At 45.3% G+C, this 70,240-nt stretch overlaps 3 protein-coding genes, 2 long non-coding RNA genes and 3 other non-coding genes across 16 annotated transcripts in view; 4 read left to right on the plus strand and 4 right to left on the minus strand.

The window, feature by feature from the left end:
• Positions 1-14,123: 14,123 nt before the first annotated feature.
• LOC132240286 (lipopolysaccharide-binding protein-like) lies at positions 14,124-23,014 on the plus strand. Its single transcript, XM_059707581.1, has 6 exons — positions 14,124-14,345; positions 14,987-15,101; positions 17,710-17,838; positions 18,713-18,868; positions 21,421-21,484; positions 22,942-23,014. Exons 1-6 carry the CDS (start codon positions 14,222-14,224, stop codon positions 23,008-23,010), a joined length of 657 nt encoding a protein of 218 aa, XP_059563564.1. The 5' UTR covers positions 14,124-14,221; the 3' UTR covers positions 23,011-23,014.
• A 1,031-nt stretch (positions 23,015-24,045) lies between these two features.
• Positions 24,046-28,766, plus strand: LOC132240192 (lipopolysaccharide-binding protein-like). The gene is made up of 5 exons (XM_059707512.1): positions 24,046-24,129; positions 26,102-26,278; positions 27,783-27,980; positions 28,518-28,688; positions 28,755-28,766. Exons 1-5 carry the CDS (start codon positions 24,046-24,048, stop codon positions 28,764-28,766), a joined length of 642 nt encoding a protein of 213 aa, XP_059563495.1.
• Positions 28,767-32,132: 3,366 nt separating this feature from the next.
• LOC132239619 (uncharacterized) lies at positions 32,133-35,153 on the plus strand. The gene is made up of 3 exons (XR_009454095.1): positions 32,133-32,201; positions 34,206-34,251; positions 35,101-35,153. It is a non-coding gene; the product is annotated as an uncharacterized LOC132239619 (long non-coding RNA).
• A 2,581-nt stretch (positions 35,154-37,734) lies between these two features.
• LOC132239618 (uncharacterized) lies at positions 37,735-45,037 on the minus strand. 8 transcript variants are annotated; one of them, XR_009454093.1, is made up of 7 exons: positions 44,863-45,030; positions 43,036-43,105; positions 41,683-41,815; positions 41,479-41,571; positions 39,949-40,045; positions 38,724-38,824; positions 37,735-38,618 (listed from the first exon to the last, which is right to left on the minus strand). It is a non-coding gene; the product is annotated as an uncharacterized LOC132239618 (long non-coding RNA). The 8 variants fall into 8 exon arrangements; XR_009454089.1 differs by having other exon boundaries at positions 38,724-38,946; positions 41,479-41,815; positions 44,863-45,037; XR_009454091.1 differs by having other exon boundaries at positions 41,479-41,815; positions 43,036-43,190; positions 44,863-45,034.
• Positions 40,755-40,886, minus strand: LOC132240348 (small nucleolar RNA SNORA71). Its single transcript, XR_009454271.1, has one exon. It is a non-coding gene; the product is annotated as a small nucleolar RNA SNORA71 (small nucleolar RNA).
• On the minus strand, positions 42,355-42,486 carry LOC132240345 (small nucleolar RNA SNORA71). Its single transcript, XR_009454268.1, has one exon. It is a non-coding gene; the product is annotated as a small nucleolar RNA SNORA71 (small nucleolar RNA).
• LOC132240347 (small nucleolar RNA SNORA71) lies at positions 43,586-43,717 on the minus strand. Its single transcript, XR_009454270.1, has one exon. It is a non-coding gene; the product is annotated as a small nucleolar RNA SNORA71 (small nucleolar RNA).
• A 20,062-nt stretch (positions 45,038-65,099) lies between the features above and the next one.
• LOC132239620 (uncharacterized) overlaps positions 65,100-70,240 on the plus strand; it is a 13,031-nt gene continuing 7,890 nt past the window's right edge. Inside the window, exons 1-3 of one of the 2 annotated variants that reach the window (XM_059706130.1) lie at positions 65,100-65,305; positions 66,604-66,816; positions 67,468-67,674. In XM_059706130.1, coding sequence (XP_059562113.1) covers positions 65,222-65,305; positions 66,604-66,816; positions 67,468-67,674 — 504 coding nt within the window. In that variant the 5' untranslated portion in view covers positions 65,100-65,221. Of the gene's footprint in view, positions 65,306-65,907; positions 66,035-66,603; positions 66,817-67,467; positions 67,675-70,240 lie in introns of those variants that run through there. The other variant, XM_059706131.1, reaches the window with a different exon arrangement.

Raw genomic sequence — 70,240 nt, forward strand, 5'->3', positions numbered from 1 at the left:
GAGACACATCAATTGGTTGCTACCCGCACACGTTCCAACTGGGTTGAGGATCCAGCCTGACACCGAGGTATGTGCCCTTGACTGGAATTGAACCTGAGACCCTTCAGTCCACAGGCCAGCCCTCTAACCACTGAACAAAACCAGCTAGGCTACTATTTTCACAGTTCCTGGCTAGCTCTTCAGAAAGAGGGTTCTCTCAAGGAGTGGCTCATCTCTGGTTTAGGAACCTCCAAGTGTGTTCTGACTACTTTAGGATCCTGGGGCATCCGAAGAAGTCACTCTGAAGGGGCAGCGGGGAGAGCAGAAGGCAGGCAGCTTAAGCAGCCAAGCTCTTTTGGTAGATGTTAGCTTCAACTCAAAGAAAGCATCACAGTGAGATGGTCCAGAAACTCCGAAGCTGCATTCAAAGTGCAGGCTACAGCGCCATCTACTGGCCATGTGTTGGAATGTTATGGCTGGAAAGAATGAGACAACTGGTCACCCAGAAAGCAAGTTTACCGTGCAGACTCCTCTCCACACTCTTCGTGGGTACAGAGGTGTCTGCATGTGTAGTCCCTCAGAGAATTTTCGTGAAGGTGGTTCAGTGCTCCCCACCTCTTCCCATAGGGCACCCTATTTTAAGGTTGTGAACTAAAAGGTTCACAATGATGTGATGCACTGAGATGTACTCCTGCCCCAAACACCCAACCTGAATCTAATGCTGAGGAAACAACAGATAAACCTAAATAAAGTGACTGGCTGTACTCTTCAAAAATGTCAAGGTTATGGAAGACACCGAAGGCTAGGGACCTGTTACCAACTCAAGGAATCTAAGGAGACAGGACAACTAAATGCAATATATGATCCAAGATTTTCTTGCCTATATAGGACATTACGGGACAATTGACAAAATCTGAATATGGTCTGCTGAGAATGGTATTGTATCAATGCCAAATGTCAATTTCATGATTTTGATCATTGTACTGTGACTACGTAAGTGAATATCTTTGTTTTTAAGGAAAACAAACTGAAGTACTTAGGCGTAAAGGGCCGTCAGGTCTGTATCTAACTTGCAAACAGTTCAGGAAGACAATATATATATATAACATATATATGTAATCTTAGCGAAGATTACATAGTGTTCAGGAATTCTTTGTACTGTCTTTCACAACTTTTCTAACAGTCTGAAATTATACTAAAAGAAGAAGTTAAAAGATGGTTCACATCCCTCCTGAGAAAATAGAGTGACATATGCTAACATAATTCAGTTACACATTAAAACAGTAACTTCTCACCTTTTTATGGAGCCCTTAGTAGGTGCCAGGCATGTGCTAATTCCTTTTCGTGGTTTATCTCATTTAATCCTCACAGCAATCCTAACACAGAGTTGCTATGATAAACCTCCAATTTTCAGATTTGGAAACCTACATTTCAGAGAGGTGAAGTGACTTGCCCAAGGCCCACAGCTTGCAACTGATGCGACTGGGATGGGTTCTCTGAATCCAGAGCTGTACATATTCAACTAGCAGCACAGAGGGTCCACAGCAGTAAATGACAGGGTTCTTATTAGTGAAGGGACTGGGACCACCTCCTACGGCAGCCAAATTGAACTCTACAATGTCCTCCAAACATACTTGGGCATTGACCCTGCCTCTGGCCATGCTGTTGCCCCTGGCTGTCCTTCCCACTGTCTAATGTTCCTCTCCTCCCTCTTCCGCCCTCCCCCATCCATAGTTCCTTCCCAAGCCCTCTTCCTGGGAAGGCCCTCTTCCTCCTTTGCAGTCCCATCTCCTGCTATAATTCCTTTTGCAGAGGCAGAAGAGCGTAGCTATCGCTAGCTCCAGCTCTGGATTCAGTCAGGCCTGGATTTAAAACCTGGCGCTGCCATTCACGGGCTGTGTGGCTTTGGGCAAGTCACTTCACCTCTCTGATCATCTTATAAATAAAACGGAGCTATTATAACCCAACCTATTATAAAGAGAAAGTAAATTGAGCTATACAAAATTTTTCCTATCACATCTGGCAAGCAGCAAGTGCTTACATGTTAGCTACTATTATTATGTCCTATCTCCATAATGTCTCTTTTAAATTTTTTAAGATAAAATTAGTTAGAAGCATGTGTCAAAGTTTTATTTCAATCTTGCCACAAAGCCAAGTCTTTTTTTGTTAAGGACATTTCACAGGAAAAGAAAATGGTTGGGTAATCATTGAAATGGATACAAGACAAAGAATGTCTGATAATAGGCCGAGTGTTGGGTAGCTGATTTCCCCAAAGAGGTTTTAATCTTGTTAAAGTTTATCAGAAAATTGCTTAAGCATTTATCAGGAATGCTAATTTTCTCTCAGAAGAAATTGCATCAAGCCAGAGAGTTCTATACCAGACTGTGAATGGGACACGTTTCTTCATCACATCCACCATAATCGAGGCTGACATTTCTTGATTTCTCACTCTGTGTCCAGCCTCAAGCTGCATCCCTAGCTTAGCCTTGAAGCAGATCCTAGATCAGCCATGGGCAAACTACGGCCCGCGGGCCAGATCTGGCCCGTTTGAAATGAATAAAACTATTGGAAAAAAAAGACCGTACCCTTTTATATAATGATGTTTACTTTGAATTTATATTAGTTCACACAAACACTCCATCCATGCTTTTGTTCCGGCCCTCCCGTCCAGCTTAAGAACCCATTGTGGCCCTCGAGTCAAAAAGTTTGCCCACCCCTGTCCTAGATACATGTCAATATTGCATCTCTGACCCTTCTTGCTCCCACCTAACCTATTCCCATCTAGTTCAGGGTCAGACTAGACAGGTGACTACTGAATCCTGATGGAATGGATGAATGGGTGTAGGAACAGTCCCATCCCAGGCCTTTGCACAGAGTGGGACACATACCCTTTCCTGTTCTCCACACCAGCAAGATGGAAATAAGCAGGGTTCAGAGAGTAGAAATCCAATTTAGTGGGTGTAAGCAGGTGCTATTCAGAAGAATGTGACTTGGTTTCCTGGTCCAATACCATCAAGTAAGGCCTCTACCAGTTAGATGACAAGATGTTTTATTCTGGCCATAGAGCCCAGTGGAGCCACCAAAGGCTCATTATCAAGCATGGATGCCTTTCCTCTGACAGACAATAACGAGTTGGATCCAAGTTACTTGTTAGCTTCTGTAGGGATTTGTAGGATATCTGGCTACTGCATGAACAAACAGATGGACTTGACTGTTGGCTGCAGGGATATTTTGGAAGAAGAGCTGCCTACCCATTGTGAAAAAGCAAAACACTGTATCCGAAGGGGGTGCACTGTGTCCAAGCTGGTTTTAGATGAGGTCAGTTGTCCTCAAAGTGGTGCCGGGAGCCGGTCCATCCTTGCTGTTTCAAGGGACCTGGCATATATGGCATACGGTTCTTAATATGTTTGCTCACCTTCTTGGCACTGTGTTTTAACCAAGGTCACCTCTCCAAGAAAGGTTGAATCCCCAGGTAGGGATTTTCCCCCTGAAGTTAGGGAGGGAATAAAACCCCTCAACTAAGTGCCAGGCGGGTAATTAATCACTTTAACTATGAACAACCATGCTTAAGCTACATAATCTTTACTCCCTGGAATGGAGATAAGAAACGCCCTAACCTTTGTAATAGAGATTGATAGGATTGAATCAACTGGTATAAATACAGATGTAACCAGACAGAGAGACAGAACTCAGAACTCAGAACTCAGGAGACAGAATTCAGAAGACAGAACCTACACGGAGCCTAGAGACAGAAGAACTTCGCTGGCGAGAGCATGCCAGAGGATCCTGGACCGGGACTGGCCTCGGAGCCTAGAGACAGAGCCTAGCGGGAGAACATGGCAAGGGATCCTGGACTGAACTTGACTACAGAGATTGGCAGGAGAACCTGACTGGAACCTGGACACTGAACCTGACTGGAGAGCCTGGACAGAACCTGGCTGGAGAACCTAGCAAGGGAACATGGCTACAGAACCTCGCTGGAGATCCGAAGCAGAACCTCTCTGGAGATCCGGGCTGGAGATCCTGGCTAGGCTGCTGATCAACTGAACACTATCTCCGTGTCATTCCTTCTTCGCCGACTCCGTCCACGCCTTTGGGGACCCCTGGACCTGCTGGGGTTGGACCCCGGCATATGGCGCCCGAACAGGGACCCCTAGGTAAGCGCCCTGCACTCGGGACGGATCGGACTCCACCATAGGAAGAGGGTGGATAGTCTTCGCCGACTCCGTCCACACCTTTGGGAACCCCTGGAACAGGATTCCCTTAGGTAAGCCCCCCCATTGAGAACCCCACACTCGGGACGGATAGGACTCCACCGTAGGAAGAGGGTGGATAGTCTTCACCGACTCCGTCCACACCTTTGGGAACCCCTGGAACAGGATTCCCTTAGGTAAGCCCCCTCCCCATTGAGAACCCCCACACTCGGGACGGATAGGACTCCACCAGGGTGCTACAGACCCCCCCTATAGAGGATAAGTAGGGTAAGAAGGTGGATAGTACAGAACTTAGATTGAGAAGATGTGCCATACTGAGTCCAAAGAAAGAAGACTCTGTATTGATCCTTAGATTGAGAAGATGTGCCATACTGAGTCCAAAGAAAGAAGACTCTGTATTGATCTTTAGATTGAGAAGATGTGCCATACTGAGTCTAAAGAAAAAAGACTCTGTATTGATCTTTTAACATATGTGCTTACTAGCAGAGGAATTAAGATTACTCCCAGTCAGACAGAACGTTTTATACAAGAAGTATGTCCATGCTTTTCTGAGGAAGGAAAGGTAAATGTAATGGCATGGGAGAAGGTAGGCCCAAGGAGCCTTATCCTTAACCCCACTGCAGCCTTTCTACCCTGGGAAAGTGCAGGATTGGCAAGCTCTCCCTGGGATGATAGATCAGGACTCAGGTAATAGCGGAAAGCGCCAATCCTACTCTTAAAATGGATATAAGAGAGCATTTCAGGTTTTTCTTTTTAATGCCTGCCTTTAAAAAATAAAAAAGGGGGAATTTGCCGGGAGCCGGTCCATCCTTGCTGTTTCAAGGGACCTGGCATATATGGCATACGGTTCTTAATATGTTTGCTCACCTTCTTGGCACTGTGTTTTAACCAAGGTCACCTCTCCAAGAAAGGTTGAATCCCCAGGTAGGGATTTTCCCCCTGAAGTTAGGGAGGGAATAAAACCCCTCAACTAAGTGCCAGGCGGGTAATTAATCACTTTAACTATGAACAACCATGCTTAAGCTACATAATCTTTACTCCCTGGAATGGAGATAAGAAACGCCCTAACCTTTGTAATAGAGATTGATAGGATTGAATCAACTGGTATAAATACAGATGTAACCAGACAGAGAGACAGAACTCAGAACTCAGAACTCAGGAGACAGAATTCAGAAGACAGAACCTACACGGAGCCTAGAGACAGAAGAACTTCGCTGGCGAGAGCATGCCAGAGGATCCTGGACCGGGACTGGCCTCGGAGCCTAGAGACAGAGCCTAGCGGGAGAACATGGCAAGGGATCCTGGACTGAACTTGACTACAGAGATTGGCAGGAGAACCTGACTGGAACCTGGACACTGAACCTGACTGGAGAGCCTGGACAGAACCTGGCTGGAGAACCTAGCAAGGGAACATGGCTACAGAACCTCGCTGGAGATCCGAAGCAGAACCTCTCTGGAGATCCGGGCTGGAGATCCTGGCTAGGCTGCTGATCAACTGAACACTATCTCCGTGTCATTCCTTCTTCGCCGACTCCGTCCACGCCTTTGGGGACCCCTGGACCTGCTGGGGTTGGACCCCGGCAAAGTGGTCCCCAACAAGCAGCATTAGCATCACCTGGGAACTTACTAGAAATGAGAAGTCTTGGTCCCCACCCCAAACCTGCTCAATCACAGACTGTAGTATGAAGCTCAGAAACATGAAGACTTCTAGGTGGGTTGGATGCAAATTGAATTTTAAGTTGGGTTAAGTTGTGATAACTTTCCGTCTTCTCTCACTTCCTATCACCTTCTCTTCCTCTGTATTGTCTCCCATCCTTAGATTCAATCTACATACCCAGGTGGGTTGTGAGACCCCCTTGGTGGATCACCAAGGAAGATGAAAGATGGAAGATGATTAAGCGCCAGGATTTGTCACATTCTCCAGGTGAATGTTTGAGAGCAGGCCTGCCTGGATGAGCTAGAACATCTTGATGGCATCTGAGGCCATGGCTCCGCATGCTTCTGGGGCAGATACAAGATCAGGTCCAAGTTTGGAATCTGTGCTGATTATAAGGATGTTTGAAGCAACACGGTTTAGGAAAAGAATAGCAACTGGAAGAAGAGGTAACGAAGTGGTGGAAGGTACCACAAGAGACACAATGGAGCCGTTCAGAGAAGAAACTACAACAGCTGTGGGATGGATCTATTGAAACACGTGAGCAGGCTCTTGTACGGATTTCTTGCAGATCTGGGGGCTGATGACATTCAGTGAATGTTCAAGGACAGAGTGACTCCTGAAGGCTGGAGAACTTGGGACACTCATACAACACTCACAGAAAAGAGGACTCAACCCAACTGATTCTTTTAATAATCATTTGCAATTCACCATGGTGCATGCTGGATGTGAAGCAGAGAGCAGATATGGTGCCTCGCTCTGGTATTATGGTCCCTTCTAGCCAGCTCCACAGCCATGTCTGGGTCTGCTTAGGCCACTCAGGATTCTCAGGCAGCTCAGGGAAACTAAATTTCAAGGCCTCCTGCTATGGACTTTGTCACATTTATAGCGCCAAAATTCATATGCCTAACTCCAATGTGACTGTACTGGAGTGAGGAGATAATTAAGGTTAAATTAGCATAGGTTGAAGCTCTAATCCAGTAAGATTATTGTCCTTGTAGGAAGAGATACCAGGCCATGGAGGCAGGAAGGTGTTTCTCTCTCTCTCTCTCTCTCTCTCTCTCTCTCTCTCTCTCTCTCTCTCTCCCCCCCCCCCCCCATATGAGAATGTGAGAACACAGTGAGAAGGCAGACATCAGCCAGCCAGGAAGAGAGCCTTCACCAGAAATCAAATTGCCTGGCAACCTTGATCTTGCACTTCCTAGCCTCTGGAACTGTGAGAAAATAAATTCTATTGTGTAAGCCATCCAGTCTATAATATTTTGTTATGATAACCTGAGCTAACTAACACACCTCTCTCTGCCTGACCCCCACTCTAAGTTGTCCAGTTGTCCTATAGGCTAGGGCAGGGACAGTCTAAGAGGCGGCTTCTTTCAGAGTGTTATATGGGAAGCAGAGCCAACAATTCTCTCCTATCCTCAGTGTTTCCTCAAATGCACTTTCTCCTTTTCCCCTGCAAGCCAGTTCACAGAGGGGAAAATGAAAATAAGAAGTAAGAAAGTTCACAGAAGGGAAATAATACACCCATCTTATCTTTTCCCCCACCTACTTCTCTGTTCTCCTTCTTTTTCCTCAACCCCCCAAGGTCGAAATGCAGCAGGCTTCTCTCGTGTGGCTCTGAAATATATGTTGATTCTTCCTGACTCCAGCTAAGCCTTAATGGTGGACAGAAGTAGCGAGTCCACATTCCTGAAAAATTCTATGAGAATGTGTTCTTCAAGTTTGTTTTTTGGTATGAGAGAGAGAAAGGAATTGGGGGAACTCTTTCTTGCAAGGCTATTGACCTGTTGCACAGTCATATTTTTGAATGGCAAAAGATGACATCGATTTTCCTTGGCAAATTTTAATTTCTTTCTTTATGAATAGTCCCAAACCCTGAAATGGAAAAGGTCTGAACTTGTTTAAAAGGCTCAGAATTGTTTTAGGTTATGCACAGTTACGGTTATTTCTCTTGGAGGTGATGAAAATGTTCTGGAATTAGATAATGGTGATGCTTGTATAACTCTGTAAATTTCCCCCCAGCTAAAATAAAGAAACTCTAAATAGGTTTACAGATTTAATTTACAAAATTTATAAAAACGTAAATACTTACATTTAACAATAAACACTATTGAAATACTCACACAAAATACCATGAAAAATAACTACTTTATTCATGTGATAAATACAAAATCTGTTTTTTAAAAAATTAATTCATAGCACACCAGATGCACTGTTGGCCCAGTAAAGAGACACAAATTTTGGGGTTATGGAATACTGTGTTAAGTGTTATAAAAATAGACAATAGGGAGGCAAGCATCCCAAAGGACTAAATTTTATTAAAAATTATTTTTTAAAATCTAAGTTTTCTCATTGGAAGAATATGTGAGGACTCTTGCAACCCCTCCTTAGAGCAATGCCAATTTTCTCAATCCAACATGTCTACAGGTCTCTTTCCCATAAGCTTCAACATTTCTTTACATATAAAATGCAAGGAATAAGAAAATTGGGGCACCTCTCAGCCAATGGAGATGTTGGGTAGAAATTTGGTGCTATGAGTCTGGAGCCCAGGAGAGAGGTGGGAGCTGGAAATATAACGTGGGGTGTTTTACATGTAGAGCAGCGGTTCTCAACCTGTGGGTCGCAACCCCTTTGGGGGTCGAAGGACCCTTTCACAGGGGTCGCCTAAGACCATCGGAAAACACATATATAACTACATATTGTTTTTGTGATTAATCACTATGCTTTACTTATGTTCAATTTGTAACAATGAAAATACATCCTGCATATCAGATGTTTACATTACGATTCATAACAGTAGCAAAATTACAGTTATGAAGCAGCAACGAAAATAATGTTATGGTTGGGGGTCACCACAACATGAGGAACTGTATTAAAGGGTCGCGGCATTAGGAAGGTTGAGAACCACTGATATAGAGGATATTTAAAGCCAAGAGACTTGATGAGGTCACCTAGGAAGTGAGAGAAGAGAGGAAGGCCAAGGCGGAGCTCAGGATTCTTCAACGTTTAAAAGTTGGGAAAAGGAGCAAATGTGAGCAAAGGACCCTGAGAAGAAATGGTAAATGAGGAGGAGGGAATCCAGGAGAAGGTATTGTCCCAAGGAGGAAGGAATCAACTATGTCAAATGCTACTGAGATATTGCCTGTGAAGAGATTGGCCCAAATGAGGAATAAGAACTGACTATCGCATTTGGGGTGATGGAGTTTGTAGGTAACCTCAATGAGAACAACTTTGGTGAAATGGTAGGGATGAAACCTGATTGCCGTGAGTTTAGAAAAGACCAAGAAAGAGAGAGTAGTGAGCCATTACTTTTCCATTTGCTCTTCCAATAGTAAGGCAACAAAGACACCAACTGAACACCAACGGGGTTCCTTACCCTCTGGTTTCAAAACGGGTCTGACAAGAGATGGGAGAGAGGAAGATGAATGGGCGTATCCTCTACAGGAGGCCTCTATAAAACTCTTCTTCCAGTCCAGTAACTGCTTCCTCCCTTCTCCCTTTGTGCCTGGGCATATACCGGTTCAGCTGTCACTAACTTCATGTTCCTGCGCTTTTCCTTGTGGTTCCTCTATGACTATCCCATGCCTTTGAAAACAGACCCTTTGTAAATAAACCCTCCTTTAATTGTCCTAACTTAAATGTGTCTTTCATTTCCTGTTGAGACACTGATTATACAAGCTATTAGCCAAAAAGTGAGCAGCTGGAAACCTTTAAGAAAAATTTTTTTATAATAAAATTTTTCAAAAAATATTAGAGAGCCTTTTATGATAAACTCCCATGGACAGATTACTTAACTTCAGCAACTAACTATGGCCACTCTCATTTCATCGAACCCCCGCCCACTCCCCACCCCTCCACTGGATAATTTTAAAGAAGATCCTGGACATTTATTCATAAGTAATTCAGTATAGATATCTAAAAAGTAAGAATTGTTTATACAATATCATTATCACAGCTGAAAATTTAATATGAATTCATAAATATCATCAGAATATCCAATCAGTGTTTGCATTTCCCTGATTGTCTCATAAATGTTTTCTCCTACTTAGTTGGTTTGCATAGGGACCCAGACAAGCTCTCTTAAGTCTCTTAAGTTTCTAAATGTCCCTCATATCTACTCTTTTTTCTTTATCAGGAAGCCATCTCCAAGTTTTAATGTTAAGAGCAGAAAGCAAGTGTAAGGACCTGTTTCCTGGTGTGCTCCTATGGCCACCAGGTGCTTCTGGAAGCATGAGGAGGACACAGCCTCTGGGGAAGGAGCTGGAGGACTGGAGACGGGGTGGAAGGAGGAGTTCTTTTCACCTTTGTGTCATTTGTACCATTTTTATCATGAACAGTTATTGCCTGTGAAGGTATTTTTTCATCAGGTGAGCTCGAGGATCAGCCCAGTCCTAGAAGAAGCAGATAAATGGAATTGAGCTTGGGTAAAGGACCAGTGACAGCCGCAGGTTAAAATCTGTACTGACCTAAGAGAGAAGTCAATTGGTCCCAAGTAGGAAGAGAAAAAAAATGCCAAGGCTAGGCCACCCATGGGTGTTCACAGATTGGAGTGAGTTCCCTGTCTGTGTGAGAAGAGGAACTTGGGTGGAGGGCAGGGGGACTATCATTCTCAGGGAACATTAAATCAGACATGTTCAAGATGCCTGGAGGGCCCATTGTGCTGTAAAAATAGCTTGAAGACACATTTTTCAGCCCAGAGCTCCTGAATTCAGAAGCATGAGCTTACAATTTCCTCAAAAAAACTGACCTCAAGTTTTGGCCAAAGAAGAAGTGAAAGTTGCAGTTAGGTTTCTCTACTACTGGTTTCACTTTTCTACTAAGATCTGAAGTTTCTGGTAAGATTCAGTAAGATATTTCAGAAAGCCAGCTCAGGGGACAGTCCCAATGTGAATTGCCTCACTGCCCAAGCTCAGCACTCAAAGCCTTTCCAAATATTATCTTATTTAATCCTGCAAAGTTGATAGTATTATGCCTATTTGGGGGATGAGATCCAAGCTCACGAAGAAACAATCATGACTCAGATTTAGCATCTTCATTACTGCTATCCTCATGCCTAACAGAATGTGACCTTATTTGGAAATAGGGTCATTGCAGATGTAAGTAGTTAAGATGGGGCAATATGACTGGTGTTCTTATTAAAAGGGGAATGTTGGAGACAGACACACAGGGAGAACAACATGTGAAGATGAAGGCAGCATTCAGGTGATGCATTTATAAGCAAAGGAATACCAGAGATTACCAGCAAACCACCAGAAGCAGGGAAGAGGACATTAACAGATTTTCCCTCACAGCCGTGAGAAGGAGCCAGTGCCTTCAATACCTCAACCTCAGATGTCTACCCTCCAAGAAGTGTGAGAAAATAAGTCTTTTGTTAAAGCCACCCTGTTATGGCAGCCCTAGCACATGAATATAGGCAGTATGTTTTGTTCTCTAAATCATTATTTTTTTTAAAAAGTAATATATATTTTACAAATTTATTTCAGAGAGGAGGGCAGAAGGAGAGAGATAGAAACATCAATGATGAGAATCACCTATCAGTTGCCTCTTGCACGGCCCCCACTGGGGATCAAGCCAGCCACCTGAGCATGTGTCCTGACCTGGAATCAAATCATGACCTCCTGGTTCATAGGTCAACCACTGAGCCATGTCGGCCGGGCTCTAAATCATTCTTGTGTCCAACCCTGTGAGCCTCCTTAATGTAGATCTGCTCCCTCCTGCAACTGCTGCTGTTCTCCTGACCACTCTCCTGATAAATTATTTCCTAGAAATTGTAAAGAAAGGCCTCAGCTATCCCTTCCACATACCATCCTACAGCAAAGCATTCTCTACTGGTTGGTTCCCCTAAATAAAGCCAAGGCAGAAGGGCCCCCAAGAGAACAGCTCCAAGAAATATAGGGGCTCTGCACCAAGCAGGCTGACCTCTCATTTCCTAATTGGTCATCAGCTATTTCTGGGCTTGCTGAGTGGCCCTAGTGACCCCGAGCAGGGAAAAGAGCATCGGTGAGGAATGACAGGATGTTATGGGCGGATGAACAAGAGGCAAGGACCACCTCCCTGAGGTGCTGTTCTGGCCACCGGCCTAGGGTTGAGGTCATGAAATTGGGAATTGCAGGTAGAAGATGATTCTCCCAAGGATTGACCTTTGCCTAGAGTTGCTTGGAATGGAGGAGGCTCTGTTTACACACCCTGAGCTGATAGACATCAAGCTTGGTAATGACTCTCAGCAAGGGTCACCTCACCAGCACTAAGAAAAACAAAGAGAACACCAAACTCCCCCAGGGAGCACAGTAACAGAGCAGGGAAGAGAGAAGGGTAGGTGAAAGAGAAGACCATCCCTACACTGCACACACACATGCACACACACACATGCAAGCACGTGCACGAACACACATGCTTGCTCACTCCAAGCTATGAACAATGGAAGCCTGCATGGCGGTAGTGGGAAAACATGAAGAATATGAGACTGAGATCTGATATGGACAGGACCAAATCTTAAGTTGAACCAAACACAGCTGGAAAGTCATGGAATCAGGACTGAGATGTCATGAAGGGAGCCCCCTATTCAGAAAAAAGGAGAATTTAAGACAGCATCAGGAGTGTCAATTCCTGGAAACTGAAAATGACTCCATGTTTATGCTTCAAGGACTGAACAACAAGGCCTTTTAAAAGGAATCCCTTCCCGTGTTTGTGCCTCCTCTTCTTCCACCACCTCTCCTTCGTTCGCACCCCTCACCCTTGACTCTCCCACAAGTCTTTGTACCTTCTGGAATGTGCAGTGCTCCCTCGGGTTTCCATGACTTGGCTCATGCTATTCTCTCTGCCTAGGATAACTTCTCTCTCTCAGTTGCTAAACTCCTACGTGTGCTTCAAAACCAAGCTCGAGCACCTCTACCATCTTAATTGCTCCCTCTCTGTGTTCCCATAAGCCCTGGAATATAAACTCTCAAAGCACCTTCTATGTCTCCTAGCACTTATCACAGTGGAATTGTATGTTGATTTGATAAAGAGGAGATAGGAACTGGGAAGATGAAAAGAGGGATGAACATGAGATTTTTCACATCTTATTATGACCGATAGATTTTTGAACCATGAATGCATTTCCTCTTTGAAGAAAATTAAAAATGTAATGCAATGAAAGAATTGTTCTCACTACTGGGCAGAGTACTACCCACAATAAAAGGTAATGAATTGTTGATACACAGAACAAATGGATTAGTCTCAAAACCTAATGCTGCATAAAAGAAGCCAGTCAGAAGGGCAGATGTTCTGGATGGTTCCATTTGTATGAAGTTCTGGAATGGGCAATATAAATGGTAACAGAAATGTATCAGCGGTTTTCCAGAATAGGAGGTGGGAAAGGAGATTGGGAAGAGGCGTGAGAGAACTTCTTAGGATATCAGAAATGTTTTTTACCTTGATTATAATGTGGTTACATGGGTGTAGACATGTGTCAAGACTCATTGAACTGTACACTTAAAATGTGTGCATTTTATTGAATGCAACTTATCCTATATAATAAAAGCCTAATATGCAAATCGACCAAATGGCAGAATGACCGGTGGAATGACTGGTCGCTACGACGTGCACTGACCACCAGGGGGCAGATGCTCAACGCAGGAGCTGCCCCCAGCCCGCAGGCCCCAGGTCAGCCAAGGCAGGTGCCAGTGGGGGCCTCCCAATTACCCCACCAATTGCCCCACAGATTGGCCCTGATCGCCGGCCAGCCCTAGGGACCCTACCCGTGCACAAAGTTCATGCACTGGGCCTCTAGTACCTTAATAAGTTGACTGAAAAACAATGTAGGCAAGAGAACATCAAAAGTTTCTGGAGCCTAGAGTTGCAGAATCCATTTGTTGTATTTGCAGACTGAATTGAGATGGCCTTCCTTGATATAAGCAGAGAAAAGTGGATTCCAGCAAAGCCAGGGTGAAGGCTCAGCAGGCTGGGCAGTGGGAGTTCCGGTTGGAGAGGTACATCGCAGCCAAGTTGTGGTGGCCTTCACTGTGAGGCTGGGTGTTTAGGTTTCAGTCTGTAGATAATGAGGAATGAATGGAGGGTGTCAGCTAGAGCCAGGTGTGGTGGGGAGGCCCTTTGGCTCTCAGCAGTACTTGGAAGAGGAAGAAGCTGGAAAGTAGAGCAGCATTTTTGCTACTCTCAGGCCAAAAATAAACCACAACCTCTCCTCATCTCAAGTTGCTGAAACTTGGGCTGCCCCAAAGCCTTGACTCCTCCCTGCTCTCATTCCCAGCTGGCTCAGTTCCCCATCTGGCCCCTGGGTTTATAAGCACCTCAGTCTCTGCTGTCACCTTCAGTAAGGGAGGCTCCTACAAAGAGACTCTGACCAATCTCTACCCAGGAAGAAGCTGAGGACAGGATGATGGCCAGACCATGCTGTGTGGTAGTGACCCTACTGCTGCTAGCAGAGGTCTCCAGGCTTGGAGAAGGAGCTTCTAATCCTGGGTTTGTGGTCAGGATCACCAGAAAAGGCCTCGAATATGGTAAGTGGGTTTGGTCATTCCTCTGGTGCCCATTGTTGCCCATCAAAGTGGTGTAACCAGGATTTTTTAAATCTCAGGTGTGCCCTGCCTGGCTTAGAAACTTTGGCTATGTCACCCTCTGGACTTCAGTTTCCTCATCTTGAATTATCAAAGGTTAAGGGTAGGACTAGACCAGCATTTTTTCCTGGGTGGTCTGTGGAGCCCCCACATTAGAATTGGTGAGGCACAATTCTGGAGATTTACCCAAGATTGACTGATGTTGGGCCTAAGAATCTGCATTGTTGACATGTGGTCCAAGCAATGGTGAAAACCCTAAGGTTTGACCACACTATGGGGAATGATTCCTCAAAAGTCCCATTGTATTCCATCATTGCTTCCATGATCTGGTTGAATGAATAAGTAACAATGATTGCCACTTACCAGACACTTTGAGTTCATGATCTAATTTAATTCTCAGGCTCAGGTTGGTATTATTATTATTATTATCATTTACATGTGGAGAAACTGAGGTTTATGGAATTTAAGGGACTTTCTTGAAATTATATCAACAGTAAGTGGCAAATCTTGCATTAACCTGGCCACTCAACCGTTATGCCTGGTACCTCCCACTGAAAGAGCTAACCCCCTCTATGTGCCCCCAGCCCGCCAATATGGAATAGCCACCCTGAAGAAGGAACTGTCCACCATCAACGTGCCTGATTTATCAGGAAGCTTTGAAGTCGGTTGGATGGGAAGTGTGAGTTATGAGGTTAAGAGGTGAGGTCTCCATTCTTTACCACAGGGGCAATGGAGGAGGGAAAATGGGGGCCTAAGGTCAAGGGCAAGGGAGATAAACATGGAATCATCACTTGGACTAGAGGCAAAAGGACTATAGACAGCTCTTATGGGGCCTCTGGAAAATGCTATGTGTTTCCTGAATCATCAGGCTGGGAGGGAAACCCTTTGAAATCTTTCACTAGCCCTTAGGTCAGCCCTGGATTTTCCCTCTACCAGGAATCCCTGGCACTCTCCTGATTGCCCAGATTAGGAAACTACTTGAGACAAACCATCCATCCCTCCAGAGCCTGGTGGGGGTCTGCAAGCAAGGACTTAGAGTCTTTCTGGAACCTATTCACATTTTATTTGCATGCCATCTCTTGAGGACAGCATCCACACATATCCCCAGTGAGGAATAAAGCAGGGGGCCGCCTGGTTCCTGGTGAACAAGTTCTGATTCCTCATCTCTCTCCCCCAAAGACTTAACTGACCTTATTCTCCCTCCAACTTTCACATATTCAGTATTAGAGTCCTCACTCTTCTCTCTCTCTCTTTCCCTCAATATGTTTTTATTGATCTCAGAGAGGAAGGGAGAGGAAAAGAGAGATAGAAACATCAAAGAAACATCAATGAGAGAGAATCATTGATTGGCTGCCTCCTGCATGAGATGGGGGGTGGGGTGGGCAAAGGGCGGAATGGGGACCAAGCCTGAAACCCGGGCATGTGCCCTGATGGGGAATCGAACCGTGACCTCCTTGTTCATAGGTTGACGCTCAACCACTGAGCCATGCTGTCTGGGCTCCTTTCTCTTTTTCCATCCACTCTTTAGTTGCTTGGATTTTTCTTCCCCAGCCTCCTCAGTGTCCAGAGTCAGCCCTTGGGGATACTGATAGAAAAGGCTCCTCTTGGAATCCTTCCTGGAGACAATTTCCTGAATACAGTGGGCAAAGAAGAGCTATTTTAAATTTGCACGCGCGCGCGCGCGCACACACACACACACACACACACACACACACACACACTGTCCAGGCCATGCCATTTAGAGGTCAATGCCCCTTCCCGTATCCCTAAACCACCTCTTACATCTGGTTTCCACAGTAGGTTACTATGGTCTGTTAACACATCCAGACCTGCCACCAGCTATGAGCTTTTCGAGGGCAGGGACTGAGTTTTGAATCTCTGTGGCCTCTGTGCCTACAGCCGGGTCAGACAGAGCAGGATCTCAATGAATGTTCAATGAGGGAACTCCTAAGTATCGATCTGGCAACAGTCATAAACTCCAGTGGCCACAGGGGAGTGGGTAATGTAGATGAGTATTCCAGGCAGAGTGACTATATGCAGTGTGTGGGGATCAGTGGGAAAGAGGGAACTTCAATGGAGGGAATGTAATAGAAGAGCTGGAAAGCCAAATAGGGAATGATGAAGCAACCCAGAAATTAGCAACCACAAAAAGTTATTAACAGACCCAGAGCAGGCAAGACAAAGAGAGGGAAGGTATCAACAGAGCACAGCAGCTAGGGCTTCAAAGTAGGAGTTAAGAGCATGTCCAGCAGGAGCCAGTCCTAACTAGAAGTCAGTTGCAAAAGATCCTGGGAAATGTAGTCTTCAGAGGCCAGTCACATCCACTGTAGGTCAGAGCAAGAGCAAGAGAATGAACCTGAGAGCAAATAGGCAAATTATAAGTATGATGTTTGTCTGGAGGGCATCTGCCCCATTTAAAGGGGGCAGCTGCTATGCACTGTAGTTGATTGATGCTGTAAGGAAATAAGAACATTCCCTTTTAACTTTTTCTTTTCTTTTCTTTAATTGATTTGAGAGAGAGGGAAGGTAAGGAAGAGAGAGGGAGGGGGAGAGAGAGAGAAAGACAGAAACAGCAATGTGAGAGAGAAGCATCTATTGCCTCCCACAGGCACCTCAACCAGGGATTGAATACACAACCCGGGTATGTGCCCTGACCAGGAATTGAAACCACAACCCCTCAGTGCACAGAACAATGCTCCAATCAACTGAGCCACACTGGCCAGGGCTTTTGACTTTTTCAAGAGAAACCAGAATTTTAATTTAGTTTTGTTTTTCCTCATGTTTACAAGGAAATGTCCTCATTTTAAAGTGTTGGCAACTGATTCAAATTGTTAAGAACGTTATGGAAAACGTTCAATGCAGCATATTGATCATATGTTTGGCCCACAGATCACCAGGGCGTGATCTCAGACCTAAATTGTGAGCCCTATTTGTATTTGAAGTGTGGGGAGCAGAGAGAGGAAGCTGCCTCCTGGAGACAGGGCACATAATGCGAAGCCAGCTCACAGGGTCCTTGCAGTGGTGAGGGTCAAGCGAGCACGACAGAAGTTAATGGGGAGGAGCAGCTAGTGGCGGTAGGTGTCACAGACAAGAGGAAGGTCTTGGGTCTCGAGGGAAATCTTCCTGGAGGAGGGAAAGCCCAAGCAGGCCTCGTAGGATGTGGGTGCAATGGTTTGGTTGTCCTTTGTGGTTTAAGTCAATAAATCAGAAAGAGAGGGTGAGAGGCTGGAGAGGATTCTGGGATTCATTCAGAGGACTGATGTGGCCCTAGCTTTTCTGGATTTAATAGTCTTCCTTCCTTCCCTAGCCTGAGAATCCATAGCTTCCAAATCGGAAACTCCGATCTGAGCCTACTTCCAGGGAGGGGTGTCAGAGCCTCCCTGTCCAATAACTACGTGCCTATCAGCGGGAACTGGAAGGTGCAAAAGGCTTTCATGTAAGTAGTACTTGGGTTAGGATGTCTCTCAGCTCTGGGCAAGGGCATGTCCTTCTACTCTGGACTTCCATTTCTGGATTCTTAAATGTCCAATCTATAAAGGGCCCAGATCTGATTATTTCTAAGCTTCAGTTTCATTGTCTGTAAAATAGGGTTAATTATAACCCAACCCAGATGCATTTGTGGATTAAATAAAATAGCAGATGTAAGGTATTTGCAGTGTGCCTGGCGCATGGCAAATACTCAGTAAACACTGGCTGTCTTAGTCAGTGGTAAGAAGAGGCTGTCAAAATAATATAAATGGAGCCACTTGAAAATAGAGCCGGAGCTGCCATGCCAGAGGAACTGCCTTGCATGTCTTATGTCTCAAACCTTTGGAATGTTAAAACCGGGCGAAATAACCTTTGCACTGAGCCTAAAACAATCCTGTGCCCCAAAGAACTGTTTGCAAAGATAACAAGAGAGTAGATACATGACTACTGGACTGATGACTCCTGGAGTTAAAATTAAAAACAGCATTTAGAATGAACATCACGACGTTACATCTTCATTAATAGAAATGCCTTCCTTCTATTGACATAGTTGTTCCCCTTCCCTTTCTCACAAATACCCATTGCCTTTGTCTCCTGATTGAAACATTACTTGGGCTTCCGCCTTATCAATGCTTCCTGAGTAGCTATGGTTATTGATCTCAAAGAAATGTTTGTTGCCTCTCACCTTGAAAGGCCTTTCGATTTTTAGGTCACCAGGGCTCAGGTAGGATGCACAGCTGGTTAATGGGGAGCTCAGAGATAAGCCTGGGTCTGAGTCTTCTGGTTCCTCTTTCTGGAGGCCACTGACTATTCACCATTTGGTTCTCATTTCTCCCAACCAGCACCCTACAGGGTACTTTTGATCTCAGTGTGGATGGTGTTTCCATCTCGGTTTATCTGAACTTGGGCGAGGACGGGTCTGGACGACCCACTGCCTCTGTGGCCCACTGCAGCAACTCCGTTGGCCACGTCAACATTCACATTTCTGGAAACCTAAGGTAAGTCACCCCATACACTTGCTGGAAGTTGTCAGAACTGCCACAGCATCCAGCTTGCCCACAGGATGTCCCTGATGGGCCAGAAGAGCAAGATTTAAGATTCATCAAAATCAGAGGTCAGCCCTGGCTAGTGTTCTCAGTGGTTAGAGCACCAACCCACGGACTGAAGGGTTGTGGGTTCGATTCCCAATCCCTGTTAGGGCACACATGAGAGACAACCAGTCGATGTGTTTCACTCACATCAATGTTTCTTCTCTCTCTCTCTCTCTCTCTCTCTCTCTCTCTCTCTCTCTCTCTCTCTCCCTTCCAATCTCTCTTTCTAAAGATAAATGGGAAAAAATATCCTCCGGTGAGGATTAAAAAAACAAAAGATCAGAGGTCAGTGAACTAAAGTCTGTGGGCCCAATCCAGTAGGCCACCTGTTTTTGTAGATGAAGTTTCATTGGATCACAGCCACGCTCATTTGTTTGCATTTGTCTCTGGGTGCTTTAGCACTATGTTAGCAGAGTTGAGTAGTTGCAACAGAGACCATGCAGCATGCAATGCCAAAAATATTTACTATCTGGCCCTTTAAGAAAGTTTGCTCACCTCTTGCAAGACTGCCTTTAGGGAAATCCAGCATCTCAAAGCTATGTGCCTGGAGCAGATGCTCAGTGGATACTGAATGAATGATGGTGACTGCCTCCCCACTCTGTTCTGGTTGCACTGCATCACTCAGATCCTGGCAGGAAACAGAGGGCAACTCAAAAGGCTTAACTGACAAGAATCTAATGAAGAGAATATTCACTGGAGACTAGCAGCAGCAGGGAGCTACTACCACCCCTAGGGTTGAAGGTAAGAGGAAGGGAAGGGTGTTTCCAGAGCCTGGAAAGAGCTGGAACCTTGGAGAAGAGCTCTGGGTCAGGAATATAGTGGGACAGCAGGCGGAGGGACCTAGGTGTAAATATCCCAACTCCTCTCTGTTTTCTACCTGTGTCTCCCTTTGGCCAAAACAACTAGAAGCCAGAGAGCCAGAAGGCTTGAGAGATGAATCTGTACATGTCAACCCCAGGATGCAACCTGCAGAACTCCAGGAAGCTCTTGTGTCTAATGCTACCACATCAACTTATAATACACATACATTTCTGATACATACCACTAATCATTCAATCAGCAAGCATCGAACGGGCAAGAAAACTTTATGGGAGAAAAATTTTTGCTGGAAGTAATTCCACTAATGCAGTTCACTTCTTTCCCTCAACCTCTCACCCTCACCCCCAGGTGAGAACACAGTGTGAGAGGCTCTGTTCGGGGCCGTGATTCTCAGAGCGGTGTCTGTGACTGGGAGGGGACCTCGGTGGGCAGCTTTACCTGAAGTGGGTTAGACTCACAGCCTGAGCACCATGAGGTTATTCAGCAATGTCCCTCCACACCTCCCTTAGCAGGTAGAAGGGGCTCAGTGCACGTTTGCCAAATGAAGGAATGAGTGAATGATTAATTGCTAAGTGGCCAGATAAGTTGTGTGGTGGATTTTGCAGGGTACAAAGACTAGGTCTTACTCTCCTTATTATAACTTAAAAATGTAAATGCTTCTGAGTTCATTTGCATAGTTCAAAATTCAAAAAGTGCAAAGGGTACAGAGTGAAACAACCAACTCTCTTTGCCGGGGCAACCAATATTAAGTGTCTAATGTCTCGTTCCTGAGTGTCTATGCCTGAACACTTAGATATTTTACTACTTTATGTTAACACAATTGGTAGCATGCTATAGAGCAGTGATGGCGAACCTATGACACCTGTGTCAGAGGTGACACGCAAACTCATTTTTTTGGTTGATTTTTCTTTGTTAAATGGCATTTAAATATATAAAATATCAAAAATATAAGTCTTTGTTTTACTATGGTTGCAAATATCAAAAAAATTCTACATGTGACACGGCACCAGAGTTAAGTTAGAGTTTTTCAAAATGCTGACACGCCGAGCTCAGAAGGTTTGCCATCACTGCTATAGAGAGTGGTATATCCCTAGCTCACCTTACTTCACTATGTCTTTGTAAGCTCTTCCACACCTGAACATAAGAGCTTCCTTTTCAAAGTACTCCATTATATGAAGACACGAAAATGTAATAATTTGTCCTCTATTGATAGACTTCTATTTTTAGTGTAAGGGGTTTTCTTCCAGTCTTTCACTACTACAAACAATGCTACAAAGGATAACCTTGTGCATAATATCATTTGGCATCTGGACAAATAAGTTATAGAATAAATATTTAAATGGTTGTGCATTTTGTCATTTTAACATATACTAACAAATTGCCCTTGCCGTGGTTTGCTAGTTAGTGGCTGTTTCCCCCCATTACTGTCAATACAGCATATTATCAAAGATTTAGCTTTCTGCCAGTCTGAAAGGTGAGAGTATGTCAGTATCCAAGGGTCACCCACCCTTGGATTAAATTCACCTGGCTGCGATCTTCTTGGGATAACATGGGGAAGTTTAAATCTATGGGTAGCCCTCTTCTTGGAAATCTCAGTTCATTGTAAAGTGGATCCTGACCCTCTTTCCTCTTTTCTTCAGCTGGCTCCTGAACCTCTTCCATAAAAGAATTGAAAACAAGTTAAAAAATATCTTGAAACAAGAGGTAAAGAAAGGATAAGTATATTTTCCATTAAAGATCATTGACAGGTGCATATTTGATATTTGGAAACAGTCTTGTCTTTTAAGTAGGTTACCATTTGAATTTGCTTAAAACAACCTTACTCATTTGTGGTGCAAAGGCAAACATCAAGGCTTGCCCCAGTGTGAATGATCACATATGCTAAATTGGCATTTGAAACTGACAGTGTTTGATATCTAGTTGTAGATAATACTAGAGAGATATGGAGAAGTGGCTTTGGATCCCTGCCTCACACCATACACAAAAATCAACTCCCAATGGTCTAAGGATTTAAATGCCAAAACAAATCGAAAACTTTTTAGTAGATAAACCTAGGACAGGGGTGGGCAAACTTTTTGACTCGAGGTCCACAATGGGTTCTTAAACTGGACCGGAGGGCATGGATGGAGTGTTTGTGTGAACTAATATAAATTCAAAGTAAACATCATTACATAAAAGGGTACAGTCTTTTTTTTTTTTTTTTTTTTTAGTTTTATTCATTTCAAACGGGCCGGATCCGGCCCACGGGCCATAGTTTGCCCACGGCTGACCTAGGATATCTTTCTCACCTTGAGGATAGGAAAATGTTTTTTAAATAAGACTACCCCCTCAAAAAAAGGCATCATATTGAGAACCGCACTGGAGTTGGCCCTCAGCATCTCTCACCTCTGGAAAAGGCCTTGGCCTTGGAGGCAAAGAGGTACCTCTTACATTTACCCTTTGTGTATATTTGGACAAATCGACACACATCCTGGAGCATCAGAGATGGAGTAGGAATAACTGGAATTAGGAAATCACAAAACTAAGGGCTTCTGGGATCTCCCAAGCTGTAATTCTGGGCTTACAGAGGAGTAAACTGGCCTACTGAGGAATACAGTTCTGGAGCAGCCCCCCCCCCCCCCCCCCCGGCTTTGCTTTGGAGCCCTCTGGTGGCCATAGGTAGTACTGCCCGCAGACCGGGCACCGTGCTCCTTGACAGATTCGCTGATGACAGAAACCCCAGTAGGTAAAGGAGGCAAAGGGGCTGGGGGTGGGGCGGCGGAACCTCTAAGTCAGGAGCTGCCTCTTGTACCTAGAAGCTCTTCTGCTTTGTCCCTCTGCTGTCTAATATCAGCCTTTATGTACTACATTGCTCGCCACTCAGCTGCCAGAAAGCCATGACAGTGGTAGGCTGTAGGGCAGTGCTGACTTGACCACCATCCGCTGTAACTGGGTTCTAGGAACTTAAATTGGGCCCATCTGTCTGAGAGGCCAGCCCAAGTGGGACAATAACCAGGTGTCGATGGGGGTAGTGGTCTCTTCTCCCTTTTCACCATATTCTTTCCCTCCCCTCACATACCTACCTACCAGGTGGGGATATAAGACACAGTTCCTAGAGTGGAGGAGGTGGGAGGAGGGGGACGGAAGGACTTGCCTGACTTTCTCACCCACTTTCTCGGCAGATCTGCGAAATCGTCAGGACATCGACATCCTCACACCTGGAGCCCTATCTCCGGACTCTGCCAGGTTAGGAGCCTCCTCGCTTCTCGGGTGCCATCAGGTGTCATGGCACCCAGTAGCCCTGGAACCATCCCCCCACCCCCGCAAGAGCCCTGGGAGAATTTTCCCCATTAGGTATCTCTCCATCTTACAGAGTTAGATATGGGATGACCACCTCTTGTGGGGGGGGGGGGTCTGTTCTCTAGAGGTGGGGGAGTAAGGTGATTAAGGGTGGTGACTCACAAACCTGCTGGGAGCACAAAGTGGGCAGAAAATTAGGAATATGTGGGAGAATCATGTGTTTGCTTTTACAAAACAGGGCTGCTCTGGCCTCCCTGTGCAGGGCTGGGGACCCTCCTAGCTCTGACCCTCTGGCTGACACAGGTACCTTTTACAATCACACATCAGGTCAGGTCTCCCCCTCTTCTTGAAATCTATCGAAGACTCCTCCGACTCTCAGAAAAATGGGCCAGCTGTGGGGGACAAGGCCATCGCAGCACTGTCTTCAGCTTTACCCTGCTCCCCTCCCTGACTCAGCCAGCCACTCTGGTCCCTAGTCATCCCTCTAATATACAGTGCTGCATAATGTTGCGAGATCTCTGCACATACCATTCCCTCTGCCAGTGCCTTCTTCCACATTTACCCCCCATTCACCAGTCAACACCCGCTATTCCTTCAGATCTCAGCCAAAGCAACGCCTCCTCTGGGAAGTCTTCCCTGACTCCCTGTGTGAGTCACTTTACCCCCTGTTATATGGCTGGCACCATCCTATGGACTTCTAGTTAACATCTAACATACTAGCAATTGAACATTTATTTCCTTGCGTATTTGATTATTTCCTCCTCTGGACTTATGCTCAGCAAACACTGAATTAATGAATGAATCAACAAACGAATGAATGAATGAAGTACTCTCTCTGTGACAGAAGATACATGGATATGCCCCAGCCCATTTCCATTCACCAAAGGCTACAGTCCATGTGAAAGGAGCTCCCAGTATTGAATTTGCACAACTGTGTTTAGCCACTGTTCACAATGCTGCCTCTTTCCCATTCCATAGTCACCTTGATGATTGACCAGGTTGCTGGCATTGACTACAGTTTAGTAGGAGCTCCCCAGGTGACCTCCCAAGGCCTGGACACGCCCTTCAGGGTAAGAGATTCTGGGTAAAGGGTCTTGGAGCTGAGAACTGGCAGGAAATCAGCTCCACCTCTCAGAGTCAGCTCCTACCCTCCCTCTCCAGTCCACCTGCCTGTCAGTCCACATCCTTGACCAGGGTCCACAGTGGGCAGATGTGATACTCAGCACTGCAGAGCAAAACCTAAAACAAGGTTTCTGAGCCAACGTGGTAAATCTCTCTGGAGTCCAGAGAGAGCTGAGCTTGAATCCTGGCTCTGTCCCTTATGTGGTGGGGAACCTTGTAAGAATTAACCTCTCTATTACATTGGAATACTAATAGTCTTCTCCATAAAGTTGCCATAGGGATTAAGTGAGATGTGTATGAAGTGCTTAGCAAGTGCCTGGCACATAGCACATGTATAGGGTAGCATTGTTATCACTATCTGCCCACGCCTATAGTAGACTGAAGAATGGCTCTCTAAAATGTCCATGTCCTGGAACAGAGTGCGGAATCTCAGAGGGAAGGCAGGGGAGGGTGGGTGGGTGGGAAATGATCAACCAAAGACCTTGTATGCATATATGCATAACCCATGGACACAGATAATAGGATGGTGAAGGCCTGGGGCGTGGGGCGGGGGCAGGCTGGAGGGGATCAATGGGCATGTCCTATACCTTGAAATCTGTAAATGTTACCTTACAGCCCTAGCCAGTTTGCTCAGTGGATAGAACATTGGTCTGTGGACCGAAGGGTCCTGGGTTTGATTCTGGTCAAGGGCCCGTACCTCAGTTGCAGGCTCCTCCCTGGCCTGGGCCCTGGTCAGAGCTCATGCAAGAGGCAACCAGTCGATATGTTTCTCTCACATTGATGTTTCTCTCTGTCTTTCTCTCTCTCTTCCACTCTCTCTAAAATCAATGGAAAAATATCCTCGGGTGAGCATTAAAAAAAAAAACAACGTTCCCTTACCTGGCAGAAGGGATTTTGTAGGTGTGATTAAATTAAGGGTGTTGATGACAGGATTATCCTGGCCTGTTGTAATCACAGAAATCCTTATAAAAGGGAGGTAGTAGATAAGAGACAGAAGGCAATGTGACAATGGAAGCATGAATTGGAATGAAGCAAGAGGTGATGCAACAGAAGGACCTCTGGAAGGTAGAAAAGAGAAGGCATGCAGGTGGCCTCTGGAAGGTAGAAAAGAGAAGGAAGCAGATTCGCCCTTGAAGCCTCTAGTAGGAGAACAGCCATAATAACAGCTTGAGCTTAGGCTTCCGACCTCCAGAAATGTAAGGGAATAAATCTGTGCTGATTTAAGCCACTAAGATTAGGGAAGTTATTACAGCAGCCGTAGGAAACTAGGACACCCCCTCTTCATACCAGTCTCCTCCCCCCGTGGGTTGAGCCAGGCCCTGGAGTGCCACGCCTTCCAACCTTATTTCTTTAACTAACACGTTTGTGCTTCTTACTATGTCCCAGATGCTGTTCAATATTAACTTCTTTAAATTTCCTATTACCTCCCACAGTGGGCAGATGTGATCCTCAGCACTGCAGAGCAAAACCTAAAACTTTTAGCCTCATCCCCATTTCACAGGTGAGGAAGTTGAGGCACAGGCAGTTAGCGACTTGCCTGAGGTTGCAGAGTCAGTAAGTGGCAGACCAGGGCTCCAACCCATACTGTTAAGCTCCAGAGTCCATGCTTCTCACCACTGGCTGGGCCTCCTGTCCTATGTCCTGAGCCTGAGTGAACACAGGACGTATCTCCCCACCAAAAGAGGGATTTCAGGCAGCTGTCAGGACCTAGATGTTGTGGCGCCAGAGGGAATATTTCGGGACCCCCAACCACACATTCTGGAGAGAAACTGTTCCCCCCCGCCCCCTGCAACCCTTCCCGCCCCCCTCCTGGCCACCTCCCAGGCACAGGAGGCCTCCCCCAGGCAGGCTTTGGATGTCTCTGCCTGACATCCTCTCTGGAAGGAACCTTGGGTGACTGATATGTCCTTCTGTCTCCAGGGTGAATTCTTTGGCCGAAGCCAGCACTCCCCAGTCCCCTTTGATGCTCCTCCCATCAGGCTGCCCCAGCAGCATGACCACATGGCCTACTTTGCAGTGTCCCAATATGTCTTCAACACGGCCAGCCGGGTTTACCACCAGGCTGGGCACATGAACTTCACCATCCGAAATGAGGACGTGAGTAGGGGATGGAGGAGGATGGGGGTCCAGGAGAGAGCATTAAGTGGTACTGTAGACGCACTCTGGGTGTCCTCGGAAGCTAGGGGAAGAATGTGGAACTTGGAGCCTGCCCAACATGAGTGCCAAGCCAGGCTGTGCCTCAGTTTCCCTGCGTGTGCACATGGACCCCCAGGGGTTCTATGAGAGCCTGTAAAGAGCTTGTGTCTGTCACACAATACACGTTAGCTATGATTAGCAGGAATTTACAAAAATCAGACAGACTCTGGTGTGTCAGAACAGGTTCTCCAAGCAGCAGATGCCAAGACAGCATTAGACTTATAAGAGTTTTATTAGGGAAACACCTGTGAAGGGTAAAAGAGAGGAGGAGGAGGAGGTGGGAGAGCCCCCAGACTGCGATGCGATGTGGTACCATGTGCTTTTTCAGACCTGACCACAGGCGATTACACTGGGGCAGGGCCAGTGCTTGTCAGTCTCAGCTCAAGCCCCGCCCCACTCCCGCTGGAGACTGGCATATCAGCATTCCTAGTCTAGACACCTCCGTTCAGAGGTCTCCTTATGGGTGGGGGAGGAGGGGAACCTCAGCCAAGACACTGTTCATGTGCCTCCGATGAGACCTCTTCCTGGAGGACTCGAAGACAGTTTTCTTCAGTCTCAGTACTCAATACTCTTCTACTTGGGGCCCTTCCCTTTCTCCTCCACCTCTTCCCCCTCAGTCCACAGAACAGCAGGGGCCTTTTGTTCAGGGCTCCCTTGGCAATAAGATGACCCCCCAGCCCATCTGCATTGGTACATCTGACCCTCGAAGATGCCATGCCACAGGGGAAAATGGACAATGGGGGTCGGGGAGCGCCTTTTCCTGTTGGTCTCGCTTATGCTACCACTTCGAATCCTGGCAGTGATCTGACAAAATTCTCCAGCTCTACCACCCCCCCCCCACCCCCCCCCCGCCATGCTCCGCAGGGGCTGGAGCCGCCTGGGAGAGCGCGCCTCAGGTGTGAATGGTGTGGGGCCTGAATGTGAGGCAGTGGCAGCCAGCTGCCCTCCTCTCTGCTGACCCCCCTGAAGGGAGTTCTGAGCAGCACAGCTCCAGAGCTTATGCAGTGATAAGTGCTATAGGAGCTGCCCAGGTAGAGAGTGGGGATCTTGAGGGAGGAGAGATGATGGAAGGTTGGCTAAGAACAGGTGTAGGCAGGGTTCCCCAAGCTGAAAGATCAGCAAGTCATGAGGTGGGTAGAGAATGACACCACAAGAGATGGTGAGAAACAGATTTTGGGGGAAGCTATATCTGGAAGCCCACTAAATCCAGATTGTGGTGGTGATCAGTCCTCATTGGTCTTTTAGGGGATCATCCTGAAAAATAATAAATAACAGTAACAGGCATTTATTAAGTACATTTAGTATGTTCCAGGCACTGCACTTGGTGCTTTCTCCACATACTGTCTCATTTAATCCTCGCACAGCCTGTACAGCCAGTGCCATTATTATCATCCCTATTTTACAGGTACAGAACCTAACCGAGTTTCTCAGCGACCACTCAGCTAAAGAATGGTGGAACCCAAGCTGTCTGGCCTCTGAGACCACGACTTTCATCACCACGATGTCCTGCTTCTTAAGCAACTCCCTGTTTCTTCTGCTGCAGAGTCCCCTGGACTTTCCAACTCACTTGCACACCAAATCACTAGGGGCTGTGATTCCTCAGGTAAGACCTCTGCCTACTCATCATAGAGGACAAGGCAAGCCTCTTGACCTAGGCCAGTGGTCGGCAAACTGTGGCTCGTGACCCACATGCGGCTCTTTGGCCCCTTGAGTGTGGCTCTTCCACAAAATACCACGTGCAAGCACGCACGTACAGTGCGATTGAAACTTTGTGGTTCTTGATCAGCTGCCTCCTGCATGCCCCACACTGGGGATTGAGTTCGTGACCTGGGCATGTGCCCTGACCAGGAATTGAACTGTGATCTCCTAATTCATAAGTTGACATTCAACCACTGAGCCACACCAGCTAGGCAACCATCTATTCTTACTGGAACATGCCCATTGGGGTGTCTCACCCATCTCACACACTTAACCCGAGTGCCCTTTCCAACCACACAGCCATCTATTGAAAAGGAGTTCTGGAAAATACAAGTGTCTCCATCCTGAGATATTTCCACTGCTGATTTCAGGCCCTTAGAGACTGAGCCAGAGTCCCTCCATTTGTGTTCTGCCCTCCCCTGAGTCTCTGCCCTTTCTCCAGCTGGCCAGGTTGTACCCCAATACAGAGCTAGAACTTGAGATGTCACCTGAATCAGCTCCATTCTTGATGTTCACCCCTGGAAATGTTACCTGCATGCCAGTGATGAACATCCAGGCATTCGCCCTCCTGCCCAACTCTTCTAACCGCAAGCCACTCTTCCAACTCAGGGCGGTAAGTCTGATTCCGGCTGGGGCAGCAAAGGGTTATGTCTGCCATGGGTGTAAGCCCCTCCCTCAGCTGAAAGACTAGGAGGCTGCACAGCTGATAGATGCTGGAGGCTATTTATTTCCACTGGCGGTGTAAGTGGGCCTTGCAATTCTGATCTGAACGCCAGGCTTCCCCAGGCCTCTATACCTCTATATATAACAGCCTAATCCAGTGGTCGGCAAACTCATTAGTCAACAGAGCCAAATATCAACAGAACAACGATTGAAATTTCTTTTGAGAGCCACATTTTTTAAACTTAAACTATATAGGTAGGTACATTGTTATTAACTTAATTAGGGTACTCCTAAGGCTTAGGAAGAGCCACACTCAAGGAGCCAAAGAGCCGCATGTGGCTCGAGAGCTGCAGTTTGCCAACCACGGGCCTAAGCGACCCTTATGGTGAAACGACCAGAAGGACCGGTTGCTATGATGCACACTAATCTCCAGGGAGCAGATGCTCAATGCAGGAGCTGCCCCCTGGTGGTCAGTTCGCTCCCACAGGGGGAGCGCTACTCAGCCAGAAGCTGGCAAGCGCAGTGGCAGTGGTGGGAGCCTCCCCCTGCCTCCTCCGCAGTGCTAAGGAGCAGGGAGCTGGGCAGTAGGGAGTGAGCAGGCGGGCGGTAAGGAGCGAGGGATCCTGGATTGTGAGAGGGCCTCTAGGCGGCAGTTGGACATCCCCTGAGGGGTTCCAGACTGCGAGAGGACTGCAAATTTCGTGCACTGGGCCTCTAGTAGTTAATATCAGAGTTTCAAGAAACCTTAAAAGTCATTCACTCCAGCTGAGTTGAAAATTTTAGCTTTCTCATTGCTATGTTTGTTATAAAAAATTGTTTAAAGCATAACCCTATTTAAATTGTTATAAATGAAAGTCATCAAATTATATTTTTAAAGAAGATATAAAATTTAAAGAACTCTTAAAATAGCAATACTCTTGCTGTTGATTTATAGATTCAACATAACACCTATCAAAATCCCAGCTGGCTTTTTTGCCAGATAACAAGCTGATTCCAAAATTCATATGTAAATTCAAGGGACCCAAAATAGCCAAAACCATCTTGAAAAAGAAAAATAAAGTTGCATAACTCATACTTTCCTATTTCAAAATGTACTATAAAGCTATATTAATCAAGATAGTATGGTACTGTGCAAAGACAGATATATAGATCAATGGAATAGAATTAAGAATCCAGAATTAATTCCCCATATTTATAGTCAATTGATTTTCAACAAGGGAACCAACACAATTAAATGTGGAAGAACAGACGTGCAGGAAATGGTGCTGGGGCAACTGTACATCCACATGCAAAAGAATGAAGCCAGACCACCATACACAAAAATTAACTCCAAAAGGATCATAGACCTAATGTGAGAGCTGAAACTATAAAACTCTCAGAAAAAAATATAGCAATAAATTTTCATGACCTTGGGTTAGGCAGAGCCTTCTCAGATCAACTCAAAAGCATAAGCAGCAAAATAAAAAATAGGTACATTGGAGTTCATCAGACTTAGAAGCTTGTACTTTAAAGGATAATGTTATGCCCAGATTTCAAGATCCCCCAAAGATCCACCAAGGAGCCGAGTCCGATGCAAAAGCATAGAGCCTTTATTCAAGCTGAGCTCGGACCCTCTGCCTACACCGACCCAGTGGCAGGATGCGAGAGAGCCCCGAGTCTCTAAAGAACAAAGATTTTATAGGGCTTGGGGTCGGGGGGTGAGGTCTCACTCAGACCACTGATTTGGCCGATTCCGGTTGGTTGAGTGAGGGCTGGGGGCTAGTGATGCAAGGGCAGGGTGTAGCTAGGGTCTGGTTACACAAAGACAGGGGGGTGGTCATCATACTTTTGGCCTTGGGTTTGTTCCCCTTGCATTCCTATTGGCTGAGATAAGGGCAGGCTGAGTAACTGATACATTCTGTGGCTTTTTCTTGGAAGAGGGGTCAGGGATACAGCTATCAGTCCCATTCTGTCCTTTCAATACCACCATTCTAGGAAGTGAAAAGACAGCCCACAGAATCAGAGAAAACATTTGCAAATCATATATTTGACAAGGGCTCAGTATCTGACAAGGGCTCAGAGATTCTCTGAACTTCCTTGATAGTCTGCTCCAAAGTCATTCTTATAGGGGCAGTCTCCCAATTCGAATACTCTGAGTCTAGTTTGGGCTTAGTACCTCTTCTTCTTTTTTGTTTCGTGTGTGTGTGTGTGTGTGTGTGTGTGTGTGTGTGTGTGTGTTAATCCTCATCTGAGGATATTTTTTCCCCATAGCTTTTCAGAGAGAGTTAGGGAGAGAGAGACACACACACATTGACTGGTTGCTTCCCACACATGCACCGACCAGGGGCAGCGAGTAAACCAGCCATCTAGGTACATGCTCTTTACTGTGATTCAAACCCAAGACCCTTGGGTTCCAGGGGCAACGTTCTAACCATGGAGCCACACCAGACAGTGCTTATTTGCCCCCTTTTTATGCTTCCATTAAGATGGAAACCTCAGCCCTAGATGGTTTGGCTCAGTAGATAGAGCATCAGCCTGCGGACTGAAGGATCCCAGGTTTGATTCCAGCCAAGGGCACGTACCTTGGTTGCAGGCTTAACCCCCACCTGTATGCAGGGAAACAATCAATTGATGTGTTTTTCTCATGATGTTTCTCCCCTCCTTTCCACTTTCTACAAAAAAAATCAATGGACACATGTCCTCGGGTGAGGATTAACACAAAAGCATACACAAATGGATTTCTCTTTCTATCTCCCCATCCCCCCTCAAATAAATAAATAAAATAATAATAATAATAATAATTTTTTTTCCCGGGGTCTTATCCACATCTACTAGGGTTCAGGAATCTGGAGAAAGGGCTGTGGTGCAAATTAATAAAGAGACTAGACATGAAATATAAATTTGGGAGGCATTTGGGGGGAACCAAGGGAGGCTTAGCTTTAGTAACTAAGTTCCCTGAATCTCAGGACCCAGGGCTTTTTATTCACACATTTTGCCCTATAGCAAAGCAGATATACATATCAAAGGTAAGGTTTGGTAAACAGTAAAAGATTATCAGGTTGGGGGAACTGCCTTCGGCTGCCTGGCAGCAGGCAATAATATATGCAGATCTTCAGCCCTGCTGAAGCCCCGTGGTTCATCAGCCTTTTGATGAACTTCTTGCATTTTATTACGTCTGCTGGAATTTGCTTCCAGCAATTTTCTAAAATGATGGAAACCTCAGAAATCTTAGCTCACCTTTCTTAAAGTTAGCTATGGAGCCACCAACATCCTGCATCCTCAGTCCATAATGCCCTGTCCTCCTCAGTCCCACATCTGGCCGCGGTTTCTATTTCTGGAGATTTGTCTCCTGGGCTGGGAGCCAACACGATGCCTACTTAGCCTGAGAATCTGGGTGATGTCCTTTTGCTTTCTAGAGAACTGACATCTCCGCCACCATCAGTGTGAGCTCCGGCAGGGTCCTTGGCTCATTGACCCCAGGAAGGTAAGAGGCCACGGGTGTGGGGAGCACAGTGTGTGGAATGGGTGGTCAGAGCATCTAGTCTGGTTCACTGATAGGGCTGGAACTGGCCCTTGGAAACAGGAGTCTCCACTGGGGCTGTCGCATTCTCTAATCTGGCCCCTCCAAAAAATGCACATTGACAATGCCTCAGGGGAAAAGCCAGAAGCCGAGAAAAGCTGTCAGGTACCAGAGGTCACCTTCAGGTTCCCCATCACTATGGGCTCCTCACTTCCCCTCATAGGCACCAGTGAAGGAGCTGAAACTTCTGCAAAGAGAGTACTTAAGAACAATAGTCCAGTTGGAGAGGGTGGGGCTTGGAGCTGTATTTGCAAGGACTTTACATATAAGATTGAGAAACACTGTCAATATTACACATCAGAAATTGCAGGTTTAATTGCAGGATGGAGGATTAAAGGTGCCCCAAGCCACTACTTACTGTTCCTTTGTTCAGGTACCCAATCAATAGGCAAGTATTTATTTAGTCAAAGTTCGGGCTTTGGATAGCAGAGACTATACCGCCCCCCGTGGTTGGCACTTGCCCTAGTGGTACTCTCTGTCCAGAGCTCTCACCTGGGCCCCATGTCTTAGCTGCTCTGGCTGCTGCTCCCTGCTGAGGTACAGGTGCAATGGGTTCATCAGAAGAACAAATTCCTGGCCTCAGGTTTAGATGTCTGTTGGCTGATAAAATGCCCTAACCCCATTCAAATGAACATCTCCGTAAGAGGTCTTTGAAAAGAAAAGCTAGTCTAGCCGATGTGGCTCAGTTGGTAGAGCTCCCCATGCACAAGTAGGTTACAGGTTGGATTCCCCATCAGGGCACATGCCTGGGTTGCGAGCTTGATCCCCAGTATGGGGCATGCAGGAGGCAGCTGATCAATGTTTCTCTCATCGATGTTTTTCTCTCTCTCTTCCTCTCTGAAATCAATAAAAACTTATTTTTTTAAAAGAGAAAGAAGTTAATGGTGAGCTTTTGGAGGTCCCTGAATTTGAGTTTATGCATAGACCTGGCTTGGGGAGTGTCTGCAGTGTCAAGGAGGAGAGCCAAGAGCCTGAGACTGAGGAGACAGCAAAGTGAGCAGAGGATCTCACCCAATAATTTACTCTGGAATTATTAAAATGGCTCTTCCCCATGAGCAGAAAGCAGAGATCTGTCCAGGGTAATTACTATTCCTGAACAAGGGAACCAGGTCAGCAGCCAAAGGGAGCAATGGGGAAATCGGTGTTCGGCTCTTACAGTGACAGCAATCCAGGTGCCGAGTCCCTCTGCCTTCCTTCACTCCAGTGGCTGCCAGCTGCCTGCCATTACCATTTGTGGTGCCTCTCTTTTCCGTTTTTTTTTTTTTTTAATGTATTTTTTAAATTGAACTCTAGAGAAAGGGGGAGAGAGAAACATCGATGTGAGAGCAAAATACCGATTGGCTGCCTCCTGTATGTGCTCCAATTGGGGAGTCAAGCCCACAAGAATCGAACTGGCAACTTTTCAGTGCACGGGACAATGCCCAACCAACTGAGCCACACCAGCCAGGGCCTCCTCTCCATTTCTATTGTCTATTCTCATATTATACAAATAATCCATGCTCATGGCAAGATAAAAAAAGAGAATTAAAAGTCTAAACAAAAATCACCCATAATCTTGCCCTGTAGAGACTATTACTCTTAATAGTTTCATGTTTCCTTCCAGTCTTTTTTTATACATTTATATAACTGGAAACATATAGTGCATTACTTCTTATATTCCACTTTCTCCAGTTAATATGTATGTCATCATAGTTTCTTCCAAGTTATCGAAGGTGCTCAGATAACACTATTTTTTAATGCCACTTCTTAAATCACAGCGCATGCTGAAAGCCTTAAATTGCAGAGGAGCTGGTGGGGGCCCAGCCCCTGAAATGCCCTTGCCCATAGGGACTGCACACCCCACGGCATAAGTGTGAAAAAGTATTAGCCAAGGCCTGGAGTGACCATGCTTCTCTCTTCTCCACACAGTAAGCTGAAACTGGAACTGAAACACTCCGACATCGGTTTCTTCAATGTGAGTTGTTTTCTCTTCAGTGTTTCTTGACTGTCTTGCCCAAGCAGGGAATCGTGGGGTTCAAGAAGTGACAAAGTCCCAGAAGAAGACGCACCGCAGTCTTGCTGGAAATGAGACACCACATCTGAAAGTTAACCGGCCAAGAGAAGCATTGCCTGAGGGCTCAAGAGGGGACAGGACAGGGACATTGAGAGTATGAGCTTTGAAGGGAGGTAGATCCAGGCTCCTAGATCAGCTCTGCCACTTGCTAGCTGTGTGAGCTTAGCAAATCACTCACCCTTTCTAAGCCTCAGTTTCCCTGTCTGTAAAATGGGAATAATAGCGTCTACCTCAAATGGGGGCTGTAATATAACATGGGCCAATGAATTCAGTAAGACACTTTTATAAAATGTCTCACATAATAAGCTTTCAACATATGTTCATTATTGTAATAATAGTAGCCCACATCCACAATCCCTGATGGTTTTCAAAATTGAGATTTTTTGAGATAATATGGGGCATGTACATCATTATATAACAATTCCAGCAGGATCTAGGGCAGCACTCTATAATCAAACACATTACTATTTCTGCCACCAAATTTTTAAAATATTCACACCAAGTAGATAGCCCTGTGACAGTTGTGGTCATTTTGCCTTAAAATGAGCTTGCATGCAGTTAAGGGGAATGAAGTTCAGAGATTTGGAGTTTGGGGGGACTGTGAACAGGGAGCTGTTTAACTGTGGTGCTGACAGGACAGTCAACCTCTACTTTGTAAGTGGAATGACATGTCGATGTGCCCAGAGGTGGGGGCAGATGCTCTTTTCTTGGACTCATTTGATCCTTTTGCTCTGGCCCCTCCTGTTCTAGGTGCAGTTGCTGGAATCCATCTTCAATTACTACGCGTCCTACATTATATATCCTTCTCTCAACGGTAAGAATAGCTGCTACTGACTGCCACGTGTGAAGGCTGAATTCTAGCCTTTCTGTAGCATTTATGGTTCATTTAACAAACTGAGCCTGTCTTCTGTGCTGGCTGGGGTACTGTCCCTCACAGAGTTTGCACTTGGTTGGGAAGGCACACGTGTAAGTTGATAAATGCCACAACAGGAGGAAGCACTGGGGGCTGCAGGAGCTAGGAGGAGGCACTGAACCTCCTAGAGGTCACCCCAGGAGGTGAGGGCTAAGTTGAGTCCAAAGCACAAGGAGTTAGACCCAAGAAGAGGGAGCATTCCAGGTGGCACGTGGAGAACACCTGGAGTTAACACCATGGGTGCTGAGCCAGGTTTAGGACTGTGGTCCTTGGGGATGAGTCCCTGGATAGAAACACTGCACGGCCCAGCCCTGGCCACTTTGGGTGACGATTGAGGAAGGGCTCTTGAAGGGACAGAAGCCCAGGAGGCTGTAGACTCCTAGAGGCTGCATTTCCCAAGTGTTTGCCTGTGTGTACCACTCCCCCCCCACCCCACCCCCCAAAAAAACACACACAGCCCCGAATCCAATAGTCTCCATTTCAGGGGCCCACTCTCATTGGCCAGCTGCAAATGCAATGTCTGTGTCTCCACGCCTCCCAGTGTTTTCTGTCCTGCCCACTCTCTGCTGTTCATCTTCCAGCAAAGCTTGAGAAGGGCTTCCCACTCCCTCTGCCCAGGGACACCTACCTCAGCAGCTTGGAGCTCCAAATCCACAAGGTCAGTGAGAAGTGGGGCCTGGTGGGGAGCTCTAAGAACGCCTGGGAGGGCTGCTTTCGGGTTGATGGATATTAGGGGGAGTTCTTAACTCCCACTTACATCCTAGACCTAATTTTCATAGTAAAAATGAATTTTGGAGTATAAATGGCAGGTTTTGATGATCTGAAATCTGGGCTTCATGTGCAATAGCTCAGTCCTCAATAATTCAGGTCCAACATTAATTGAACATCTACAATGTGCAAGGTCCTTAGCCATGTATGGCAGAATGTACAAAAGCGTCAGATCAGATGCAATACTTTTGGGTTGAGGAGAGGCCACCTGAATAAGCCCTAGATGCCCTTGGTGGAGTGAGGGTCCCCCCTGGGCACTGACCAGCCCTCCTACCCACAGCAGCAAGGGTTGGTCCTGGGGAAAAACTGGCCATGCCTTCTAGTGGCAGGAACTTATCAGGGCAGGGGACAGGGACCATCATAGTACAACTTACGATATAAATCCAGGACTAGTTTGCAATGTCTTCACTGTTCCTATGTTCTTTTAAAAAAAACGTATCGATCCTATTTTTTACTCTAAGGTAATCCAGGACTACATTCTCAGAAATTATGTGAGGGGAATAGCTCAAGCAGCACCTGAGTATACACTCTCCTCCTGGGAGGAAACATTTTGGAGGAGAGTGGTTATGGATGTCTTCCAGAAACCAGAGCTTAGGATATGCAAATAATTTCTTGGGGGCCAACAGCTGATAAGGACAGTTTTATTTTAAAATATATTTGTATTGATTTCAGAGGTGGAGAGGGAGAAACATCAACGATGAGAGAAAATCATTTATCGGCTGCCTCCCCCACACTGGGGCTCAAGCCTGCAACCTGGGAGTGTGCCCTTGACCAGAATTAAACCCAGGACCCAAGGTTGATGCTCTATCCACTGAGCCAAACCAGCTAGGGCAAGGACAATTTTATAAAGACCTCCTTTAAAAAAAAAAAACATATATATATATATATATATATATTATTGATTTTTTTTACAGAGGAAGGGAGAGGGATAGAGTTAGAAACATTGATGAGAAACATTGATCAGCTGCCTCCTGCACACTTCCTACTTGGGATGTGCCCGCAACCAAGGTACATGCCCTTGACCGGAATCGAACCTTGGACCCTTGAGTCCGCAGGCTGACACTCTATCCACTGAGCCAAACCAGTTAGGCCTAAAGACCTCCTTTTATAAAAGCCTAAGGTCTTGGTTTCTGCACTTACTGGGTTTTTATTTGATAACTTGCCTCTCCCTATGAAAGTTTCCCTTTCAGGAAGTTCCTATGCAACTCAGATAATGGCCTTTCTTGTCTGCCCTTTTGCCTTCTCTCCAGAACTTCTTGTTCGTAGGGGCCGACATCGACTAGATTGAAGACTGAGGAGCACCTGTGGCTGGAGGGGACACACCACAGCTGGACTCACCCTGCCTGCCCTGTGGGGCCCAAGTAGCTGTGACCATTTTGCTTCCTCTTTCGAGTGTCCCTGAGTAACACAGGCCCAGCCAGGGCCTTGGGTAGGTGTTAAAGGGCAAGGCAGAAAAGGAAGCTTGGGGGCAGAGTGGAACATGCCAGTCATGAAGAACGCCTGCCCCTGCAGTAGAGGCCAAGGTACCAAACTCAGGCAGGCTAGACAGCCTGAATTCTGCCCCAGCCCAGCCAATGTGGTTTCTACTTCAAATGCAGAAAGTGGATCATTAACTCAAGCCTTTCATCATGGCCTTCGGGACATCCTCATGTACAGACCCCTCTATCTGTAAAATGGGATTAAAAATTCATGCACGCACATCCTCACATTGTGGCAGTTTTTTATTTTAAACCAAAGATCTCCAAAAAGCCTGACCCTGAGGACACCAGGGTCCAACAGCAGCTGCTTCATTCACCCTGCTCCCACCTTTATTTTACACCCCAGATAAGTTAACCAACTCGTCCGTTTGCCTGGGACTTACCTGGTTTTAGCAATTCAAGTCCCTCGTCCTGGGAAACCCCTCAATCCCAGGCAAACTTGGACAGTTGGTCAAACAGCAGGCCATTTTTTATGAGCCAAGCCCCAGAACTCCAGGACACCCCACTTTCTCTGACATCAGCATCGTCTCTCTAGTCCACTCTGTCACCAGCCACCCTTCCAAAGCCTTGGCCTGACTGCTCCTCAACACCTCAACTGTCATGGGTCCTAAATCTGAACCAAGTACCATGCCTTGTTCACCTCCTAGTCCTAACTGAACACTTCAAACAACTACTCGTGCCACGCCTCAGGAGAGTGAGAACACGCCAGGACTGAAAACGAGATCTGGCCCGTGACCCACTTTCTCCAGGCCCAGCCTTGCTGGCACGTGGCTTGATGCTGATTTAAAAGGCAGACAGGGCACGGTGGTCAGGTTTATTAAATGGGTGGTGGAGGAAAGTGATGAGCAGCTACAAATTCAAGAGAAAAATTCTTGGCTACTAAAGTCATTCGGGCATGGATGAGGGACATGGGCTGGCCCTCTAAGGGTGCTGCTGTCAAGAAGCAGAGCTGGTTGAAGTGGACCCCAAGCTTCCCTCTGATCTCTTGTGTGGAGTGAAGCTGTCCGTGATGCTCTGAGTGGGCAGAGGGGAGAGCTGTGGTGAGGCTTCATGTGGGGACCTGCCTCTCAATTCTTGGCCCCTCTGGTCTCCACAAACACCGAGAGAATCTAAAAGAAAGGAAGGTGAGTCCAGTGGTTTGGAGCTCGCATCTGCATAAACACAAAACAGCTTATCCTCTAGCTATCGGTTCCCAGCCCTTGGCAGTAACTCACTTTGGTGAGAAATATCAGGAAACCCAGCTCCCAAATCATCCCGAGGGTCACTGGTTCATGGCCGTGGGACTTTCTTCAACAGTCTGTGATCTAGGGCTGGCCTAGGAGGAAGCATACAAGCATTCAGCCTCTAGTGCCATCTTCTCCCCAAGCGACATCACCAAGAGGGCCCCGATCAGCCAGGCCCAAGCTCCCAGTGTATGCACACCAAACTAGGTAGCACCTGAACGGAAAGGGCAATAAAGGAAAACAACTTAAAATTAAAAGCCCACTTTTTATAGGAAATGATTTTCTTTCAAGTGGTTCATGATGAGGACAGCTGACCCAGATAAGAGTAACCCTCAAGAGGACAGCTCGGCCCTCCGTCAGGGGCTTTGACACAGGTCCCACGGCACCCTGAACGCCACCTTCAGCGGCTCCCACATCGAATTGTCATTATTTATCTGCCTGCCTGTCGCCAGGCCCCAGCAGCAGTCATCCTATTCTGCAAAGACCCGCTTTCTACGACCCAGCCAAAAAAGGCAAATAAAAGATAAACCTCCAGCAAGACTTGTTAGATGCCCAGATCTTTGAAGATCAAGACTGCCCGGCCCTGCCCTGGCCAGTGTGGCTCAACTGGATGAGGATCATCCCATGCACTGAAAGGTCGCCAGTCCAGTGTGTGTGGCAACCGATGGATGTTTTTCTCTCTCTCTCAAATCAATAAAAACATAAAAAAAACAAAAACAAGACTGCCAGACCCACTGAAAGCTAAATGAAAAAACATCATCAAAGCCTCAACACATTACATAAGCAAGCCCCAACTCAGTCCACGGTTGCTACCCCCACAGGCATGAATTACCAGGTGGGAGTGGTGGTGGTGATAAACTGTCTTTTCAAAATGGTCACCACTGTCCACTAAATCCTCCAACATGACTGAGGAGCCCCAGGCCTGGTAACCAGGCTGTGGGACAGGACAAGCCTCTGATGCAAAAGGGGCAGAGGGCAGGTCTGGAAATCTCACGTTTATTAGATGACTGCCTGTACCAGGTGGCTCACATGTATTATTCTCACTACTTTCACATCATCATGAGACATATGGCAACAGACATGGAAAAACTGCATCCCACCCTCAAAGACGAGCGACATGAATGCCAACGGAAGAGCACCTGGGAACTAGACAGGAGTCCTCTGACCAAAAGTGGGGACCGATGAGAAGAATACCTTGACCTCTCCTCCAACTCACCTCAGCCAAGACATGCCTTTCAGGGGCACCATGTTGCATCTCCTGAGTCTACAGAGTGAAGGCAGCGCCACAGCTGTGTGCCTCCGACAGAACACACCTGCACGGAACAAAAGGCAGAAGAATGGTTGACTCCATGTCTGGGCGTCCAGTCAGCAACGCACCATCCTAACAAGAACCAGAATGCAAGCCGCGGTTCGAGTCTACAAATACAGATTCCAAAGATCCACAGGCCTGAAAATGTCTTCTCTAGTAACACCCAGGATCACCCTTTTCAAGAGAAACCACAAAAGCACAAAAAAACCATGTCAGCGAAAGGAGAATAAATAGTCAATGTGCTTGACTCTCCTCTGTGACTGACAAGAAAACTCCTCAATCTTCTGGTAGATTGTGACAATACAAACTGATTCGGAATTGATAGAACCCCTCTTTGCCACTACACTTGGCCCCCAACTTTATTTTTTCCTCCATTAATTTGATATTACCTACGGCTCCTGGAGAAGCAATATAGTCGTGCTCAAGAGTCAAGGAGCAAAAACACACAAACACCACTGGCTGTCTTGAATAATGTATTATTATGGATTATCCTACACTCCTATAAATTTATAAAGCAGAACCCATGAATTATGCATGTCCTTCAGCACTATCTGAATTTACTCCACTGTGAGGTACAAATGTAAACACATGGACTGGTTTCTGGGGAGTGGATCCTTAACTTGAAAAGACAGAGTGAAGCCACAAATCAGAGGGTAGCCCAGTCACTCTATCACATGAGGTCAGCGAAGAGAATGGCAGGAGGAAACAGCTAGTGTGCGAAAGTTCCAGGGTTTGGAAGGGACGGCCGGACCCTTCAAACACGGGGAAAACTCCTTTCAGCAGTCCTCTCCCTGCACTACCAATGACCAGGGCACAGCAGCCCACGGTCACTTTCGAATGCAGGAGCAGAAACGGACAGTCAGGGCGGGAGGCTGGTACCAGGGGCACGGCTGAGACAGGAGGGCGGCCCAGCCGAGCAGAACCCCAACAGCTTCTGCTGCGTCCTGCAAAGACCCTCTGAAATCTCTGCCAGAGCCTAGACACTACCAGCATAAAAAATTAGAAATGCTTTAGCGTTGGGAAAGATCAGGATCATGTGGTCATGACACCAACATGTAAAAGAGTTAAAAACCTTCTCTGCTACCCCAGCTGTGATTTTCAGATGAAGAAGTAGAGAGACTAGGTCACAGCTGGATAGGTTCAGAGGTGGGACCAGAGTCTCTGGCGTCTAAACCTACATGCTTTCCATCACAGCACCTGCTGACACTCCGGCACTTGGCAGGGCGATGGCCCAGGGAGCTCCTTACCCAGGCAGGTTCCTAGAGGCCCCTCTCTGTAGGCATGTGAAGGACTGCCCAGAGCAGGGACACAACTGTGGACTCACGGATGCCCCCTCTACCTCCCTTCCCTTACATTTTCATCCAAGTCCCAGGGAATATGCATGTGACTTTACAGATGTAAAACAACAAATTCCAGAAAATGGTCCAAAAAACTTACCTCAGGACCCCATGGTCTAGCGCCCGGCTGATATGGAGACTGACATGAAGATGGCTGCCGTCTCCCATGGCACCTCTGCACCCGCAGACCCATCTGCAAGGGACAAGCCATCAATGGGCACTCGTAGCAGGCCCCGGGGCACAGAACACGGCACAGTAGCTAGCAGATTAGAGCACCGACAATGCGGGCTGTTACCATGAGTACCTGAATGGCCACACTGCCGTCGCAGGAACAAGAACAACTTAACTCCAGGAAGGGGTCTACAGATCGTCTGTGATCATGAGTAACATCCGTGTTATCCTATGTGCCAACTGTGATCAATTTGTTGCTAACAAGTCTATGTTGAAAGGATGCCAAGCCCAAGTTTTAGGGAGGGTGCCATGGCTGACTGGCAGTGACTAGTAGGGATAATCAGGTAAGGGAAAGTCCCATGTCTACCATCTGGTTTAAGAGTTGCTTACATATATATCCTCAACTGTATTGTGCTTGGCCCAGCTCTATTATTGTTCCCCTAACCACTCACAATGGGATGAGCCTCATTCTGTTATTTTGCCTTGTTTTTGTCCAGGTGCTATATGTCAGCCACTGAGCACAATGCAAAACAAGACTGAGCCACTGCCCTCAAGATCATCGCATGGGGACATGATAAACAAGCCAACACTTCCCAGGTGTAATTAGCACTAAGAGGTGGGGCTGGGGATGTGGGAAGGGGTGCATGTGATGGGGAAGGAGACACAGAAAGGTTCCAGGAGGGGAGCTCTAGGAGGGGAGCGACTATCCCTCAACCATAAACTCGGTGCGGCAGGGCAAAAGGGACTCTTCAAAGAGCCACACAGCATCAGGTACCAGGAAGTAACACAAATTGCTGGGAAGGTATGTCCGAAAGCGCCAGGGTTTGGAAGGGACATGGGTGGACCCTCCAAACACGGGGAAATGCTTTCGCAGTCCTCTCCCTGCACTATCAATGACCAGGGCACAGGCAGCCCACGATCACTTTCGAATGCAGGGGCCGAAAAGGGCAGTGAGTGAGGCGGGAAGGGAGGCCACTGCCCGCAGCCTGAGAAATGGCAGAAGTGAGAACGGACCAGCAGACAGGTCAATGACCAGATTACAACCTAAGATTACAGAAGCCACGTCTGACTGTCAGGGATTACTTACCAAGTCCCTGCCAGAGCTGAGAGTTAAAGGGAAGATTAACAGTAGGTATACTGAGAGTCCTTGAGTTCCGGAAGACGGGGTGTGAGTGGTCCCAACACTGAACATTAGACAGCATTCCCACTCAGGCTCACAGAGAGCACCGCTGGTCGCACATACATCCAGGCTTGGCTCTAAAACGCAGCCCCCTGTCCATTCCCACACACTGTTTCCTCTCATCACAGGAGCCTTCACCAGGGGCTCTCAGAAGAGGGCCGGGACCTGTGCCTGCTGGCCCCAGGGGTCAAACCCATGAACACTGGGAAGCAGCCTTCGCCTGCGCCCTCACCCCCCATACCTCTGGCCTATTAGCTAGCCTGCACAGAACTTGAGCTCCAGAGAACCAGACAGGGCATCACTTACCTGGCATCTCATAATCCAGGATCTCCCTGAGGACATTTCTCATTCATGGGACAGCAGTCACATGACACTCCTGCAGGGGACAAGAACCCAGCAAGTGAAGGGCCACTTGGCACTGCTTATATGTCCAGAAAACCATCACGCTCAACAGAAAGCCACTTGGGGAATCCAAGGGTTAGGATATGAATGCAATGACAGCCTGTCTCCCTTGAACCTCAGTCTGCTTCATGCTTGGTCACTGCCACTCACCTAAGGCTGTCCCCTTAGGAAGGGGCAAGAGTGGGTCCTCTGGAGATGAGGAAAACCTTACAACTTTTCCTTTGCCTGCATTACAGGACACAGGCACCCTCACTCACTTCAGGCACAGGCAGAGAAAAGGACACAGAGCTGGCCAAACTGGAGACCATGGCTCCACAAGCAACCCATGCATTGCCTGAGGCAGGACCCCTCTCATTCTCCCTGAAGGCCTCACAGAAACCAGCTCTGAGCCCACACGCAATAAACCAGACACCAGGGGCCTGGAGGCCTCTAAAAGGTGGTGGGAGGGCGGAGGTGTGTGAAAGCGCCAGGGTTCGCAAGGGACGGGGTGGACCCTCCAAACACGGGGAAATGCTTTCGCAGTTCCTCTCCCTGCACTATCAATGACCAGGGCACCGGCAGCCCACGATCACTTTCGAATGCAGGGGCAGAAAAGGGCAGAATGAGCCAGAAAGAGGAGCCCATGTAAACGGCCAAGCCCAGGATCCTGAGCTCTATCACCACTCCGTATAGATTCCATCTCCTGTCATCAAAAGGGTCCATAGGTCCCGCCCGCTTGGCTCAGTGATTGAACATCGGTCACTGGAATCCGGGTCACGCACATGCCCAGGGTGCAGGCTCGATCCCCAGAGGGGAGCATGCAGGAGGCAGCCAATTATCATTGATGTCTCTCTCTCTCCCTTCCTCTCTGAAATCAATAAACATGTATTAAAAAAAAAAAAAGTAAACTTAACCAAAGTTTCACAGATAAGGAGGGACTGAGTCAGGATCTGAACCTCTCTGGCCCCCAAACCCAGCCCGGTCTACACCACCAGGCCCCCGGGCACAAGAGCTTGGCAAGGCAGCTCCCGGAGCCCAGGTGCACTCCAGGACCACCCGCTCCGCCGGGGCAGGAAGGTACAAGCCCGGAGTTCAGGGGGCTCAGGGGCAGCAGCACTTACCCGGGGGGCAGCCTCACCCTCGGGCCACAGTGCGGGCGCACCAGGCCCTGGAGAGGAGGGGCGCTGGCTGGTGCAAAGGCCGGCCGAGGGACGGCTGTCACGGCCTCCAAGAGCCGGAGCCCTGGCCTGGGCCGGGAAGCGCAAGGGGGAGGCTTTAGTGCAGAGCGGGGGCCGCACGCCAGGCTCCGGGCCCTGGAGCACCCCGAGTCTAATGCTCGGCCAGCAGGTCGGTGAACGGAGGTCAACACTTCCCTTTAAGGTTATTAAAGGGGAAGAATTACGGTCATAAGAGCACCGTGAAGGCAACAGACGAGTGGCTCCGGGAGATTAAATGCCGGGGCAGAGAAGATCGGGAACTTTGTCGCCCCTCCGTTCTGGCCGTCAGCGGGCACTGGCCTCCCCCGGGGCGGGTGAGCGCGGGGATCGGGCGCCCGCACCGGCTCCGAGGCAGCGGTGGCAGAGGGCGCGGCACCCTTTTCTCCAGGGCACGAACCCGGAGAGACCCACACCCGGCGGGAGAAACGGGCACCGGAGTGGGAGCCGGGCCCAGACTAGAGCTGACCTCCGGCCTCGGGTTCCCGATCCTGGAAGGCGCAGACCACGCGCCCATCGCTCTCCGCAGTGGGCTCACCTGGGTGCCGCGACCAACGGCTCGGGACGGCGGCGGAGAGGGCCGACACTGCGGGACGGCGTGGATGTCCGCGGATTTCGGGAGGTGGCCTGGGTCGACTGCAGACGTCAGCCACGCGACCAGGACCCTCCTCCGAATGCTCGTCGCCGGCGGAAACGAGACTGGGGCGCGGGCTGCGGCCCAGAGCGGCGCCTCCCGGGACAGAGCCCGCGAAAGCGGTTCTAGCGCCCCCTGGTGGAGCGGAGTTCAAATTCTGACTCTGGAGGGATAATTTCCCAAAACAGTCTGAAATTAGAGAAATAACATTCTATTTGTTCTGAAGGTGTTCCTTGAAGGTGTCATTAATATGTAGAAACTAGAGGCCCAGGGCACGAATTCATGCACCAGTGGGGTCCCTCGGCCTTGCCTGTGGGATCAGGCTGAAACCAGCTCTCTGACATCCCCTGAGGGGTCCCGGATTGCCAGAGGGTGCAGGCCAGGCTGAGGGAACCCCACTGATGCACGATTGAGGCTGAGGAGGGATGCGGGAGGTTGGCCAGCCAGGAAGGGACTGCGGGAGGGCTCTAGGGTGTGTCCAGCCCATCTCATTCAGTCCCCATTGGCCAGACCCCAGCAGCAAGCTAACCTACCCGTCTGAGTGTGTCTGCCCCCTGGTGGCCAGTGCACATCATAGTGGCTGGCGACCAGTCGACTGTCTGCCCCCTGGTGGTCAGTGGACATCATAGCGAGTGGTTGAGCTGCCTTAGCATATCATTAGCATATTACGCTTTGATTGGTTGAACAGCCGACTGGTCAACCAGACACTTAGCATATTAGGCTTTTATTATATAAGATGATCACTCTTCCACGTGAGGAACTTTTATTAGCAGGATCTCGTTGTTCACTGTGTTTAGTTTGGGCAATAGGAATTTGTCTGAGTGACCACTGTATTCATAGCACCAGCTTTAGTGGCTGGCACAGATGAACAAATGAGTGAATTCTGTTCATGTATTTATTTGGCCATCACCAGTCTAAAATATTGTCTGAGACTGGACTGTGAGGGAGCTTAGAGGGGTATGCAGGTGCTTTACCGAATCTCGTCCTAAAATTAAATGGGATAAGAGTCCTTGAAGCAGAAGGGACTTGATCAGATTTGCATAGTGGCAGAGAAAGCAGAGGTCCTGTGCTCCAAACATCACACTAGACACTGGCCTGGGAAGGGACTCATGGCTCCCAAATCTCACAAGCTCTGGCACTGTCTGCATCCCAGGCCAGGTGTACCTCTCAGACCTGGGGCAACCCTGCCACTAACTCAGCCCACATTCTGAAGTGTAAACAGCGCACCCTTGGCTCACAGTCAGATTCCTGGTGCTCACTACGTCAGCACAATGCAGAAGCCCAATCCAGATGTATGCAACCGAGAGAAAATGGGGCCTCTGGGCTTGAGAACACTCCATATTCAGTGTTCTGGGAGAAGTTGCTGGGATTCTAAGACTGTGAAAAAATGAGGGGGGGGGGGGGACCCTCTGTGATGGGGAGAGACCATGGGATGCTGTGGCTGTGAGGACACTGGACAAAGGGGTCAGGTATACACACTTGTGGCCACTCAGCCTGCTGCCCTCTCCTGCCTCCTGCTCTTGCTCTTACTCTCCGGGCAACCTTGGCTAAGTTGCTGGGGTCCAGCCCCAGCAGGTCCAGGGGTCCCCAAAGGTGTGGACGGAGTCAGTGAAGAAGGAATGACACAGAGGCAGTGTTCAGGTGATCATCATAGCCGGGTTCTCTTGTCAGGATCTCCAGCCAAGTTCTGTAGCCAGTTCTCCAGCCAAGTTCTGTCTAGGATCTCTAGCCAGGTTCGGTCACCAGGTTCTAGTCAGGTTCTCTTGCCAATTTCTGTAGTCAGGTTCAGTCCAGGATCTTTTGCCATGTTCTCTCCAGCAAAGTCCTTCTGTCTCTAGAGAACGTTCTGTGTAGGTTCTGTGCCTAGGCTCTGTCTCTCTTGGTCCTGTCTTCCAAGCCCTGTGTTCTAAGTTCTGTCTCTTTCTGTCTTGTTACATCTGTATTTATACCAGTTGATTCAATCCTATCAATCTCTATTACAAAGGTTAGGGCGTTTCTTATCAACATTCCAGGGAGTAAAGATTATGTAGCTTAAGCATGATTGTTTGTAGTGATTAACTACCCGCCTGGCACTTAGTTAAGGAGTTTCATCCCCTCCCTGACTTCAGGGAAAAATTCCTACCTGGGGAAACAACCTTTCTCGGAGAGGTGACCTTGGTTAAAACACACAGCGCTAAGGGGAGCAAACATATTAAGAACAGTATGCTATATACGCCAGGTCCCTTGAAACAGCAAGGATGGACCGGCTCCCGGCACTAAGTGACCTAACTTCCCTACCTAGCCTTAGTTTTCCTTTCTGAAAGATGGGCAGAATCAGAGCTCCATCCTCACAGTGTTGCTGTGAAAATTAAGGGAAATGATTCATATCAAGAGCATACCAAAGAGAACATGGTGAGGCGTGGTAGTTGCAATACTTTAGTACTTCTGAGAAAGCTGAGGGCTTCTGTCACTGTGAGGACCCTGTGGGATTATTTTTGAGGCAGAGCAAGTGTGCTGTTTGAAACGTCTAGTGGGCCAGACTTGACATTTAAAATAATTGTATGGAAGCTGTGTTCCCTATTTTTAGTGATTATAAGACTTACTACCTAAGAATGGTCAGAAAAGCTATGAGGCCTGCCTGATATTTCTCTAGGGACAGGAGAAAGATACTTCTACTTAGAAAGTCTAAAGAGGCTGGCACACACAAAAAAATTAAGATTACATACGAGGAGTCCTGTTTTCAACATACTGGTTGCATCAATAATGGATTGGGCTGTAGCTCTGAGGCCAGCATTCCACCAATCTAGAGTGTGTGACCTCACAGTAGCTGAGAGAGCCCCTCCCCTTGGGGGAAATGAGACCGTGGGCTGGGCAGATTCTTCCAAGAAGTTGATGCCCAGGGTCAAGGCTGGAAGTCAGCAACTGGCCCTGTGAGGCCTGCAGGAGCTCCAGGCTCCACCCCCCCACTAAGAATGATCAGCATGCTGGAGACCTCACTGTGCCTGTCCATCCTCCTCCTTGCCTTCTTACTGCTCCTCTGTTACTGCATCTTTCGGAGGCAATAGGCTCCGGCTCCTGCAGTTTGGAACTGAGGCCTAGGAGAAGCCTTGACCATTCCAGCCCCCTGGGGTTTCTCAGGCAGGTCGGGCTCTCCCTGAGCTGCCTCATGCCCTGGGCCTTGGCCTGTTTTGGAGTCTCCAACAGCCCCGAGCTCTCTCTGAATGCTCTGACAGACTGAGATGAGACAGAGGGTCTTTCCACCAGGGTCTCAGCACCTCCTTCTCCCTGAGTCCCCTACTTGGGTCCTCCAACCCCACACACAGCCTCTCTCTCTCTCTAGTTTTGCCTCTGGCTCATTAAAGGTCACTGGTTTTGAAGAGGGGACCAATGTGGGCTCAGTAATGATATAAATGACTCAGGCAGCCTCTGCCATGTGGACAGGCATGAGAAGCTGTGGTCCTCGTCCTTCAAAAACTGGCAGGGATGTGCCCTGGGGAATGGAGTCCTAGATAAAGACTGATAAACTCAGCAATGAGATTGGAATTTCCTTCTATCCATGGTGGACGACCCTTGCAAACAACCTTCTTGACTAATAAATCTGGATGATTAATTAACTTGGGCTTCCCTGAACAATGATTTTTGACCTTCCTTGCTAACTAAATCACTGAGATATTTGTGGCTAATTACTTAAACTGCCTGGCTTGAGAATTGTTAACTTTCTTGCCTGAGTACTTGGGTATTCCAGGACAATGATACATGACTTTGGCTCATTATCTTTCACCACGCTAGCTGACCACATCAGCTCTTCACTCTGAAGACCTTGGGTTTCTGCCCTGGCTGGGTGACTCAGGTGGCTGGAACATTGGCCTGTATACCAAAATGTTGTAGGTTCATTTCCTGGTTGGAGTACATACTTAGGTTGTGGGTTTGATCCCCAGTCAAACTCATATAAGAGGCAACTGATTGATGTTTCTCTCTCTCTCTCCTCCTCTCCCTTCCTCTCTCTAGTGAGGATTTAAAAAAAAAAATTGAAAAAAAAAAAAAAAAGACCTTGGAGTTTCCTAGCCAAGGACATTAAACATCCTTGGCTATTTTTCTGGGACTTCCAGGATAAAAATAGAAGACTGCTTCTATGATTTTACCATTATGTATGATGTTGGCTGATGTTTACAACGTATATTCTATTTCTAAAATTTTAAGAATTTTTAAAAGTTATGAATGGATATTAGTTTTTATAAAGTGATAATGATGATGATAACTAAAACTAATTAAACTAGCTTACTATAAACAACTATTAAAAAACACTTATGAGCCCTAACCAGTTTGGCTCAGTGGATAGAGCGTCAGCCTGTGGACTCAAGGGTCCCAGGTTCGATTCCGGTCAAGAGCATGTACCTTGGTTGCGGGCACATACCCAGTAGGGGACGTGCAGGAGGCAGCTGACTGATGTTTCTCACTCATCGATGTTTCTAGCTCTCTATCCCTCTCCCTTCCTCTCTGTAAAAAATCAATAAAATATATTTAAAAAAAACAAAAACAAAAACAAAAAACACTTATGATACTGCATTTCAATGTATTATTCTACCTATTTTTAAATTGTGATAAAATCCACATACATATAAAACTTACCATCTTGACCATTTTAAATACTCAGTTCAGAAATGTCAAGTACATTCACATTGTTGTGCAACCACCACCACCATCCATCTCCAGAACTCTCTTCATCTTGCAAAACTGAAACCTTGTACCCATTCCACAAAGAAGGCAGACGTGGTCTCTGACTTTGTTGGTTGTAGTCTAGTGGGGATAATAAACAAATGAGCCAGCAAATGTAGTAATTAAAAATCGTGACAAGTTCTACAGAAAAAGCGGGGGCACTGATGTAAAATCAATGAAACAAGCGCAGAAACTAAAATGGAATAAAACGAGTAAAACCATATTCAGAGCAGCCCTCCCCATACTCAAGAACGAAAGGATGTTTGAGCCTTGGCACATCCTTTTGCCATGGTAAAGGGATGGCCCTTGAAAGAATGATTATTAACTTTGGGTCTTCAGCAGGACATTCTGAGCTGGGAGTGGAGGTTCAAGGGAAGTACCCTTATTATTTCTCACCCTTGGGGCCTCTTTCCCATACATATAATGAAAGCAAGTTTAAAACCAGTGTAGTCTCCCCAACATCTCTCACTTTCAGTCAGGAAGAAAAGAGAAGGTGTGAGGTAGGGGAAGAAAAAAGGCAACAAAAGGTGAAATAAAGACTGATAACATCATTATTTTGAACTAATAGATCCTGCTTAGGTGACTTTTCATGGATTAGTAGAAGCTTTAAATTCCTACCTGGCCTAGTTACTGTCAGGCCTCCACTTAGCCTTGGCCTCAAAGGGAGCCCCCAGGCATGAAAGGGTGTGTAGGATACAGAGATAAGGGGTGAGGAGTGGAGTGGAGAATCATCAGGATGACTGGAAGGCTAGGGATTCTCTAATGCCCAGTGAGGGATAGAGGGAGCCTTGCCTTTGCGTCATCTCTGTGGAGTCCTGAGTTATAAATCTAGGACCTGGATCCCTAGTAACCCATAGATACTTCACAGTATTCTCTATGACCCACAGTCTCAGATTCAAATCAAGTCCAAACTCTTAGCATTAACTGTGTTATCAGTAGCCTCTCTGGCTATTGGAAGGCCTCACTTGTCAAGAATGACCCAAACGAGGGCTTTGGTTCAATACTTTGTACAGTATCTTGCCAAGGACCACATGTCCTGACTTGCAATAAGAAGGGGGAAGGGTTGCCCAGCCAGCGTGGCTCAGTGGTTGAGTGTCAACCTATGAACCAGGAAGTCACAGTTCGATTCCTGGTCAGTGTACATGCCTGGCTTGGGGGCTTGGTCCACAGTGTGGGGCGTGCAGAAGGCAGCCAATCAATGATTCTCTCTCATCATTGATGTTTCTATCTCCCTCTCCCTCTCCCTTTCTCTCTGAAATTAATAAAAATGTAAAATAAAAAAGGGGGGGTACATGCTTTTAATGTTGGTAGAGTTTAAATAAAGGGTGAAATTAGAGATAATGAAGGGGTTTTCCCAAAGGTATTGACTTAATTAAAAATGAGTAACAATGGGTTCTACGGATATTAGGTTATAAACAATCAGAAATAATCACACTTTCAGTAAAGCAGTATCCACCCTACCTGGAAGAGAGGCAATAAATGGTGATTAACTGATTCTTATCGCACATCTTTCCTGATGATCCTGGTTCCTGAATCTGGGAATGGAGAGAACTGTATTGTAGACCAGGCTGGGCAAGCAATGACCCACAGGTTGAATCTAGCCTGCTGCTTGTTTTTGGACAGTCCTCAAGCTAAGAATGATTTTACATTTTTAAATGGTTGTATAACATTAAAAAGATGAGTAACCCTGGCCGGGTGACTCTGTTGGCTGGTGCATTGTCCTATACACCAAAAGGTTGCAGGTTCAATCCCCTGTGGGGGTGTGTGTGGGAGGCAACTGATCGATGTTTATCTCTCACATCAATCACATGTGTTTTTTTTCCTCTTTCTCTTTCTCTAAAAAATCAATAAACATATCCTTGGGTGAGGATTAAAGAATAATAATAATAAAATATGAATAATATTTTTTGACACCAAATATTAAGTACAATCTACATCAACATTACTAAACTAAGCATTCATTACAATATTCCCAACTCACAGTGAAGTGACAATTAGAAAAAAATTTTAAACCATCACAGTGGAATTTCTTGGCAAAAATAAACAGTGAAAATGAGGTTGAAGCCACAGTAAGTTTGAGTGGCTTATTTGTTAGCCAAATAAGGAAAACCAAGAGTGGGTTAATTAAATAGTGATTGATTGCTGCTACTGAAGGAATGTGTCCAGAGAAAATAAACTTGTTTAAGACTATTATTCTTTTTGGGAGACTAGTTGACCAAAGAATTGACGACATGGGGAACAACATTAATAGTCAATTAAAAATCAGGGTAAATGATTTTTCAAGTTTTTTTTGACTCGATGAATCCAAAAGATGTTACTGATACTACTAGGCTGTTTTTTATTCTAAAAGTCAATGCTGACTTTGAAGTGAAAAAAGAATTAGTCTCTATGAATAATCTGTTATAACTAAAGGGGAAGTACCACAACTTCTTTGTGCTAAGATGTATTAAACTTACAGTTATAAAAATATGTGTGAAGCAGAAAAAAGCTTACTTCACAAATTTACAAAGCTTGTGAAAATGTAACGTTTAAGGCTTATTCATTAGCAGGTGCTTTGCAGAAAATGTTTGACTGTATCATGTGTTACTGAAACAGTAGTGCGAATGGTGAACTTCATTTGCTCTTGTGGACTTAACCATCAGTTCTGTCAATTTTTGTCAGGAATTTTCCTTGACAGTAGCAAAATTTCATTGCAGATTTTAAAAAATCTTATCTAATATTGAATTTTTTTTTTCTTAATGAAAAGAACCAGCCCCAACTATAATGGAATACTGAATGGCTTGGGAAATTAGCTTTTGAGGCAGACATAATGTTTCCTAATGAATGGAACCTAAAATTGCAAGGCAAAATATCAATGATATGCAATCTTAAACTGTAGTAGTCATTTTGATAGCAATCAAGGTTGCTTGAATCTTTTTTTATATTTTATTTTTATTGTTAAGGGTATTGCAGATGTTCCCCATTTCCTTCTCGTTTGCCACCCTCCTCCCTGCCAACCGCCCCCCCCCACCCCCCCCCCGCGTCTGGCTCCTGCCCCATCCCAGGCCTTCACTATTGTCTGTGTCCATGGCTATGCATATATGCATATAAATTCTTTGGTTAATCTCTTCCTAGCCCCCTTTCCACCCTTCCCTCTGAGATCTATTAGTCTGTTCCCTGCTTCCATGTGTCTGGATCTACTTGTTCATTAGTTTATTTTGCTCATTAGATTCTACATATAAGTGAGATCATGTGATATTTGCCTTTCTCTGACTGGCTTATTTTGCTTAGCATAGTAATCTCCAGGTCCATCCACGCAATTTCAGGATAAGAGAGCCTTCTTTTTCACTGCTGCATAGTATTCCATTGTGTAAATGTACCAGTTTTTTTATCCACTCATCTACTGATGGGCACTTGTGCTATTTCCAGATTTTAGCTATTGTAAATAATGCTGCTATGAATATAGGGGTGCATATATTCTTTCTGATTGGTGTTTCAGGATTCTTAGGGTATATTTTACTTCCTCCTTTTCATTTTGGATGCCTTTTATTTTTTTCTTCTTGTCTGATCAACATAGAAGTTGAATAAAAGTGGTGAATGTGAACAACCCTGTCTTGTTTTTGTTTTTAAGGGCAACACTTTTAGTCTTTGTCCATTGAGTATGATGTTGGCTGTGGGTTTCTCATATATGGCCTTCATTATGTTGAGATATATTCCCTCTATTCCCACTTTGCTGAGTGTTTTTATCAAAAATGGGTGTTGGATTTTGTCAAATGCTTTTTCTGCATCTATTTATATGATCATGTGATTTTCATCCTTTGTTTTGTTTATATGATGAATCACATTTATTGATTTGTGAATATTATATCAGCCTGCATCCCTGGAATAAATCCCACTTGGTCATGATGTATAATCTTTTTGATGTATTGTTGGATCTGATTTGTTAATATTTTGAAGATTATTTTAGCATCTTTGTTCGTCAGGAATATTGGCTCGTAATTTTCTTTCTTTGTAATGTCTTTATCTGTTTTTGGAATTAGGATAATGCTGGCCTTGTAAAAAGAACTTGGAAGTCTTCTCAAATTCAAGTCTTCTTGAAGTTTTTGTAATAGTTTGAGGAGGACAAGTGTTGGTTCTCTTTTGAATGTTTGGTAAAAGATGCCTGTAAATCCATCCAGTGCAGGGATTTTGTTTGTTGGGAGGTTTTTTTGGCTTGTTTGTTTTGTTTTTTATTATTATGTCTTCAATTTCATTAGTTCTTATTGGCTTATTCAGGTTTTCTGATTCCTCCTGATTGAGTTTTAGAAAATTGCATATTTCTAGGAATTTGTCCATTTCGCCCAGGTTGTCTACTTTGTTGGCAAATAGATGCTTATCATTTTTTCTTGTAATTCTTTATATTTCTGTGGTGCCAGTTGTTACTGTGCTTCTTTCTTTTCTGATTTCATTTATTTGAGTCCTCTCTTTTTGTTTCTTGATGAGTCTGGCTAAAGGTTCATTAGTTTTGTTTATCTTTTCAAAGAACCAGCTCTTAGTTTCATTGGTCTTTTGTATTGTTTTTTTTTTTAGTTTCTATGTCATTTATTTCTGCTCTGATCTTTATTATTTCCTTCCTTCTACTTCCTCTGTGGTGCTTTTTTTTTTTCATGTTCTTTTCTTCCTAATTATTTTAGTTGTAGGTTAGATTGTTTAATTGAGCTTTTTCTTGTTGCTTATGGTAGGCCTATAAAGCTGTGAACTTCCCTCTCAGGACTTCTTTCGCTGTGCACTGCTGTGGGCTCATTTTCATTTGTTTCCAGGAAGTGTTTTCTTTCTTTCTTCATCTCATTGGTAACCCATTCATTGTTTAATAGCATACTATTTTGCCTCCAGGTGTTTGACTGTTTTTGAGTTTTTGAATTATAGTTGATTTCTGTCTTCAAGGCGTTGTGATCTAAGAAGATGCCTGATAAGATTTCAATCTTCTTGAATTTGTAGACTTGTTTTATGTCCTAACACGTGGTTTATCTTTGAGAATGTTCTATGTGCACTTGAGAAGGAGGTATATTCTGCAGTGAAATTTGTCCCAGCAGATTTTAGTGCCGGCTAGGATTTCCCTTTGGGTCCTGCTCTTATGCCATCGGAGGCTAACCATTTTGTATGCTGATTTCAGGCTTCCAGGAAGTATTTTGTGCCAGCCAATGCCAGAAGCTGTCCGAGCATGGCTGTCAGCGTCCTGTTTAAAGTGTTTTGTGGCCCGCAGCTTGCGGCTGCTTTCACTGGGCTTATCTGTCCACAGGAGGAGCAAGCTGAGCTCCCAGGTTGGCTTTTTAGCAGCACGGGGCCTCCTAAGGCAGGTGGAGGATGCGTGCCCAGACTATTTCCCTGTCCTCAGCCAGGCTAAGACCCTCTCGGGCAGGCCGTTGGGTCTGCTGGAAGCCAGGAGTTTCTATCAGCTCTCTTGTGAGAGTGGGCACCTTGAATCTTAAGTAATGTCAAATACTTCCCATGCTTTCAAACGTTAAGGCAAGAATCCAGGTCTCCACTCCCACACAGACTTGCAGCGGACATATTTTTTAAGCTCAGACTAGTTCCAGGAGATTTCCAAATTTAAAAATCCATTTGATGGTGCAATTCAATAACGTTCCACTTACCTTACGTTGGAGGTGATTAACATAATGATGTGTTTAAAAAGGCAAATATCAAGAAAAGAATCTAATAGAATTCTATAAATGCTTTCCAAATAATGATGATGCTCAACTAAAATAGTATGCTTGTGGAATGGTTTCCATATTTGCCAGTAACTGTCTGTGTGAGGAGACTTTTTCAAAGTTGAAATGTATAAAACACCATAAGGATGAACATTCACAGCTGAACATTTATAATTGGTTTTGATGAGGAGCACTAATTTTGAAACCCAGTTAAGCAAAATGTTACCTGGCCCACAATAACTTGATTTGTTTTTCTATGTAGGCTTTTATTACAAAAATAATTATACTCATTGTTTTGAGTTTTGTGAAAACCTTTGCGGAAATTTATTTTCTCTCTTGATATAGAAGTACATATGTAATCATATCTTTGATTTTGCTTCTTGGTCCACAAAGCCTAAAATATTTACTATCTGGTTCTTTACAGGAAGATTTGATTGACCCCCTGCTTGAGAGGAATGTTCTTGGAACGTAAGATTGAGGAGTAACCCTCTAAGTACACAGCAGAAACATACAGTGAATACCTAAAGCTCTGCAGAGACTCAATTGAGGCCTGAGGCCAGAAGTGTTCTACATATTTTAAATTCTTATTGATAGACTCTTTTTCCCAGAGACTTCTGAACAAGGATAGGAACACTACCACCAACAAATGATTACATTGCAAACATATACAATTTAAAATCTAACTTTTCCAAATGTTTAAATGATTGCAAACTGACTAAATTTATTGAAGTAATTTAAAACTGCATTTTCAAACTAGTATATCTGATTCTTTTGACTTCAAATAGATAAAATGCATATAAATACAATGATTTAAAAAGTATTTCTAGGGTTATGGTTAAACCATAAAACATCAACACTATTATTTCAATTATTTCTGTCTTAGGTCCTGTGCTTTCCAAGGGTTTCTGTTATACTTCCTTTGATAGCTTCCTAGGGTCTTAATATTTTGATTCTTGCAGGAAGTGAGTATCAACAGTTGATTATTGGTTGAGTTATTGGACCTGTTTATAGGAGCATTAGATGGAGTAGTTTTGTTTTTTTACAATTACATCATGAATTTTACCTTTTATATCATGAGATCTTAAATACTTATCTTTCTTACACATTTCAACTTTTGAAACTTGGCATTTTCCCCAGAAATAATTTAACCTTTAAATTTACCATGGCCAATAGTGCCTGAGCCATTGCTTATATTATATTTTGTTGACCTAGTGTGTTGGCATTTTTAAAACACATGCATTTCTCAAAGAATTTTATCAGAATTAGTAGGACCATCTAGAAGTTTTTTCTCCTAGGAGATAAGGATTGACTCTATAATGAACTTTTCTTTTTAGAAATTTAGCTAATCCATCCCTTTGGGACACACAGCTAAATCCTCATTTAGTTGGTAATTGTGTCTAACAACAGGTGCCGATTAACTGTTGAGCTCATCTTCCCACAGTTATTATGTGTGACCTTTAGTCCTTCCTGGTGTGGGTACAGTAGCTGCTTTTCCCAGGATTACTCAGCTCACTCACTGTTCTTTCCTGTGTTCACTGTGGTATCTACATAGAAATCAGTATCCTATATAATAAAAGCGTAACATGCAAATTGACCCTAATGGCGGAATGACTGGTCACTATAATGCGCACTGACCACCAGGGGGCAGATGCTCAATGCAGGAGCTGACCCCTGGTGGTTAGTGTGCTCCCACAGGGGGAGCGCCACTCAGCCACAGCTGGGCTGACAGCTGCTAGTGCAGTGGAGGTGGCAGGAGCCTCCCCCGCCTCCTTAGCAGCACTAAGGATGTCTGACTGGTGGCTTAGGCCCGATCCCCCAGGGAGCGGGCCTAAGTGGGCAGGTGGACATCCTCCAAGGGGTCCTGGCCTGTGAGAGGACGTAGGCCAGGCTGAGGGACCCCTTTGAGTGCATGAATTTTCGTGCACCGGGCCTCTAGTATATCTATAATGAATAAGAACATATATCATTAGTAGAAGAAATAAAGTCCCTATATATTAATACTCTTCTACCTATTAAAATATAGAATATATTCTATTATATTTAATCCTTTTACATTACACCTTTATCAACCCTTTTTATTACCTTTTATCCTTTGAGTATCATTATGAACTTAGAGCCTTTTACAGCTTCAATATATCCCAGTTAACCATAATAAAACTATTATTTGAAGCTCAAATGATCACATTCTGGTTTGTGGGGGCCTTTGAAAGCCTCACTGGTGTTGACATTCTTGAAGCATCTTTGCTTCCTGGAAACAATAGGATGTTCTCAACCCTCCTGGTTTTTTCCTGCCATAAAACATAATCATAATCTCCTCCCAAGCAACCAAGAGATCTTGTTCTCATAGCAGAGGGTTGCGTTAGAGACCAAAGTCTGGACACTAGAAAAGCACACGCGAGTGTGGATGGAGGGCAAAAGTATAGCCACTGCAGGTGTTGCTTTTAGTAGTGACAGAGCTAGAAATGTCTACACAAATTCACATTGATGCTTCCTATTTAGCTCATCATGTTGCTATACCATAACTTAAAAAAACACATTTCTGTATATAATCTCATCAACCACTTAGATTTTCTTCTATTTAATAGCATTCTAGAAAGGGTAAGTAAGATAAAGGGAGACTGATGGAAGCTGGATGCATAAATCAGTAGTTGGCAGTGGTTTGGGGGAGGGATGTGGTCATATTGAATGTAAAGATTATGGAATGATAAATCATTTATTCATTTCAGCCTATGAAGTACTAGGCCTTATGCTATGCTTTAATGACGATGCCTCTGCTCTGTGTAGCCTAGATCTGGCAGTGGAGGCATTCATGTAGCAATTAACTTAAATGAGGACTTCAAAGGAAACATATAGGCGGTCCTGAGAACGTATTATAGGACAACCTGATTTGAAGTGTTAGAGTGCTTAGATAGATGGAAGCAAGAAAATGGCACTTGTCAGGTGGATGGGAAAGAGCAGGGAACCAGGTTCAGAAGGAAGTTGCTCTACTTGGAGACATTAAAGGGCCCATACACACAAGAGGTGAAATTATAGCTATTGTTGCTCTTAAAGAAATAATTTATTATTTTTTCTTCCAAAGTTTTGTGAATGTAAAATAGAGTCTCACAGGCTCAAAGTTTACAAACTATTGGTTTACACTAAGAATGAAAAGAGGTGAGAATGTGCCACCATGGTGACTGCAGTCATAACGACAGTGTTTGTCAGCAAATACGCAGTGACGTTGTTTACAGTAAGTTCCCCCAAATGTGTATGACTCACATGGCATACACAGTCATTAGTCAACAAGGCACTGGGACAGTACCGAGGTTTGGGGGTATGCTTATGTTTTCCTCAGGTCAGTTGTTATGAAAATGGAAAACTTCCATTTATTTACTGAGGGTAGGATTCTTCTTGGCAAACTCTCTTAATTTTATTCAAAGGATAGATCTCAACACACGTCTGGAGTGGCCCAACAGCAGATAGAATGGGTGAAGACTTGAAGGAAGAATAAAGTGGAAGTCATACCAGGAGTGTGAGAAATCGAGATGTATATTTATTTCTCTCTGAAGGGGAAAGACCAAGAATTGCTAATCCCTTCAATGTTATGGTGAGTTTAAAGGTTTTCTAAAGTATTTTTTTCTATATATATTTAAAAAATATATATTTTTATTGATTTCAGAGAGGAAGGGAGAAGGAGAGATAGAAACACCAATGATGATGAGAGAATCATTGATCGGCTTGCCTCCTGCATGCCCCACATTGGGGATCAAGCCCACAATATGGGCATATGCCCTGACCAAGAATCAAACTATGACCTCCTGGTTCATAGGTCGATACTCAATCATTGAGCCGTGCCAGCCAGGCTTTTCCTGTATCTTCTTACCACAGCCTTCTGAGGTGGATTGTTGGAAAGGCCTTATGACTTTACCCATTTACCTGAAGAGTAAGTAAGACACGAAGAATTTATATTCCTCGCCTACAGGCACCTAGCTAGTCATCAGTCAAGCTGAAACTAGCATAAAACTCCATTTTCTAGGAAATTTTACCAAACTCCAGACAAGGCCTATCCTGATCACCTTATTACAATTGCTCTCTCCCACGCCACATACTCCTGCAGTCCCTGCTTATGTTTCCCCCCCAGAGCACATCACTTTCTAATTTAGTATTTAAGTTACCACTTTTTATTTGTTTGTTTGTTCTGACTCTTCTGCTAAAGTGTAAGCTGCACTGTTGATATATCCCAAGTGCCTAGAACAGTGCCTGGCACATAATGAGCATTCATTCAATGTTTGTTGAATGAATGCATGTGAGCAATAGCAGAAATTTTCTGCAAGTGGCCTCAGCTGAATTGTTGTTCCTATCATCATTCAGTGGCCTTCTCTTCCATTATGCTATAAATTACATATGAAGCACTAATTTGGGGGAACAAATACTCAGAATGTTAAATATCTTGAATTATGTTAATGGGCTCTTGAAAAACTGGGAGTGTTGGGAAGCTAGAAGTTGAATGTCATTTTTCAAAATAATTATATCCCCAAGTCAAGTGGGTCATTTAATCCAGCTTTAATTTTATACACACAAGGAAACTGAGTTAGCAACGTTAAGGAACTAGTCCAAGACCATACGGCTAGGTAGAATTGAATGAATAGACATTTCCATTTTCTTAACTTCACAAGTTCAGAGCCTCTTCTCAGTGTTTTCTGATGCTTACTGTAGAAGCCCATACTCACATAACACTGGTAATGTTAGAGTTCTTCCTGAGAACATTCTGGAATGGGAAACGGTGGGCTGTGGGAGTGGTGGGAATATTTATTGAGCCTTTGCCCACAAAGATCTGGAATTTAAATGTATGGCATTGACTTCGAAGCAATGCATATTTTAAAATAATTGTTTAAATTTTATCTGTGGGGCCAGGAAGGTGATTTCCCCGTCTTGTTATCCAGGTACCATAAAACAATGTTTTCCTGTTTAGTTTTCCTCATGCATTTGTTAACTGGAATGAATCATTGTATTGTAAAGTCTGTGAGGTAAGGATCTATGAGTTCCATGATTTCGCGAACCCTGCCCAGTGCCTAGTCTATAGTACATTCTCATTTATCTGTGATGTCCAGTGGTCATCTGAAAGCTGAGCAATAGATAGGAAACATTTGTGTAATAAGAACATTGGTCAGTCTTGTTACTGGTAAGCATGTAAAAGGAAGTAATCAGAAAGAATTGCCCAACATTGTCTTACCAGCCTTTCCCCCTGAATGATTATAGGAGGTACACAACTTAGAGATGGGGGACGCTGGAGGAATGTTCTTCCTGGAACAAAGACGCACCGCCTTCTCTCCCCTAGCAACGTGGCAAAGAGAAAGGACCCATTTGGCTCAGTTTTTCTAAGGAAAGCACTATCCTTTTATGATTGGCTGTGTTCCAGGAAAATAAACTCAAGTCATTTAATGAAGAGTTATGTCTTAGTATATATTCAGTTTATTCCTTTCATAGATATTACAACCAGCAGCTCTTAGCACTTGCCAAATTTAGTATTAGTATGCTCCTAGCCCTTGTGTTGATAAACATGTCAAAGAATAAACCTGGCAGCCTACCTCAGTGAAAATAATGGCTAGAGAGGGTATAAATATGTCTGTTTTAGTTTGTGGTAAAAGTAGCCCAAGTGCAAGTGAAATGGTGCAATACAACAGAACTTTGTTACTTGTTTAGGCACGAATTTGAGGTGGGTGTTTTTGGTTGGCAGGTGGGCTTCCTCTACACCAGCGGCTCTCAACCTGTGGGTCGCGACTCCTTTCCCTTTCACAGGGGTCGCCTAAGACCATCGGAAAACACATATATAATTACATATTGTTTTGTGATTAATCACTGTGCTTTAATTATGTTCAATTTGTAACAATGAAAATACATCCTGCATATCAGATATTTACATTACAATTCATAACAGTAGCAACATTATAGTTATGAAGTAGCAACGAAAATAATTTGATGGTTGGGGGTCACCACAACATGAGGAACCGTATTAAAGGGTCCGGCATGAGGAAGGTTGAGAACCACTGCTCTACACAGTGACTTGGGAACCAAGCCTCCTTCCCTCTGGTGCCGAAACTCGATGTCTGCATTAGGGGAAGGGAAAGGAACTTGATAAGGGCAGTTTAGAAGGATGTCAGTAGGATCAGGAGTTGTCCTAATTCAGTGTCCTGTGCTCTGGGGTGGGCTGCTGGTAACATGCCCAACACCTGGGTTTAGATATTTGTGATAATATTCCTTGGGTTGTCAGGAAGGGAGAATTATTCTTCCAGATGATAGCTAGAGATGGACAGCAGGAAGCAACAATTAGTCAAAGCACGTACATGTTAACTCGTCCCACCTTTAAACCCATCGGGAATAGAAATGTGCCTTCCCTGGCACGTGGCAGTATTTGGAAGGGAGTATAAAAATTATTGAAATGCACCCCCCACCCCCCGGAAATCGGCTATAGTGAATCCTATCCACCACATTACTTATCTTGCTTGGTGGTTCTGTTTTCCTTTTTAAAAAGAAACGTAAGGTTCTCCAAGGGCTCGCTGGTCCATTCAGTTTCTTCTTTGTTCCCCTTCTCGATTGGCTCTGCGTGACAGTAGGGTTTTATACCAGAATGATGTATCCAGCTGGCAATTCTGGGCACTTTGATTACTGTAAGGGGTAGAAAGCAAGACAGGGTCTGTTCCCTACCTTAAGGGTGTGAGCTGCAAACCAGGAGATCCATCTCTCCAGGTCTTAAGGAGGACCTGTGAGCAGGGCTCATATAAAAGAGGGGTATGGGCAGCTGTGAGGTCTATTTGGTGACCATATTCTTGTAAGGCTTGCTGAAATTTGGCTAGTGATATGAAATAAAGGGTGGCTTTAGTTATTTCTTCTTCAAACAGTAGGTCAGAATAAAGGAAGAGTCTCTCATATAGGGCCTCAAAGCGGCTTCATTGGAGTTGACTAGTGGGGCTGGCTCAGGTCCTTAAACAAGCATTTCGGGTCTAATAGAAAACACTCCATTTCTGAGGGCTTTGGGGGTCGCTGGACTGCACCATGGAGTTACATTCACGTGCCCTAAAATGATTTTTGTAATTATCCTTCTTTGAGTTGTCCTGCTTCAATTCACTTTGCCCTATCTCAGTGATGTTTTTTTCTTTCTTTAAAAATATTTTTTTATTGCTGAAACCGGTTTGGCTCAGTGGATAGAGCGTAAGCCTGTGGACTGAAGGGTCCCAGGTTCGCTTCCGGTCAAGGGCATGTACCTGGGTTGTGGGCACATCCCCAGTAGGAGATGTGCAGGAGGCAGCTGATCGATGTTTCTCTCCCATCGATGTTTCTAACTATCTCTCTCTCCCTTCCTCTCTGTAAAAAAATCAATAAAATATATTAAAAAAAAGACAATATTCATGCTATAAACACTGAGGAAACCTAGTTTAAAAAAATATTTTTTTATTGGTTTCAGAGAGGAAGGCTGCCTCCTACATGCCTCCCACTGGGGATGGAGCCCACAGCTCGGCATGTGCTCTGATTGGGAATCGAACCGTGACTTCTTGGTTCATAGGTCAACACTCAACCACTGAGCCATGCCTGCCAGACTATTTCAGTGATTTTCAACAGTGTGCTGCAAGAATTTTTAAGAGATACAATACCTGACTATTTAGTCAGAGGCACTGACCTCTTTTCCCTTAGATGATCAAATAAAATAAATGACAACAGCCAACGCAATAGCTGAGCAGTGTGAGTGGATCAAAATTATACCTGCCTTTTTTGTCATCGGCAAAAAATATATTTTTGATGTGCACCAGAATTTTAGTAATTAGTTTACATGTGCCATGAGATGGAAAAGGTTGAACATCGCTAACTATTTGCATGTAGCATGTCAAAGGCATGAGGTTCTCCCGCAGCGGATGTAGGAAAAGCTCTGGCCGGAAGTGGGAGAGCTAGGCTTCTGTTCTGGCTCTGCAGGTGACTTTGGGGAAAATAGACTCCAATCTGCAAAGATGGAAGTACTTTACCCTGCCGCAGCATTCTTTAATTCAGTGCTAAAATGAGTCTCCATACAGTTTGGTTGACGCTTTGCTTGTTTTGTCATTTAAATAAACGCTAAATGTAGCTCCCAGATAATGCTGTTGACAGAGGGCTGTGCTCTCCTATTCCAAGGAAAGAGCAGCAAAACATGAAATTGAGTGAAACTTGTTTTGACAATTCACATAGTGCCATTTGCTGATAAGACCTGAGAAACACAGCAAACTATATATCATTGCATCTCAGAGAACACTCACTACGAACCACACTCCGGCTAACCACTGCACGAGGAGGATTAAAGAGGAAAGTGATCCCTGATGGCACCCCGATGACAAGGTGAGAAAATCACCACACCGGCCTCACAGGTAAGCAGGGATTTTACGTATCTTATTATCTCAAAATCAATGCCACACCTTTACTTTCCAAGTCTTTGTGGGAAAGATAAAATTGATATGATGCACTGAAGTGTCTTAGGTTTCATGAGCTATGGTAGGAAAGCCACCAAGTTAACCCCCTGGCAGGTGAACACAGAGTAACCGCGGTGCCTGAGCTGCTCAACTCAGGTAGGGTCCACACTTTTACCACACGGGGTCTGTTCCAGAGCTGCTTATGGACAAGCCCCAAATATGGAATAAAATGCAATCGACTAAGCATGCGGCCGAGTGAAGCCGTGTTAGTCCTCAAAATGAGGACTTCAGCCCGGCTGGTGTGGCTCAGTGGTTGAGTGTCAACCTGTGAACCAAGAGGTCATGGTTAGATTCTCAGTCAGGACACATGCCCAGGTTTTGGGCTCGATTCCCTGGGGGGACCGTGCAGAAGGCAGCTGATTGATGATTCTCTCTTATCACTGATGTTTCTCTCTCTCTCCCTCTTCCTTCCTCTCTCTGAAATCAATAAAATCATTTTTAAAATGAGGACTTCAGAGAAGCCTTGCCTTTCCTTTCCACCTGAGACACAACCACTCTTCTCTACCCTGGCAGGGCCTCGCACATCTGGCATAACAGAGCCCCTTCTGGGGTAATGACTTCCTTTTTTCCTACTGGATTGTAAGCTACTCCAGGGCCTCTTGGTGTCTGGATTACAGTAGGCATGCAGCCATGTCTATGGACGGACTAAGGGGAGGAAGACAGAAAGGAAAGGAGGATGGATGACTGCTTTGTGGATTTATAGCAGCAGTTTTCAGATTACTCAGGCCACTACTCATCCCCAGGTAATATAATGCGAATGAATTTTAAACAAATATTTAACTTTCAGGTAACAAATTATTCACTAAACCATGTAGAAAAACCAGTTACCTTATTTAAAGGCAGGCCTGATTTGCGTAAAAAGAGATTGTGCTAGACTAAGCACCTACAGGGAACTGCAGAGGACCGGTGTCACGGAGGAGTCTTTGCTTAAGGGTGCTTTGCTCTGACACAAAAAGTAGCTGTGGGATTTGGGGGCAGTTGCCATACCTCTACATGCCTCTATTTCCTAACCTACAACATGGGAATGATGTTAGCACCTGCTAGGATCACTGTAATAATGAAGTTACATAATGTATGTAAAGCATTTAGCACGCTGCCTGGCACACAGGGAGATAAGGAAATAAATGTTAGTGTGTTGCTATTATTACCTCTGTATGCGTCATCAACGGGCAGAGTTGGGGACCATAGAGAGTATTTTATTGGCCTCTAATTTGGCAATTATTTCTAGGTGTTTTTTTTTTTAAACCAAGATTATAGTTTAAGAGGCAGCTTCCTTATTTCATTTCCTTAACTTTCCGCTCTATATAAGCACTGCCTTGCTTAAGCATCATCATCTGCTCCTCTCAGAGACCTCAGGGGTCTCCCTGTGTGCTGAAGCGACATTTCTCTCTCTTTCTTTTTTGGTGAATTGCTTGCTCCCATCAGCCAATGGACAACGCAGCATTTGACATGCATGAAGGCACCACACCAACTGTTTCCTATGTGGGGAAGATGAGCGCCAGCCCCAGAATGGTGAGTTGGGGGCTTCCATCTTGAGATGAGTTCTCCTCCAAACCTTCCTGCAGAGCTCAGGAAAGAATCTCCTCAACCAGCTTTCCTCAGCGACCTTCCTTGCCAAGGCAACATCGCCTGCTCTCAGTACTTCCCGACTGGCCTTCTTACTCACAATCTCTGAACTCACACCACCTTCAGCTCTCTCATGGCCCAACTCTCTATGAATCGTTGCCCATAGTACTAGTGAGTTATTTATTGTCCCATATAATACCCTTATGCAATGTTAAATGGAATATGTTGATAAATGATTCTGCTGTACCACATATGCCATTTAAGAAGGCTAAAGTACTAAGGACATTTGTGGTAGAGTTATTAGTGATCAGAGATAGGCCTGCTCCGAGAGAAAGGTCAGGAACTCAGAGGGCAGTGGAACAAGACACCTTGGCATCGGTGCTTATGAGCATCATTTTATTGGTCAGAGAAACAAGGGCAAATTGGTCCAAAGATTAGGATGCGTTTTCTCTTGGCAGCTTTCAGTAATGTGCATGGTAAGTCACAAAAGTGATACTATTGTTTTCAGCACATATTTGTGACGTGAAACCAGGAAATAGTAACATAGAAATACATGGAAATACTGTGCTCAGACTTGGTGGATGGGTTAGTTGCTCCTGTAGGGAGGGGAGTTCCATGAAGCTGTTTAAACAAAGGAGGGAGAGAAACGGAGACCTGCAGGCCAGTTCTTTACAGGTAAGCTACTTATTCCTATGCATGTACCTGTACATGTAAATGTAGATGTATGTTCTGGAATGAAAGAGTTCTTGGAAAATACTCTTTATAACCTATTTAATTTTTAGGTGAAGAAACTGGTAAATGAGAAAGGAGGCAATATTTTTAAAAAAATAATTCTTTATTGTTAAAAGTATTACATATGTCCCCTTCTTCCCGCTACTGACCCCCTCCAGCCCACTCCCATCCCCCTGCCCCAGGCCCTCACTGTTCCATTGTCTGGATCCATGGACCATGCATATATGCATACAAGGTCTTTGGTTGATTACCTCCCACCCACCCACCTTCCCTCGCCTTTCTTCTGAGATTCCGCACTCTGTTCCATGCTCCCATGTCTCTGGACCCACTCTGTTCATTAGTTTATTTTGTTACTTAGATTCCACATATGAGTGAGACCATGTGATACTTGTCTTTCTCTGACAGACTTATGTAACTTAGCATGTTACCCTCCAGATCAGGAGGCAGTATTTTAATGCATCACAAGTAGAGAATGATGGCTTCATTTCCCCTAATTTGCTAATCTCTCCTAGGAAAAGAAGAAGCAGTGGTCACTGATGAGTGTTTTCCTGGTGTGTCTCTTGGCCTGCACCGTTACCACAGCAGTGGGAGTCCTGATCCTCTCCTTGGTGTATATCAACAACTCTCAGCCCCATTCGGAACCCAAACCACAAACAACAATTCCAACACTGCAAAAAGCTGTTGACCCCAAGTTCCAGTTTCTTAATCATTTACCTAAATCCAAGGTATGAATGACACACATTAGGAAAAGCATCATCTACTCTCAATGGCTATTTCAAAACAAAGTCTCCATTGTGTTTTTACTAAGCTTTGCTCTGTCTTCATGGGAAGGAATCAGGTGTGTTCTCTCTGCATGAAGGGAGGGGAGAGATAGGGAAGAGGGAAAGGTGAGTTGATATTGGCTCCAGGCAGAACTTTTCTTTAATAGATAGGTAGTCCTCTGTCTGGCTGGAGAGGAGAATTGCAGATAGACAAATAGAAAGCCCTCTTTTCTCTTGTCAAGATAGGTATTCTTTTATTTTATTCCAGAGAGAGGAAGGGAGAGGGAGAAAGAGATGGAAACATCAATGATGAGTGAGGACCATTGATTGGCTGCCTCCTGTATGCCCCCCATTGGGGATCGAGCCCAAAAACCTGGCATGTGTCCTGACTGGGAATCAAACTGTGACCTCTTGGTTCATGGGTGGATGCTTAACCACTGAACAACACCAGCTGGGCGATAGGTGTTCTTTCTATGTCTAACAGGGACTAGACAGAGAACACAGCCTGTACCATATGGTCATTCCTGACGTCTTGCAGGCCTATCCTTCCTTTTCCCTTTTGGAATTCCATTACTCCCTTCATCTGCACTGCCTTTCCTGTTTATGACTTTTCAGGTGTTTGAGTTCTCTGGTGGTGCCATCCAGTGGGCCCGGTACAGGAACAACGTCAAAGACTATCTCAGCATCGAAGAAGAGGCCTTTGGCAGCAGCTTGAACAGCCAGAGGTCACAGATGACGCTGGGGACCCTGAGAATAAAAAGCAATGGCCTCCGTGCCCCTCACTGGCACTTTAATGCAAATGAGCATGGCTATCTCGCACAGGTATAACCAGTTTGCCCCATTCGGTACTTCAGTATTTATGCTGGTATGTTGTATCCTCAGGTTATTATTTTAGTTGTTTCAAAAGCTGCTTAAGTGATAGACAACATCCAGGCTTTGGCTAAGTATTCAGTTAGATTTGTTAGCAATGCCTTGAAGCATCAACCTGTTTGTTTTAATTATTCCTTTTTAAAATGGATTTTAGAGAGAGGAAGGGAGAGGGAGAGGGATAGAAACATTGATGAGAGAGAAACATCAACATTGATTGGCTGCCTCCTGCACTCCCCCTGCTGGGGATTGAACCAGCAACCCGGGGATTTGCCCTGACTGGGAATGGAACCTGCAACCTCTTGGTGCATGGATTGATGCTCAACCATTGAGCCACACCAGCCTGGCTGTTTGAATTATTTTTGGCATTGCTTTGAACTTCTTTCTTCAGTATGAAATCATTTTTTCAGACACTGTTCTTAAAATAAGATCACTGTTCCATCCTGTGAGCCAAAGTTAAAATTGGTGGCTCAGATCTAATGATCAAAGAGAGGGCAGCTTTGCTCTAAGAGAAAAAGCAGCACTGGATGACAAACCAGTTTGCAGATGTTCAGCCGGGAGTCCCTAAGATCAGGGACCAATTGTGGTTCAGAACTTTTGGAATTTTCTGGAAGTCAAGTGAAATAGAAAGAGTTGGAGGTGAAATGAGTGTGCTTATTTGAATTTCAAATATTTCTATATTTCAGACACTGGGGACCCAATAGTGACTAAAGCCCCCCCCTAGAACTTACAGAATTTGGCCTTACCCTAATAACCTTATTAATAGGTCAGCCAGTTTTATGTGACATGTTTCTGTTGCTGTTAATAAAACTCCTCTTTTATTTTTGACAATTCATTCAATTTTATAGTTTACAACAGGAAGAGAGATTAGAGTTTCACCTACCTAAGACTGAATCCTTTTTTATTTCTCATTTAAGAATAGAGGCTCAGAAAGATAAACTGTAGCTGTCGTTGTTGGCGAGACTGGGACAAAGTCCATATTTTTTGACTCCTTGTCTTTTCCACGTGTGTAAAATATGTAAAAGAGGATAATCTTCAAAGGACTTTTTGGCTGAGTATTGGCAGAGTGGTAGGCAGAAAGAAAGGCAGTTAAGTGAGCTTTCCTGGAGGGGGGCCCCTAAAAAACAAAGTCCAAGCCAAGGAATTAGTCTGGAGAATGTACCACAGATCAAAGGCTTGGGACTCAGCTCAGCAGAGTTTATGGTCTGAGCTTCTAAATGTGGGCTAGAAGGTGATCAAAAGGTACGGACTTCCAGTTATAAAGTAGATCAGGGGGATGTAATATACAGCATGGAGATTATAGTTAACAGTACCGTATTGTTTATTTGAAAGTTACTAAGAGAGTAGATCTTAAAAGTTCTCAACATTGTAAGTTCTCAAACTTATAAAAAATTATAACTTTGTGTGGTGATGGATGCTAACCAGACTTACTATGGTGATCATTTCACAGTATATACAATCATTGACTCTTTATGTTATACACCTGACACTTATATAATGTTATATGTCAATCTTAGTGAAAACATATGAAATAATTCAACTAGAAAAATAATGTGGGCCAGAATATTCTCTAGATCCCAGGAAATCTAGGGTCACTCACTCTCATGATCAGGGTAAGGAAGCAAGCAACAGGGCATGAAGGACACCCCTCCTCTGCACACTCGCCCAGGGAGATTGCTTTCGCTTCGGAGTACCTTCAGGAGAGCCTCGGAGTGAGTGTTCCTGAGAGAAGCGGGGCAGTGAGGTGACTAGCGGGTGTCCCGTTGGCCACCGTGCTGTCTCTGCTCTGTCTGGAGCAGCTGATGCCCCAATAGGAATAGATGCATATTTTTGCTGTTGGCTGCATGTGGACGTGGAGAGAGCGCTTTAGAGGTTCACCTTTCCCCTGCATCTTTAATACCCACTGTTTACATGTCTGAACAGAGAGAACCAAGACGTCCTTTTCATTCGCCCTGGTGGATGCTCCACTATATGACCATGAGTCTCTGGTAAAACAGAAACAATGGTACCTTCGCTACCTACGTCACAGAATAATACTAAGGAACAGAGGAGAGAATGAGAGACAGGATACAATTCTATATGAGCAGAATCAAAGTACGGTGGGGATTAAACATATAGGCTTTCCCTCAGTCCCTGGCAACCACCATTTTACTCTCTTTCTAGATAATTTGATTAAATAATTTTTAACTGGGTAATTTGACTAGATAGTTAAGTTTTAGAGAACTGTTACATGACATTGTATCTATAATTAATAAGACTGTATTGTACACTTAAACATTTATCAAGAGGGTAGATCTCATTTTAGGTGTTCTTGCCACAATTAAGAAAAAACCTGTAGACGTTAGAGCTGACTGCTTAGGTCCAAATCCCAGCTTTGCCATCGACTAGCTGAGTAACCTCGGGAAAACGATATATTCCCTCTGGACTTAGTTTTCTCATCTGTAAAGTGGTGGTAATAATAGAAATTGCTTCACAGGGTTGATGTAAGGAACTTGAGTTAAATCAAGTAAAATATTAAGAA

Source organism: Myotis daubentonii, chromosome 8, assembly GCF_963259705.1.
Source record: "Myotis daubentonii chromosome 8, mMyoDau2.1, whole genome shotgun sequence".
Lineage (NCBI taxonomy): Eukaryota > Metazoa > Chordata > Mammalia > Chiroptera > Vespertilionidae > Myotis > Myotis daubentonii.

Bases quoted from the DNA above. Each gene is read 5' to 3' on its own strand.
- LOC132240192 (XM_059707512.1), top strand. From the start codon at position 24,046: ATGATTGACCAGGTTGCTGGCATTGACTACAGTTTAGTAGGAGCTCCC. The intron at 24,130-26,101 runs GTAAGAGATTCT...TTCTGTCTCCAG, and splicing joins GCCTGGACACGCCCTTCAGG to GGTGAATTCTTTGGCCGAAG. The intron at 27,981-28,517 runs GTAAGACCTCTG...CCCTTTCTCCAG, and splicing joins TAGGGGCTGTGATTCCTCAG to CTGGCCAGGTTGTACCCCAA.
- LOC132240286 (XM_059707581.1), top strand. From the start codon at position 14,222: ATGATGGCCAGACCATGCTGTGTGGTAGTGACCCTACTGCTGCTAGCA. The intron at 15,102-17,709 runs GTGAGGTCTCCA...TTCCTTCCCTAG, and splicing joins GTGAGTTATGAGGTTAAGAG to CCTGAGAATCCATAGCTTCC. The intron at 21,485-22,941 runs GTAAAGAAAGGA...CTTTCTCGGCAG, and splicing joins AAAATATCTTGAAACAAGAG to ATCTGCGAAATCGTCAGGAC.